Source organism: Salvia splendens, chromosome 12 (assembly GCF_004379255.2).
Source record: "Salvia splendens isolate huo1 chromosome 12, SspV2, whole genome shotgun sequence".
Classification (NCBI taxonomy): domain Eukaryota; kingdom Viridiplantae; phylum Streptophyta; class Magnoliopsida; order Lamiales; family Lamiaceae; genus Salvia; species Salvia splendens.
The window spans coordinates 5,457,765-5,528,559 of NC_056043.1; the positions used below are offsets into that span (position 1 = coordinate 5,457,765).

General features: G+C 40.3%; 6 protein-coding genes and 1 non-coding gene across 14 annotated transcripts; 4 read left to right on the plus strand and 3 right to left on the minus strand.

Annotated features, from left to right (window-relative positions):
• Positions 1–2,901: 2,901 nt before the first annotated feature.
• On the plus strand, positions 2,902–16,684 carry LOC121759134 (nudix hydrolase 2-like). 5 transcript variants are annotated; one of them, XM_042154633.1, is made up of 8 exons: positions 2,903–3,337; positions 3,631–3,804; positions 15,046–15,111; positions 15,312–15,449; positions 15,753–15,830; positions 15,904–15,954; positions 16,048–16,191; positions 16,282–16,684. In XM_042154633.1, the coding sequence occupies exons 2-8, from the start codon at positions 3,646–3,648 to the stop codon at positions 16,498–16,500; spliced, it is 855 nt and encodes a 284-aa protein (XP_042010567.1). In that variant the 5' UTR covers positions 2,903–3,337; positions 3,631–3,645; the 3' UTR covers positions 16,501–16,684. The 5 variants fall into 5 exon arrangements, with proteins under 5 accessions (XP_042010570.1, XP_042010567.1, XP_042010568.1 ...); XM_042154634.1 differs by having other exon boundaries at positions 2,903–3,220; XM_042154635.1 differs by having other exon boundaries at positions 2,903–3,214.
• A 1,704-nt stretch (positions 16,685–18,388) lies between these two features.
• On the minus strand, positions 18,389–25,312 carry LOC121759752 (fasciclin-like arabinogalactan protein 1). The gene is made up of 3 exons (XM_042155438.1): positions 24,452–25,312; positions 20,430–20,433; positions 18,389–19,219 (listed from the first exon to the last, which is right to left on the minus strand). The coding sequence occupies exons 1-3, from the start codon at positions 25,075–25,077 to the stop codon at positions 18,623–18,625; spliced, it is 1,227 nt and encodes a 408-aa protein (XP_042011372.1). The 5' UTR covers positions 25,078–25,312; the 3' UTR covers positions 18,389–18,622.
• An 8,746-nt stretch (positions 25,313–34,058) lies between these two features.
• LOC121757130 (protein TIC 20-v, chloroplastic-like) lies at positions 34,059–34,902 on the minus strand. Its single transcript, XM_042152625.1, has one exon. It carries the CDS (start codon positions 34,836–34,838, stop codon positions 34,182–34,184), a length of 657 nt encoding a protein of 218 aa, XP_042008559.1. The 5' UTR covers positions 34,839–34,902; the 3' UTR covers positions 34,059–34,181.
• Positions 34,903–37,671: 2,769 nt separating this feature from the next.
• On the plus strand, positions 37,672–39,594 carry LOC121757052 (transcription termination factor MTEF1, chloroplastic-like). Of its 3 annotated transcripts, none has more exons than XR_006041155.1 (2): positions 37,672–39,093; positions 39,192–39,594. XR_006041155.1 is itself a non-coding variant. In XM_042152527.1 (2 exons), the coding sequence occupies exon 1, from the start codon at positions 37,780–37,782 to the stop codon at positions 38,659–38,661; it is 882 nt and encodes a 293-aa protein (XP_042008461.1). In that variant the 5' UTR covers positions 37,672–37,779; the 3' UTR covers positions 38,662–38,704; positions 38,874–39,594. The 3 variants fall into 3 exon arrangements, 2 of the variants coding, with proteins under 2 accessions (XP_042008461.1, XP_042008460.1); XM_042152527.1 differs by having other exon boundaries at positions 37,672–38,704; positions 38,874–39,594; XM_042152526.1 differs by having other exon boundaries at positions 37,673–38,662; positions 38,874–39,594.
• Positions 39,595–41,018: 1,424 nt separating this feature from the next.
• Positions 41,019–41,121, plus strand: LOC121759762. The gene has a single exon (XR_006041710.1). It is a non-coding gene; the product is annotated as a U6 spliceosomal RNA (small nuclear RNA).
• Positions 41,122–41,648: 527 nt separating this feature from the next.
• LOC121759572 (nuclear transcription factor Y subunit B-3-like) lies at positions 41,649–43,031 on the plus strand. Its single transcript, XM_042155207.1, has one exon. The coding sequence runs from the start codon at positions 42,294–42,296 to the stop codon at positions 42,894–42,896; it is 603 nt and encodes a 200-aa protein (XP_042011141.1). The 5' UTR covers positions 41,649–42,293; the 3' UTR covers positions 42,897–43,031.
• An 8,980-nt stretch (positions 43,032–52,011) lies between these two features.
• On the minus strand, positions 52,012–59,245 carry LOC121758748 (myb-like protein X). Of its 2 annotated transcripts, XM_042154141.1 has the most exons (12): positions 59,110–59,245; positions 57,555–58,602; positions 57,399–57,432; positions 56,278–56,357; positions 55,659–55,718; positions 55,443–55,553; positions 55,110–55,190; positions 54,937–55,017; positions 53,604–54,069; positions 53,325–53,437; positions 52,886–52,916; positions 52,012–52,402 (listed from the first exon to the last, which is right to left on the minus strand). In XM_042154141.1, exons 2-12 carry the CDS (start codon positions 58,566–58,568, stop codon positions 52,230–52,232), a joined length of 2,244 nt encoding a protein of 747 aa, XP_042010075.1. In that variant the 5' UTR covers positions 58,569–58,602; positions 59,110–59,245; the 3' UTR covers positions 52,012–52,229. The 2 variants fall into 2 exon arrangements, with proteins under 2 accessions (XP_042010075.1, XP_042010076.1); XM_042154142.1 differs by lacking the exon at positions 59,110–59,245 and having other exon boundaries at positions 54,937–55,011.
• Between the last annotated feature and the right edge of the window lie 11,550 nt (positions 59,246–70,795).

Consider the following 70,795-nt stretch of genomic DNA (forward strand, 5'->3'; position numbering starts at 1 on the left):
GGGGCTATTGGGCGTGTCCGCCTTATAGTGGATACCCTTGACTTATGAGATAGGTTAGGTAATGGCTACGAGACCTATTATGATAACAAATGATAAGATGTCACGAAGTAATGACGTTAGATGTATGTATGCAATGTACAAGCCATTTTTTTGTCCTTATGCAACTACTTCACTTTCTAATCTTCACGTAACTGATCTATACTTCACATTTTGATCGTTCTTTTATGCACGTAAATTCATTGCATTGGATCCAACTTATTATATACTTAGTTAATTGGAATATTAGATTTACCCTTTGCTTTATCTAAGTATTATAATGTTTGGATCATTGGACGTATTAATCTAGGGTCATTTTAATTGATAGAGATTAGATTCGCGAACATTTCAAATCTAAGTTGAAATATAACTCAAATATTTTAATGAACATTAATCTAGGGTCATTTTAATGAATTTTTAGTAATTAGGCATAACACATTGTTAGGCCTAATATTTTTCCATGTTCTATTTTATATCTACATGTATAGTCACTTGTTATAGGAGTATTTAATAGGTGGACTTCACATTGCAATAACATATTAAACTAAAATATTGTTTTCCACCTTGGATATATTTTTTCCATTATTTATTTGAGCAACTTAATATTTTCATTTTAATTTGTCTAATACTACTAAACATAAATGGTTGATTTTGTCTCAACGTTTGAGACGTTTAGAATCTCCATTGCATAAAATGTACTGTACACTCTTTTGTTAATCGAGATATTAATGTGGCAACCGGAATTACACCACTATCCTACACATAAGTGTTAGTTTACTCATTTTTTCCCTATAGTTTGAGGCATTGTCATGCCGAAAAACAATGGGAATGGCATGAAGCAAAACAAAAGAGAGAAAAATGGGAATGAATGAGCTACGAAATTTATGGAGGTTTTCAATACAACATACTAGTAATATGTAAGGAACTAGCAATAGTGCCTGTAAATGAAAAGCCTCATAGGATAAAAATCGAGACATTTTAACAGCTAAAGGGCTGTAATTCTTTCGGGTTTATTTCAAACTTACAAAGCGTTGTCTCAAGCGTAGTACTTAGTAAAAGTGTTTATGTCCGAGTATGATTCATTGAAGCATATACTTCCCCGTCTAGTAATAAATGTCTATTTTTTTTATCAATTCAAGTTTTAAGAAATAATTTGATTTTGTAAAAGAAAATGGATAAAAAAATAGTACTATAATGTAAGTCTTAGTTTATATACTCCATTAATTTTATAATAAAAGAATATGAATTAATTAAGTTAATTGAATATGAGGTCTCCTTGCTAAAAGTAATAAATGCTAAAAGTAATAAAAATATAATGACATAATTATTGGCGCGAAAAAGAAAAATAGGACATTAATAATGGAAAATGGATGAAAGGAGTATTAAATGTTTGCAATTTATTGTGAAATACTAATTTTAGGTAAGAAAAATATATACTCTTCTAAAAAGTAACACATTCCAAAAAAAAAAATACTTTGTAAAATTAAAAAATAGTTTAAGATACATTAAAAAACATAAATAATTATTCATAATTAGAACAACTATGGTAGTTAGAGCATCCACAATGGAGGCTAGCGGATAGGCTAGCCGACCGCTAGTAGATCCGCTAGCCTCCATTGCGACAATTTAGGCTAGCCGATTCGCGGGCGCTAGGCGATCCGCTAGCTGCCATTGCGGGCTCGGAATCGGCTAGCAGATTTTTTTTAATTATGTAATTTTTTTTATAATTTACTTTTTTTAATTTAAATAAAATTATTGCATTTTCCCGTATCTATGTCGTAAATTTAATTTCGTATTTGTGTGATTGTAATTTTTAATTATGTAATCCCGTAATTAGTGTGTGGAAGATGATTGTTTTAAAAATTAATGTAATTTTTTTTAATTAATGTACTTTTTTTAATTTTAATATTATTATTGAATTTTCCCGTATTTGTGTCGTAAATTTAATTCCGTATTTTGCGTGATTGTAATTTTTAATTATGTAATTCCGTAATTCGTGTGTGGAAGAGGAGTTTTTTTTTAAATTAATGTAAATTTTTTTAATTAATGTACTTTTTTAATTTTAATATTATTATTGAATTTTCCCATATATGTGTCGTAAATTTAATTCCGTATTTTGTGTGATTGTTAATTATTTATTTTTATAATTTTGTTTATTGTGACTAGACTATGGCTGAGCTATTGCTTGTCCAGTTGCTTGTCCTGATGCTGTGGTCGGAGGAGTTTGTAGGGCTGCTGATGTGACAGGAGCAGTTTGTGGCTAGGCTATGGCTGAGTTATTGCTTATCTAAAACTATTGGGGAGGCTCTTAGAATTTAATTTTTGGCACAATTTGAAAAATCGCAACGTAATACACGAAGATCAGAAGCTGGGATTGATTCAAGTGGTGCTCAAGTGCTGTTGTGGACCCAACAATGTTAAAATTCATAATTCTTGTCCCACATCGACTTGGTAACGATCCTAGCTCACCTATATAAGTGTGGATAACCCTCCCCCTTATGAGGCCTTTTAAGGGGTGAGTGGCCCATTTCTAATATGGTATCAGAGCGGGCCCAAGTCGATGATGGATTATATCTCTTTATCTCTTCTCTTGCCTACCCACGTGATGGAAGTCCGATGTGTCATTCCGGCCCACACGTGAGGGGGCGTGTTAAAATTCATAATTCTTGTCCCACATCGACTTGGTAACGATCCTAGCTCACCTATATAAGTGTGGATAACCCTCCCCCTTATGAGGCCTTTATCGACTTGGTAACGATCCTAGCTCACCTATATAAGTGTGGATAACCCTCCCCCTTATGAGGCCTTTTAAGGGGTGAGTGGCCCATTTCTAATAGGAGTCGCACTTGAATTCGATTAGTGGGCGGTAGGTAGTGGCGATGATAGGTCTAAACTCTACGCGAAGCCGCCGCACTCAACACACTCAATGACTGAAACACTCGAGTGTGGATCGGGCCCACGGCCCGGATAAGCCGAAGTGCAGGCTTGTTGCCGCCACGCCACGCTTTACCCAATCATATCAACATGGTGGAGTCGATCCATTTGCCACTTGGACTCTATGCTCCGCGTCACGCTCCTCTCGCTGCAGTGACGCCTACCTTCTACTATAAACTGCGGCCTCCTTGCCTCTACCTTGCTGCACCCCCATTTCCACTGCTCTAGCTTCTCTCAATGCTGTGTTAATGTCTATCCTATTCGATTTTATCATTCATATTTGCTATTCCGCTTTCAATTTGTTTCGATTTTTCCTGAATTAATTTATGCTGCTGCAACTGTTTCTGAGTGGGAATCTGATGTCTAGATAAGTTCGAACATCTGTAACTTGCGATACAACAGTGTTATTTGGTGAATTTCAGTATTTCAATCGATGTAGGATTAATAGAATCCGTTCGTTAATATGCTTGCTTATGTGCCATTGAAAATTAATTTTGAGTTACTAAAGCTCTGTGATTGATGCAGAGAATTTGAGAAAATTATCTCTGATAGTATTTTAATTTTTCATTTCTGTGATTATCCTACTTGTATATTCAAGCTTTGATTACACCATTTATATGTGCATCTGTGACTAAGATTGATCTTGCTTCTTAAATTCAGGTTGCTTGTGGCATAATGGACCAAGAGAATTCTGAAAAGGGAACGGAAGATGCCCCCGTGCTTCCTTCATGCGAAGACGAACACGGGGGTATCATAGTGGAGTTGAAGGATCCCATGGATCCCACTGAATTTGCTCTGCTTCTCAAAACTTCACTTTCACAGTGGAAACTGCAGGTAATTTTGCACCCATGCTTTGAGATCACTGAGTTAACATGATGCCTAAGCAACTGTTACTTGCTTTTCATATGATTCAAAATCTGCTAAATGGAAACCTTGCTTCTCATCTACTATTTAATATGAAATATCAATTCCTGCCGTTTCCATCTTTTGGAGCAGTGAAGTAATCCTCACAGAACTTCAAAACTAAAGGATCTGAATCATCTATATATTTCTTAGATTGAAACAAGCTTTTGCAGTGTCATGTTTGTTATGCTTTTTTTTACATCCTCATCCATGACAGATGGGTGGCGTTGCTCACTTGTGTTGTTGATTTCACGTATTGTATAATCATGTTATGCAAAACTGTGTTTTGGTGAGAAGTCCAGATTACTGTAAGAGCCAGAATTCACTTCATACTTAAAAAGCTTTGTCTAGTTACCATTGAAGCTTGGAGTTTTTCTTAGTTTCATTGTTGACGTGTATATACCTGAAGTCCAAACATATTATTCTTGGAAGCACTTGGTCCTTCTTGATCTCTTGACTGACCAACTGTCATATTGACCAACTAGCGAGTCCAAGTCAGAGTCAAGGGTCCATTATGTGTGTGTTGATTGAGTATAATGATGATTTAGCGAATTTTTGATGGGAATAAATGCAAGTAATAAATGAAGATCACAACACTGAAAATTACGTGGTTCGATTTACTGAGGTAAATCTACGTCCACGGGAAGAATAGAGGGCAAATTTGTATTGCTTGATCTAGCTTACAGATTACAATACTGATTTGCTATATGAGATTCAGGATCTAGAGAACTTAACCCTGGTCTATCTGATCTAAGTTCTATTTATACATTCGAACTAAGATCGTGGTTTGCAGCCCTGGTAGGGGGGTTGATAACTGCTTAATACCACTAAATAGATCGTGGGTGTAATGGAGGTCGTGGAGATCCTGCATGGGTCCACTATCTCCTTGTTCGGTCGAATACTGAGACCGAACTGCTGAACTTTGCCGATCAGCTTTTGCCGATCTGAGAGTTGAGCTCGATAGATCGGCTTTTACCGAGCTATAGGCTGTGACCGAACTCTTTGGTTGTGCCGAACTGATACTCTTTCTTGGGTTTTGGGCTGATGGGCCGTCACTGCTATTGGGCTCGCAATTATTGTTTAGTTGTTTAGTTCGTATCCCATCACCACCCCCCCCGAAAAGCGAAGTGAATCACTTCGGCATTTTGGATAGGTGTAAGGGGGAGGCTGACGTCAGGGGACGTGCTCTGCACGTGTCTGCATTAAATGTGATAGCAAATCCGGCCAGAGAATCCAGAAAAAGTGGGATTTGAAACGGTGCGACGAATTTGAAAAATATTTCCTTTCTTCATCATTGGAACACTTTTGCGATTATTTCTTCTGCATTCTCTCTCTTTTTCGTAAAATTTTCTTCCGCTTCTTCAAGAATTTCTTCAGAGACTTTCGACCATCAAAGAGTAAGAATCATGTCTTCTTCTTCTGAAACTGTTTCTGAATCAGGTAGTGGTAGGAAGGGGGGTAAGGGATCTTCTGGCCGGAAAAAGTCCGGGGAGAAGACGGTAGAATATTTTCACAGCATTTTGAGTAAGGATACTGTGATATCCTTACACAGAAAATATTTTCTTCCTGGGGGGTTAGTGGTGATTCCCGACGACACTCATAGGGCTAACTCGCCGCCGGAGGGTTATGCCACCGTTTACGAAGCCTGCTTAGAATGCGGGCTTCGTTTCCCTCTTCCCCCCGCCTTTGTAGAGCTTCTTGATTTTTTCCAACTTCCTTTAGGTCAGGTGACTCCAAATTCTTGGAGGCACTTATCGGCCTTTGCTGCCGAGCTGCGTAGACTAGAAAAGGATCTGTCTCTGAGGGCAATCCTTAATTTCTTTCAGTTTAAGAGAAAGGGATCCTGGTTTTACTTGATCCCTTTACAGCCCTTTAGAGCCTTCTGTAAAACCAAATGGCCGATGTGGAAAAATCGCTTCTTTTTTTACAATAGGACAGCGGCTCCGGACTTTTCCTGGAGAGGGCCGAAGTCCGTAATTCCTCATCCTCGGGTAGAACCGTTGGACGAGCTCGAGGGCGGGCTCAATAAGATTCCCATGATTAGGAAACAGTATTTGGAATCTGAGCTCGTCAAGGGTGACTTCGTGTTCGACTCCTCGTCTTCGGACGAAGAGACTGAGGGTAAGGATTTCTTTTTTATGCTTTACTGCTTTAGCGGCGAAAACTAACTTTGTTTTCTTGCTTTTTGGCAGTGAACATGCTAAGCAAGCTTGGTCGCAAATCCTCCGAATCAAAGGAGCCGGAGAAACAGAAAACCACCAGCTCGGCGTCTGATGCCGAGAAGAATCCGAAGAGGCAGAAGACCTCTTCGAGTCAGTCTTCGGATCCAAAAAAGCCGGGATCGACCTCGGCAAGGGGGAAGGCGAAGACTCAGAAACCCCCAAAAGCGCCAGAGAGAGACATTGTCCAGGGGGGTTATGGATCAGGAGTGGTTACGGCCACTTCGGAACATATCTCTGAGCCCTTTTTATGGCCAAAGGACTTTGTAGAGGTGAATTTTCTTCTTGATTTTCTGGCTTTGCTTCTTTCCTATATTTTTTTTTGTGGCCCCTCTGTTGACTTTTTCCTTTTTCCATTTTCAGAGGAACAATATGCTCTGCAAACTCGTCACAGTTGAACTCTCTAAAGCGTCCAGCGATTATGATGAGATGCAGAGGAATTTGAATGCTGCTCGTCACCAGGCCGAACAGGCTCGGGCAGACTTTGAGAGGGCAAGGGCCGCTATGATCTCGGCTCAGGATGAAGCCCAGCGTGCCAAAGACCAGCTCATTATCCAGAGAGAGCGGTCGAAACAGAGGGAGGCGGCTGCCGTGGTTGCTCAGGGGGAGGCTCTCCGTGTTTACACGGAGAAACTCTTTTTGAGCAATCAATTTTCGGCCCTTATCGGTGATCTGCTGAAATTGATGACCGATAATGTTGAGCAGGAACCCGAAGTCGTCTTGCCGCTGTATGGCCGAGAGATTGCAGCGCGTCTCCAGAGTCTGCCGCTCCTTGAGGAGCTTGCGTCTTCATCGGTCCTGCTTTCTGCTGAACGAGTCCGTAATTGCCGTGCTGACCGTGACGAGAACATGGAGGCCATCTTTGCCTCCTTGGGGCCTGTTTCACCCGCTTCAATTTTCAAAGAAGAGGGTGAGCAGGAAAATGAGGCCGGCAAGGAGACCGAGCAGAAGGATCAGCAGACCGGCGACGGGCACGCCGAGCAAGAGGTGCAGCAGATCGGCGATGGGGGCGCCGAGCAGGAGGGAGGGAGGAGGGAGGCCGAGGCTGAGACCGAGGTCGACAAGGAGAAAGAAGCTGAAACCCACAGGGAAGCCGGAGACGAAACTGGCGGAGTATGATTTCGTCTCCCTTCTCTTAGTTTAGTTTCTTTCTTTCTATTTGTAAAATGGCCTTGAAGCCCTCCTTGTGTAAATTTTTTCTTGTGAATGAAAAAAAATTCTTCTTTCTACACTCGTGTCTTCCTTATAGCTTTTCTTAATCTCTTTTACTCCTATTGTGGTTTACTGCCTGCTCGGTAAACTGAAATGCCGAACTGACATAGCTGCTTCGTATTCTTAACTCTAAGGAGCTGGAGGTACTTCACTGGAAGCGGCTATACTCTTTGGCTTTAAATGAAGCTGAGAAAAAAGCTATAGATGACCAGATGAAGTATGATGAACTCTTGGCTCGTTTAGTGGAGCTGGAGTCCAACAATAAGGACTTAGAGTCCATAAAGAAAGATCTGGAGGCCGAGCTGAATACTGTCATCGCTGAGAGGACTGCATATGAAGATTTCATCTGCGGGCGCGGGGGAATGACTATATCTGAAGTTCAGAATCAAGTTGATGAACTGTGGGAGAAGCTTCATGTACTCCGGAAGAACAATGTGCTGGAGAGCTCGGCTTGCCAACAAGTTGTGAAATCATTGCGGCGCTTGGCTTCTCTGTACGACATCATTCTTTCCCGGCGTCCCTCAATCGAGAGATTCCTTAGCCGTTTCCCGCTAACAGATGCTCACACTCCAACTCAAACCTCTAATCCACTTACTCAAAATTCTACTCCAAATCAGCAACGGACTCAGGAGCAACCGGAAACGTCAAGACAAGAACGCCCTGAAGTTCGTAGAGGAGTTGTGAATATGAGTGAGCAAGATCAGCGAATGCTTCGTGAAGAGACTCTTCGCCGCCGAGGTGCTAGAACTTCCCGGACTCAGGGAAGAGGCGGTAGGTCGATCAGAGCATCTCGTCCACCTACTTATTCTTCAACTGCTCGGAACGCCCGAACTCAGCATCATGAGGATTTTTCGGATAGGTGGCTCAACTTTAGCAATCGTAGACAGTAGAATAGTCCTTTGTAATGGTGTAACGCATTCTCGTAGGGCAGCGGAATTGTATGCCCCACAAGACTTAGTAAATGAAATTTTTTCATTTCGCTTCTATCACTGCGTATTTACAGTTCAGCGATTTTTTATTTCATTTATTGTACTCGTCCTAGGTCTTATGAAGTAAACTCTTCTTTTACCGGACTTAGTTAGTGTCCTTATTTGGCGAGTTTTATCGCTTGGATTGGACTTTCCCTAGTTAACCGGAGTGGTTTTCGGCTTATTGCAGTTCGTTTCAGACGAATTGCTTGTTTCTTAAGCTGAATTGTGGAATCTTGTATCTTCCTTAGAAGCTTGGACTCACAATTGTCTTTAATACATGATCTAAAAAAAGGGGATCAGCCTTTAAGGAACAATATACCTCAGTAACATTTATAAGAGACAAAACGCACATAGAGAGACAAATAAAAAGGACGAAAAAGATTTTAATCTTTTTAAAAAACGACAAGTATAAAGAACAATAAAAATATGAAAGCACATAACCCTAGGACCGAACTAGACACAAGACTGACCGGACCTTGTCTCTTACAAATAGAACTTCTTGAGGTTGGAAATATGCCATGTTCGGGGTACTTGTTCTCCTGACATGTGAGTTAATTTATAAGACCCTTTTCCCAGGACTTCTGACACCCGATACGGACCTTCCCATGTGGGTTCAAGTTTGCCCAGCTTTTCTGCTCGGCTTACTTCATTGTTTCTCAATACGAGATCTCCCACTTGAAACTGCAGCTTTTTCACCCTTTGGTTATAATACCGGGTTACTTGCTCCTTGTACTTGGCTTCTTTTATGAAGGCCAATTCTCTTCTTTCTTCGGCAAGATCTAGTTCGGCTCTCAGTCCGTCGTCATTCAGTTCTGTTGAGAAATTAAGGGTTCGGGGGCTGGGTATGCCGATCTCAACCGGAATTACGGCTTCAGTGCCGTACACTAGACTGTACGGAGTTTCACCGTTGGAGGTTTTTGGTGTAGTTCGGTAAGACCATAGGACTTGAGGAAGATTTTCTACCCATTGTCCTTTGGCTTGTTCTAACCGAGTTTTTAATCCTTTCACCAAAGTACGGTTTGTTACTTCCGTTTGTCCGTTTGCTTGTGGGTGAGAGACTGAAGTGAACCGCTGTTGAATATTCAACTCTTGGCACCAATTCTTGAATGTTTTGTCAGTAAACTGAGTCCCATTATCTGAAATGAGGATATGGGGTATGCCAAATCGGCAAACTATGTTCTTCCAGACAAAATCTAATGCCTTTGAGCTTGTTATCGTAGCTAATGGTTCAGCCTCCACCCACTTTGTGAAGTAATCCACGGCAACGATCAAGAATTTCATTTGCCGGGGAGCTTGTGGTAGTGGTCCTACTATGTCTATGCCCCATTGCATAAAAGGCCAAGGGCTTTGCATAGCACATAGATCAGTCTGCGGCGTCCTTGGGATATTTGCATGGATTTGGCATTTCGTACATTTCTTAACTAGCTGTACTGCTTCTTGTACCAAAGTTGGCCAATAATATCCCCATCTCAGAACTTTTTTAGCTAATGCTCTAGCTCCGATGTGGCTACCGCAAGATCCTTCATGAACTTCTCTAAGGATGTAATCCGTCTCTTCTGGTCCTACACATCGCAATAACGGTTGAAGGTAGGACTTTCTATATAGGACTCCTTCATGAAGTTCATACCGACGTGCTCGGCATGTGATTTTCCTTGCTTCTCTCTTATCCTCGGGCAGTTGTCCTTGATCTAGATACTTTAATATTGGCGTCATCCAGTTTGGTGAACTGGTTACTGAGTGTACTTCAGCTTCATCAATGCTTCTGTGCGGTAATTCCTCCACCTTTGAGCTCGGATATGAGGCCAACTTACTTAAAGTATCTGCTCGGCTATTTCCCGCTCTGGGAATGCGGATTATCCGAAAATAAGAGAAATTTCGGCTAATACTTTGCGCTTTGTCCAAGTATTTTTTCATCCTTTCACCACGGGCTTCACTTGTACCCAGCATGTGATTCACTATGACTTGTGAATCACAATGAATTTTGAGAGATTTGACAAGTAGACGTTGCGCTAACTGAAGTCCGGCAAGAAGGGCTTCGTATTCGGCTTCGTTATTAGTGGTTGGGAATAAGAACCGAAGTGAATAAGTTACTTCGTGTCCGTCGGGAGCGATAAGTAGAATACCAGCTCCACTTCCTGTCTTATTCGAAGCTCCATCTACGAATCCAATCCAACAGTCCGGCGGCTCTACTTCGGGTTTCTGGGGCTGTGTTAGTTCATCATTGGTAGGATTTTTCTGTTCGGCAATAATAGGGATTGCCTGATCGAACTTTGCCTCTACAAGAAAATCTGCCAAGGCTTGTCCCTTGATGGCTTTCCGAGGTAGATATTCTATTGAATGTTCTCCCAACTCTATGGCCCACTTGGCAATTCTGCCTGATGCTTCTGGCTTAGTCAAAACTTGCCGAAGTGGAAGATCGGTTAAGACGCATACTTTGTGAGCATAGAAATATGGCCGCAGTCTCCTTGCTGCATTTACTAATGCCAGAGCAATTTTTTCCAGAGGTTGATACCTTGTTTCGGGACCTCTTAATGCTCGGCTTGTAAAGTAGATAGGACGCTGTTTTAGGCCTTCTTCTCGTACAAGCACCGCGCTAATGGTTTGATCTGATGCTGCTAAATATAAGAATATCACTTCGGCATCTGTTGGAGCAGAGAGAGTAGGAAGTTCGGTTAAATAACTTTTGAGTTCGTCAAAAGCCTTTTTCTGTTCGGCTCCCCACTCAAACTTTGGTGCCTTCTTCAAAACATTGAAGAACGGCATTTGCTTTTCGGCTGCTTGGGAAAGGAATCTATTCAGTGCGGCTAGACATCCAGTTAGCCTTTGCACATCATGTATGGACTTCGGCATTGCCATGTTCTGAACAACTTGAACCTTTAGGGGATTTGCCTTGAGTCCTTCCTTTGAAACCCAACAACCCAGAAATTTTCCCGAATCTACCAAAAAGGTACATTTTTGGGGATTGAGTTTGAGGTTGGCTTTTTTGAGCACGTCGAGAGTGGATTTGAGATTGTTTTCGTACTCCGAAGTGCTTCTGCTTTTAACAACTATGTCGTCAACATATACTTCAACCTCTTTTCCGATCAGGTGCCGAAATAGCTTATCTACCATCCTTTGATATGTGGCTCCAGCATTCTTTAAACCAAATGGCATCTTTTTATAAGCAAAAATACCGAAGTCAGTAATGAAAGCCGTTTTTGAAGCATCATTCTCATCCATTAAAACTTGGTGGTATCCTCTATACAAATCAAGAAAACAGAAAATTTCGAAGCCTATCAGAGCTTCTACTTTTTTATCTATGTTGGGAAGGGGGTAGCAATCTTTAGGACAGTGCTTATTTAGATCCGTAAAATCTATGCACATCCGCCATCCTCCTTCTTTTTTCTTGATCATCACAGGATTGGCCACCCAAGAAGGATATTTTACTTCAAATAATACATCCGCTTTCAGTAATTGGCGGACTTCGTCATGGATGACTTGATTTCTTTCTGCCGCAAAGAGTCTTTGCTTCTGTTTTATAGGCCGGACTGAAGGATCAATATTTAACCGATGTGTAATTACCTCGGGAGACACTCCAGTCATGTCCAACGGAGACCACGCAAAGACATCTTTGTACTCTTTGAGGAGCTGGATGGTCTTTTCCCGGAGTAGAGGTGTTCCCGCGAAACCGATCTTGACCGTTCTGGATGGATCATCTTCGTATAACTGAACTTTCATCGAGTTCGGCTCCGGTGTGACTTCGTTCATTTCGCCTGCCTCTGACTCCGGCTGCTGTGATTGCTATGCTTGATGGTGCCGATCTGATTGTTCGGCACTTTTAAGCGCAATCTGCAAACATTCTTTTGCTCTCTTTTGATCACCTCGGATGGCTGCTATCCCTCCTTTAGTGGGGATCTTGATTGTGAGGTGATAAGTAGAGCAAATGGCCCGAACTGTGTTGAGCCAGTCTCTTCCCAGTATAATGTTATACGGGGATCGAGCTTTTACCACAAAAAACTCGATCACCGTACTGGAGCTAGTAGGCGCTCTTCCTACCGTAATCGGAAGGCTGATAATACCTTCAGGGCGGGTGTCCTCCTGGGCGAAACTTTTCAGAGGAAGTGGGGCCGGACTGAGCCGAGCTGGATCCACTTCCAGTTTATCAAAACATTCTTTAAAAAGAATGCTAACCGACGCTCCTGTATCCACAAACACTCTGTGGATCAGTTTGTTTGCCACTCCAGCTTGAATGACAATAGCGTCTTGATGAGGAGAAATGGCCGGGACGGGATCTGCATCTGAAAATGTAATTACTTCCTCCTTCTTCAGCCTTTTATGTGTTGGCTCCTCTCGATTGAAGCCTCTGCGCTCTGATTTTAGAGACGATTTAGTCTTCCCGGCTGGGAGAGCGTCAATAGTCTGGATCACTCCATCATATTGCGGCTCGTCATCGTCTTCGGGATCCTGTTGCCTTTTAGGATCCTGAGGAGCGCAGTTCGCACTTCTCTGTTTCTTATTCTTTTTCGGCGGCTTGCTTTGGTATTTTTTTAACGTCCCTGCTTTCACAAGAACATCAATATCTGCTGCCAAATTTCGGCACTCCTCGGTATCGTGACCGTGGTCTTGATGGAAGGAGCAATATTTATCCTGACTTCGGCGCGTGGCCGATTTCGTCATCGGCTTTGGTTTTTCGAACATATCAGAATGCAGTTCGAAAATTTCCGCTCTCGACTTGTTCAATGGTACGAACTGAGCGGGTGGTTTCTCAGGATTGAGACGTGGTCCCAATCTGTCTTGTACCGGTGCCCTTTGAATTCTTTCAAAAGGAGTTCGGCGAGGATGTCCCTGATCGCTATGATCGGGCTTCCTCTTGTCTCCTCTGGAAGAGCTGTCTAAAGACCGTTTTCGACGGTCTGCCTCATCAGCACGAGAAAACTGGTCCGCAATGTCCCACATCTCTTGAGCTGTTTGCGGACTGCATTCAACGAGCTTTCTATAGAGAGCTCCTGGCAGAATTCCATTTTGGAATGCCGAAATGACAAGTAGATCATTGAGATCATCTACTTGTAGGCATTCCTTGTGGAATCTTGTCATGAAGTCGCTAATCTTTTCATCGCGACCTTGACGTATAGAAAGCAGCTGAGCCGAAGTGATTCGGGTTTCAGCTTTCTGGAAGAACCTCCTATGAAAAGCATCCATTAGATCTCTGTAAGATCTAATGCTGCCTTGAGGGAGGCTATCAAACCACCTTCTTGCGTTCCCGATGAGCAGCTCGGGAAACAGCTTACACATATGAACCTCATTGAGACCTTGGTTCGCCATATTATACTGATAGCGTCCCAGGAAATCATGAGGATCCACTAACCCGTCATAAGTCACTGACGGAGTTCGGTAATTCTGTGGCAACGGAGTTCTGGTGATATCATCCGAAAATGGAGTCTTCAGCGCTCCATACATAGCGAATCCGACATCTCTACGGTATGGTGGAGATGGAGTTCTCCTGTGATTTCGGTAACAAGGAGGAGAAGGAACATATCGGTGGTGAGGATTCTTTCTCCTGGAAGATACGACACTACTGCGGTAGTGACTTTCATGTCTGGAGGGGGAGGGAGAATCCGCCGTTTTCTTCTCCGGCTTCTGGCTCTTTTGCAGGAATGTTAAGAACTCATCCTGCTTCTCAGCCAAGAACAACTTGACAGCCTCATTCAAATCGAGCTGCTGGGGAGGCTCGGTGCGATGACTTTTTGAGTGGTTTGTTCTTTCACCGTGAGAACTGGAGGCAGATTTCTCCAGAGGCTGTTTTCCAGACCTACGGGCTGGACTAGCTTCCTCACGTTCATCACGGACGGAAGTATGGGTATTATGTGATCTGGTACGCATTTTTTGGTGGAAGAGGATCAAAAACTCGCTTTCATCACAGTTTTGGTTTTCTGTTTTCCCACAGACGGCGCCAGTGATGATTTAGCGAATTTTTGATGGGAATAAATGCAAGTAATAAATGAAGATCACAACACTGAAAATTACGTGGTTCGATTTACTGAGGTAAATCTACGTCCACGGGAAGAATAGAGGGCAAATTTGTATTGCTTGATCTAGCTTACAGATTACAATACTGATTTGCTATATGAGATTCAGGATCTAGAGAACTTAACCCTGGTCTATCTGATCTAAGTTCTATTTATACATTCGAACTAAGATCGTGGTTTGCAGCCCTGGTAGGGGGGTTGATAACTGCTTAATACCACTAAATAGATCGTGGGTGTAATGGAGGTCGTGGAAATCCTGCATGGGTCCACTATCTCCTTGTTCGGTCGAATACTGAGACCGAACTGCTGAACTTTGCCGATCAGCTTTTGCCGATCTGAGAGTTGAGCTCGATAGATCGGCTTTTACCGAGCTATAGGCTGTGACCGAACTCTTTGGTTGTGCCGAACTGATACTCTTTCTTGGGTTTTGGGCTGATGGGCCGTCACTGCTATTGGGCTCGCAATTATTGTTTAGTTGTTTAGTTCGTATCCCATCATATAACCTTCCAGAAATACATCTCTACTTTTTCTTAGTTTACATCATATATTGACCTAACAGAGTCTCAAATTTGTTTGAACGAATATAGTTGTTTAACGAGCACGTAGAATGCCATTCATAAATGACTATGCACTTAGTTGATACCCGATATAGTTAGGAATAAAATTCTTAACTGCGTTCTGGACTGTCGACTTCATAAATAGTTCAATATTTTGTATTAATAAAATACCATGTTTACCTTCACGTTCTGTAATAAAATCATGTAGGGGAAGAAGGGAGTCTGGATTAAATTACCAATTAAACTTGTGACTCTCGCTGAAGCTGCAGTCAAGGTAGTTTCCTTCTCACTTAGGACCTTTGAAGTTTTTGAGTCCTCTTTCACTTTTTATATCTAGTTAGGCACCAACAGAAAAAGTTGGTTAGTCTAGAGCAACTCAAGACTTGTATCTTCAATGTTTTGCCATGTGCGTAGATGCACCACCAATCTTGACATATGAGTTTGATCTAATCACACCAATTTATAACATTGTAGGATGGATTTGTGTATCACCATGCTGAGCCTCACTATTTGATGCTTGTAAAATGGATTCATGAAACTCCTAGTACCATTCCAGCAAATGCAACACACCGGCTCCGCATTGGTGCTATTGTCTTGAATGACAAAAGAGAGGTGTTTTCCATATCATTCTATGTATATTTGCTTATCTCGGTCCATTACACGTATATGAAGTGAACTGCCTGTGTTAAATACTCTATTATAGAAATTTGGATTGGCTTGGAAAATTGACTGAGAGGATCATATGAAACTTCTTGCAAATTTATGACATACTCAGTTAATAATGCCGTCATCTTTGTGGATTTAGCACATATTTTATTTGGTGTAGTTGTTCAAAACTTCAAATAGTTAAATGGATTCTGAGGAGCAACCCTAAAGTTCTTCTCTTTCTTACCTGTTGCCACTCATCTTGCACAGTTGCTCGTTGTTCTGGAAAAGCATGGCAGATTTAAAGGCACCGGCATCTGGAAGATACCCACTGGAATGGTCGAGGAGGTTTGTGTTTTAAATAAAGTTTCATTTGAAAAATCAAAACGCTTCAACAAGTACATTGCTTTCACATATCCAGGGAGAGGATATCATTGTAGGAGCAACAAGAGAAGTAAAAGAGGAAACCGGAGTAAGCAATTGTTAACTGGTGAATAAATAAATACATATGTTGTGAGTCTGCTCTTGGCCACCTTGTCTGACGACAGACGTTGCTACATTGCAGGTTGATTCAGAATTCATCGATGTGCTAGCATTCAGGCAAATGCACAAGACCTTTTACCAGAAGTCAGACTTATTTTTTCTATGCACGCTGAAGCCTCTATCGTTTGAGATCCAAATACAAGAGTCTGAGATTGATGGAGCCCAGGTATGAGTTAAACGAATGAATCAAAATCAAGATCACCAAATACACGAAGATCGAAACCGAATACATTAATCTATCTCATGTTATATGCAGTGGATGCCCATTGCTGAATACGCAGCACAGCCCTTTGCGGAGCAGCACTATGTGTTCAAGTATGCTGCGGATATATGCCTAGCTAAACTCGAAAAGGGTTACACTGGCTTCACACCACGTCCTACTACATCATTCCTCAGTCATAATCCCAGCTATCTCTATGTAAACGAGCTTCTTACCCTCCCAGTGTCTAATGAAAAGAAGCTGCGGAAGCTATGAAGATACACATGCTAGAGTTATGTTTGGTGAGAGCTCTCAAATCAGCATTTTTCATTGCACCGAATGTAACAAGTTACAATACATATATTCTTCACTCTAGGACATTGTACTAATCTACTTTAACAAACTCTGAACATTGTACTAGTCTACTTTAACAAACTCTGCAAAATCTCCCTCTTCTTCATTCCATTGAGCAACACGTCTCTCCAAGTACAACGGTGGTCCTCAACCTTAGCTGGTATGTTTGGCTCAATCACAGCCGTAGCTCGTGTGAGCTCTCGGATTGGTTCTTTTGGTGCAACCGCCTTTGTCGTCTCTTTTATCTTTTCTGTCGCCTTGGCTCGTCTGGAGTTGATGACTTGTTTATCACGCGTAATCTCAGCATTGCAAGCAGCAGCTTGATCAACTCGCCATGCAGCGGCTTGATCGACAGCTTGATCAACTTGGCATGCAGCGGCTTGACCAACAGCTTGATCAACTTGGCATGTGGCTTGACCAACTTTGTTGTCTCTTCCAGCTTGATCAACTTGGCATGCGGCGGCTTGACCAACAGCTTGATCAACTTGGTATGCAGCGGCTTGACCAACTTTGTTATCTCTTCCAACATCTAACTAATCATTTCTACTTCATAATCCCAATTTCCTATCCGCTTTATGATTTTATTTGTGTAAAAAAAGCCTCCCATGTACAATTTTCTGCATCCAGTAGTATGGTATTTCATCATTACTGCTTTACAAAAGACTCCTTTGAATCATTTTTTTATTATAAATGAATGAAATTTTATCATGACTGCTTTACAAATGACTCCCTTTGACTAATTTTTATTATAAATGAATGAAATTGTAAAGGCTGCATTACAGTGAACGCGAACCCGAGATCATGTCTTGGGCATTATTTATATGATCAGCCCAACTTTAGAACTAATGATACGTTTAACAAAACATTGTAATGTTAGTATCATGATGAGCATTCAAACTTGGAATATTTAATTAACGAGGATAGGGAGCACTATTCCTCATGTAGTTAAAGCATGTGCCACTCTAAAATGGTTGCATACTCAATAATGGAATGGCATGTGAAATAAAAGGGCAAGTCATCCCTCAAAAACTAGAACATTTCATTTTCTATTTGTAGGAAGAAAAAAACACTAATATTCCCGTGATTTACACACGGCAATTTAGTTGACTATCATTATTAACAAAACTCTTTTTTCACTATTTTCTCTATCTTTCTTTATTGAATATTTGCTTCCTAGTACTTTTATTTTATTTTTGTGGTTCATGCCATCTTTTTTAATTACTCCGTTAGTTCTTAAATGAAGTACTACTAGATTTAATTACTATTGTAACATAAGTATTGCTCCTTCCATCCCACAAAGATTGTCTCATTTTTCCATTTCCGTCCGTCCCACAAAATTTGTCCCATTCCATTTTTTACCATTTTTTGTAGTGGACCACATATTCCACTAACTCATCCTTACTCACATTATATTATAAAACTAATATATAAAAGTAGGATCACGTTCCACTAACTTTTTCAACTCACTTTTCATTACATTTCTTAAAACCCGTGTCCGATCAAAGTGAGACAATATTTGTGGGACGGAGGGAGTACTGTGTAACAAAGTAAAAACAGTCTTTGTTTTGTTGAATCTCTCTCAGGAATTGTTTATAGTATCAATTTCACAATTTGTGATATTATAACACTATAGTGAATCACTTGAAAGAAATGATAAATAGGAGTATATTGATCCGTTTAAAAAAAGGAGTATATTGATAGATTTAAAATAATGGAGTACTATATTTCTAATGTATAAAAATTAAAATGAAATTGATAAATAATCAGTCTTAGTTTTGTTGAATCTGCCTATGTTTATATACTCATATAATAATTATAAAGTTTTATGAATAACTTAATTAAATCTAGTAGTAGTAAATACAATGACCAGACACCGCCGCAACTTTCTCCCATATTCTAAAAACATTAAACAATCTAAACACTAATCCAAAAATACAAAAAAATTAAATGGCCATCAATAATATCCCAAATAAAAATAAACAAAAAAAAGAGTAAAAGAACAAACAAACAACAAAACAGCAAAATTCAGAAAAATAAGACAAATCTACAGCTGAAGAAATGCAAACCCGAGACTCAAAATCACTGCAACGAATCCTCCGCCGTTAAATCTAGCGGCACCGTTAGTGGACTGATCCGCCACATCTCCATCCGGAGCATCCGCCGGAGAATCAGACGGCGCTTCCGGCGGCGCAGGCGGCGACTTATGCTTCTTCTTCGACGACTTCGGCGACTCCGCATCGGCCTCTGGACCCGGAGCCGGCGCCGGAGAAGGCGACAAAACTCCTTTAAACAGCTCCTCCGGCATCAAAACCTTATTCACTTGGTATATCGCCAGCGGCTGCTCATCCACCAGCGTGTTGACGATCTTCGCCGTCACGATCTTCGTGAAAATCGTGACGTCAGATCCGTCGTTTTTAACATCGAAACTGAACTTGCTAGCGCCGTCGGTGGCGAGAGTGTTGGTGATTCCGTTGCTCGATTTCAGCCCGGGGATGGATTGGTAGACCGGGATGCCGTGGTATTCGAGGAGAGATTGCTTCCCCGTGGCGGTTAGGTTTTTGAATTTGGGGGAAAATGTCTTCATCGCGTCGTCGCCGGGGCAGAAGACGGTCAATCCGCTCTCCACATTGTCCTCGAATGTCTTCTCAGTAAAAGGAAACTTGCTTTTTCATGTTTGAAAGCAATGCAGCGGATATTGCAAAATGGTAAGCTTAGTTTTTCATTAATCAATAAAATGATAGCAATTACATAGCATTATATAAGGATTCATAGAAGGATCTAGACTCCTAATCGTCCTAGCCAAATCAGTTACGATACTCAACCAATAATCAGCTAGGATGAGAATCAATTCTGCTTTTCCATCATTCTCACAACAACATCCTTCCAGCTCATCATGTGGTCCTCATTGTGAGCTGGAGCATTCACAAGATGAGATGGATCAACTTCTTTGCCTTCCACGTTCATAGATGCAGCATGACATATATTACTGATTTGCTTCTTCTTTGAGTCATCTTCACTTGCATTGTTTTCAGAACTGAGGGATCCGCTAACACGCCCCCTCAAGCCTAGTGTAGATTGAGCAAGGACTCCAATCTTGTTGCGTAATCTCACATAGGATTGATGAGGTAGTGGCTTGGTAAAGATATCAGCAACTTGATCCAAAGAGGGTACATGCCTGAGATCAACTTCTTTTGCCAATACTTTATCTCGAACAAAATGCACATCTAGTTCAATATGTTTAGTTCGAGCATGCAAGACCGGATTAGAAGCAAGGGCAATTGCACTAAGATTGTCAACCCATATTACCGGTTTGCCTTTTGCTTCAATCTTCAACTCAGTTAGCAATGATTGAAGCCAAGTTACCTCTGCTGTAACATGAGCAAGACTCCTATATTCTGCCTCGGTGCTAGATCTTGCAACCACAGTTTGTTTCTTGGCACACCAAGAAATGAGATTTCTGCCATAATAGGTGCAGTATCCACTTGTAGAGCGCCTATCATCCACATCTGAAGCCCAGTCAGAGTCACAAAATGCGGAGACATGGCCATTTGATTTTTGTATATGAATTCCATGATCAATACTGCCAGATAGATATCTTAGAATCCTTTTTACAGCCTTCCAATGAGTGTCCAATGGTGCAGCCATGTATTGACTCACCTTATTGACAGCAAAATTAATATCCGGCCTAGTGATTGCAGCATACTGTAGAGCACCTACTATACTTCTGTAAAGCTTTGCATCTTCCATAGGTTGACCCAAGACTTTACTGAGATGACAAGAAGAGACCATAGGTGTAGGACAACCTTTGGCATTCTGCATATTCACCTTCTTTAAAAGATCCTTGATATAACTTGACTGGCAGAGATGAAGGCCTCCTTCAGTAGTCTTGATGACCTCCACACCAAGAAATAAGTTCACTTCACCAAGATCCTTTAAGGAGAAATGACTATTGAGCTGATCTATTACTTTCTGAATAGAAGGTGAAGAATTTCCAGTAATGAGCATATCATCTACATAGATGAGTAAATAGATGGACTCACTGCCTTTATGTCTAAAAAACAGAGACGCGTCAGCCTTGGATTGAGAGAAACCAAGGCTGATGAGTACAGAGTGGACTGTAAAAAACCAGGCCCTAGATGCTTGTTTTAAACCATAAATTGCTTTCTTCAATTTGCACACCAAGTGAGGACCACCTTGCTCAAAACCAACCGGTTGTTTCATGTATATCTTCCTCCAGATTTCCATTTAAAAAGGCATTGTTAACATCCAAATGAGTGATATTCCAGCCATGAGAAACTGCTACGCTCAAGATCAGCCTAATAGTAGGAGGTTTAACCACGGGGCTAAAAGTCTCATTAAAATCAAAACCGGGCTGCTGAGCAAAGCCTTGAGCAACCAGCCTTGCCTTGTGCCTAGCAATGCTCCCATCAATATGCAGTTTAAGCTTAAAAACCCAAGTACAACCAATGAGATTCTTTCCCGGTGGAAGAGTGGTTAAAATCCAAGTTTTGTTCCTGAGAAGGGCAAGGAATTCAGCTAACATAGCTGCTTTCCAGACATGGATAAGGAGAGCCTCAAGAGCAGATTTGGGAATGAGATGTGATGACATGGTGATGCTATAGATTTTAGGCTTGAAGATTCCAGCTTTGGCTCTAGTGGTCATTTGGTGAGTGGAGGCTGTAACTAGCTGAGAATTAGCCGAAGCTGATTGAGGAGGGGATGAATCAGTAGCAGAGGGTGTATCATCACTATTAGGGGAAGGGATGAGATCGAGGTCTGGTTGTGGAACGATGGGAGAAGGGGCACGAGTAGATGATATAGAGGTAGATGAGGGAGAAAAGGTGTGTGATTCATCAAACTGAGAGGTATTAGGAGATGGAGTACTGGACTGTATTTGAGGAGTGATGAAATTGCCCAAAGGGAGAGAAGGTGAAGAGAAATTAGGAGTAGAAGAAGAATGATTTGAGTGATCAGTCAGATATGGAAAAACTGATTCATCAAAAACAATGTCTCTAGATATGATGACTTTGCCATTGGGTAAAAGTGCTTTGTATCCTTTATGGGAGGGGCTGTAGCCAATGAAAATGGCACTTGCTGATCTGGGCTGGAGTTTGTTTTGGTTATAGGGTCTGAGGTAAGGATAACAGAGGCAACCAAAAGTCTTGAGAAATAGATAATCTGGTTTGGTATTGTGGAGCTTTTCAAATGGAGATATGTTGTTTATGGTTTTAGAGGGTAAGAGATTGATCAGATGCGTAGCTGTAAGGAAAGCATCGTCCCAGAATTTGCGTGGCAATCTTGCTTGAGTGAGAAGTGACAAACCGGTTTCAACAATATGCCTATGCTTCCTTTCAGCCAAGCCATTTTGTTGTGGTGTATAAGGGCATGAAATTCTATGATGAATCCCGCACTCTTTCAAGTAGGTAGTGAGAGCCTGAAACTCTCCACCCCAATCAGACTGAAGAATCTTGATTTTGAGAGACAACATAGTTTCAACCATCATCTTAAACTGTTTAAAAACTGTAGCAACATCACTCTTATTTTTTAAGAGATAAATCCAGGTAAAACGGCTATATTCATCAATAAAAGAAACATAATAGGTGAAGCCATTTCTAGAGATGATGGGTGATGGTCCCCAAAGATCACTATGAATGACATGTAGAGGGGTAGAACACTGGTTCTGAGACAGGGAGTAAGGCAATCTATGGGACTTAGATACACAACAAGAATGGCAAAGATTGCTTGGTTTCATTGATGAAAATGGAACATTACAGCTGCCAAGTGCAGTTTTGATAACATCAAAAGTGGGGTGTCCAAGTCTTCTATGCCACAAATTAAAGCTTGGAACAGAAACTACATCACTAGAATTAGAAACAACAGCAGGAGATGTCAAAAAGGCTGAAGGAGCAGTCTGTTTGGCTTGATTGAAAACAGAATTGGAGTTGATGCTTGAACTGTCAGGAGAAGATTTCACTGTGAATTGGTAGAGACCATTGTTAAGGATTCCCTGCAGGACGACTTCCTTGGTAGCTTGATCCTTAACAAAACAGTGAGAAGGGTGAAACTCAAAAAAGACCGAATTATCTTTGGCAAATTGTGAAACACTAAGAAGATTTTTGGTAATTTTTGGAACATGAAGAAGATCCTTAAGCAGCAAATTCCTATTTGTGTATGGAGATTTAAAATGAGCTTCACCTATATGTGCAATATTCATGCCATAGCCATCACCAAGTAAGAGCTTCTTACCTCCATTGTATTCGGAGCTGATGTTCAAGTTTGACAGATCATTTGACACATGGTTGGTTGCACCAGAATCTGGGAACCATGATGTTGAGCTGGCATTCTCATAATTATACTCTGATGGATAGATAATAGAAGGAGAAGGTGTGGCAGCTTGGGGTCTTGACTGAACAAGGTGAGCTGATGGTGGAAAATGTTGCTGTTGATGGCCTCCTCGTGGTGCTGTTGTGGCAGAGCTAGGCTCATAACGATACCAGCACTTATCGGCGCCGTGCCCTGGCTTTTGACATAGCTGACATATCAACTTTCCACCACTGTAGCTTCTTCCTCCTCTCCTTCCACCTCTGTTTCTTCCTCTCCCAGAACCAAAAGATCCATCACGATTGAAATTTTGGGTAGACTCCTTTCTTTGCCCAGATTGGTGTGCCAAGTTCAGAGAAGGTTGTGATCCTTCCATACTGCCCACTGTATCATTCTCTACTTCAAGTCTAGTTTCAAAACTTAGAAGAAGGGCACACACATCTTGCACGGTCCATGGTTCAGATCTAGAGGAAATAGAAACAACTGCTGGATTATAATCTCGTGGAAGCCCACCGAGTATAGCTAGGATTTGATCACGATCTGAGACAACATATCCAGTGGCTCCCAACATGTCACAACAAATCTTCATTTTGTTGAGGTACTCCTGCATCGAGAGATTTCCTTTCTTCAAGTTTTGTAGCTGCGATTTATACTGCATAATTTTTGCCATGGATCTGCTTGAGAAGTTGGTGATGAGAGCTTTCCAAATGTCTTTGGTAGACTTCAGACCTACCACAAGGATAAGTGCACTCTCTGATAGAGACGACAAAAGCCAAGCTGCTAGGCGTTGGTCTTGGCGACGCCAAGCTAAAAAATCAGGGTTCGGCACAGATCCTCCCGATGGGTCAGCCACCATTTGATCAGGAGTTGGCTCTTCCCCGGTGAGAAATGATTCAAGGCCATAACCCCACACAGTTGCTTCAACCTGCTGTTGCCACATAAGGAAATTGTTATCTGTTAATTTCACAGATATTGGTGGATTCTGCGGCAGTGCCGGAATATTGCCGAAATTGGCTTGAGAAGTAAAAGAAGAAGAGCTTAAAGCTTCATTGGCATTTGACCCACCGGAGCCTGCCATTTCAAAAGATAAAAGAAGATAAAAACTATAATAATAACAGAGCCAGGATCAAAATCCCGCTCTGATACCATAAAAGGAAACTTGCTTTTTCATGTTTGAAAGCAATGCAGCGGATATTGCAAAATGGTAAGCTTAGTTTTTCATTAATCAATAAAATGATAGCAATTACATAGCATTATATAAGGATTCATAGAAGGATCTAGACTCCTAATCGTCCTAGCCAAATCAGTTACGATACTCAACCAATAATCAGCTAGGATGAGAATCAATTCTGCTTTTCCATCATTCTCACAACAACATCCTTCCAGCTCATCATGTGGTCCTCATTGTGAGCTGGAGCATTCACAAGATGAGATGGATCAACTTCTTTGCCTTCCACGTTCATAGATGCAGCATGACATATATTACTGATTTGCTTCTTCTTTGAGTCATCTTCACTTGCATTGTTTTCAGAACTGAGGGATCCGCTAACACTCAGCTGGATTCGCGAGCAGTGTCTCGGCGAAGATTTTGCAGCCGTGCTTCGACATGAGCGCGGTGATGTTGATTTGGCTGGGGCCGGGGGCGGGGGCCTCGGCCTCGGGGGAGGGGAGAATCGAAGAGATCTGAATTACAGAGATGTTGTAGGGAATTGCGTCGATTGATTTGACGAAAGTGGCGGAGATGTCGCCGCCGTTGTCTTGTGGGGAGAAGCCGACTTTGCCGCCCTTGAGGTCGGTGATGTTGACGAAGCCGGCGGATCCGGTGGCGGATCCGGTGGCCTGGAACATGGTGGCGGCGAGGGCGGTGCCGTCGGTGATCTGGTGGAGCTTCTTGGCGTCGAAGTAGTCGAGGAGGACGTGGAGGGAGAGGACGTTTTTGATGGCGCCGAGGGAGAGGTGCTTGGAGAGGAGGTCGGACATGGCGGCGTTGTCGACGGCGCAGACGGTGATGGTCTCGCGGCGGTTGATCTCGGGGGCGAGCTGAGTGACGGTGAGGTAGTGGTTGAAGGTGGAGAAGTCGGGGTCTTTCTCGAGAATGCGGGTGATGTTGTGGGCGGCGGTGGGGGAGGGGAGGAGGGCGAGGGAGAGGACCGCCGCAACGGCGAGGAGGAGCTGCATTGTCGGCGGAGATTGCGAAGCAGAGAAAGAGGAAAGGTGAGTGAGTGTGAGTGTGAGTGTGTGTGTGGTGTGGGTTTTATCTTTCGAGTACAGTACAGATAATGCTTCCGCTGTTAATTGCTCACATTAGCTGTCCGAATAACTTTTTTTCCGCATTAAGCATTACTATGCTGTCAAAATATATTTCAAATTAATAAGGTCAGAAATTATCGTTAGTGGATGAATTTATAATATGGGTTGACACAAAAATTAATTTGCACAATAAAAATTTGACTAAAAGTTATTAATTTCGTGTGTTTTTTTGTTAGATTTTCGTGTCAAAAAATCCAAGTCCTGCTCAGATTCAATGTTTATATTCTCTCATTTAAAATAGTGATGCAATAGCATTTTATATAGTATTAAATGTTATCACGAAAATACTACCGACAAGTTAATTGAGAAAGGAAGGTGTAATTTAGATGTACATAAAATAATGTTGAATAGGTTTGGGGTTAATATTGTCATACGTATTAGGTTAGTTGAGGCCGACACTTTTTTGGACTATAACCAAATTAAAACTCTATTTCTTTACACTAATCTCAAAAGAGAAAGAACCATATGGCTGTATTTAAATGATTAATGTGTTCATCAATTTGTTTATGAAAATTTGCATAGGACCAATAATTTGTAAATTGCATACTCAACGAGGGAACTAGTAATATGTTTGAGGGGTGTTAATAATAACTTTTTGAAAAACCAAAATATTTTGATTCACACTGTTTTATAGAGTTAGTTAATTTTGAGACTGGGTGTAGAATTTATGACAAAAGAATCGAAGTGGGGAAGTTTTTGGCCACAAATGAAATATATGAGTATTTATTTGTGGACCTTGCTAGCTAAGCTAAAATACAATAGGCCGTGACAAGTTTGATAAATACTATAGTTCATGAAAATAAATACTACCAATATTATTTTTAATGCATCATGCAAAAGGGGCCGTTATAAATTCAATGTCGTAATTTAATAGGTGCAGCTATTATAACACTGCTTTATTCTCTTAATTAGGAAATAATTGGTGGGACATGACATATAAATATACATACATGTGAATCAATATCATGCTCATTCAAGATAATTTTCCACGGGGATTAATGATTTAGAGGATATAATCATTTTATTAACTACTCTATTCTATTATTAGGACTTGATCATGAATGACGTTTACAGAAATAATGATTAATGGGTGTCGAACATGATTTCTCAATTATTTTTTCTTTTACAAATGATAATAAGCAAGAGTAGTAAGTTATTTCAACAATTGCTAGAAAGGGCATTGCAATAAGAGCATCCTCTTAGGCAAGAGTATGGATGTGGGCCCGGACCCATATTTATTCATTTTTTACTCCGTGCTCTTCCGCAAAAGCACAATACTCACATTCAGAGCATCCACAGCGGAGAGCACACCGATGTCCGTCCGTCCGTGCCAGCGGCCCGGGATCGCTGTTCGCCGCTGCGCTCTTGCCGCTGGCACGACGCTGCTCTTAGCTAAGAGCACGTCCGTGCCAGCGAGCAGGGCGACGTGACGCGTTTCTATTTTTTTTTTTTTTTTTTTTTTTTAAAATTTACTTCATATATTTATATCATATATATGAAGGAGGAAATTACAAATCAACTCCTATAACAAGGAGGAAAGACAAATTACGCCACCCAGGGTTCGAACTCGAGACCTCCAGGATGGACGCGGTATCCAGCACCCTTTACCGCTAGGCCAAGGGGCTTGGACGTGACGCGTTTCTATTGGCCGTTGACATTTTCTTTTTTTTTTTTTCTTTTTTAAAAAAATTGAAAATAATACCAAAAATTAAAAAATATATATATTTTTGGATTCCCAAAAATATACAGATTTTATTACCATTTTTATGAAATTTTTTTGAATTTTTTTTTAAAAAATTTAATCCCAAAATCATCTATAAATGCACACATTCATCATCCATTTGGGCAAAATTCGGCCACGAGTAGTGGATTTTTTTAATTTTATGAATTTAATTATGTAATTTTTAATTTTTAAATTTTAGGATTTTAATAATGTAATTTTAACTTTTTTTTGCATTTGTAATATTATTCCGGTTATTTTTAATGCATTTTAATATTGCGAAAATATTTTTATTTAAATTGAATAATAGAATGGTGGGACCCTTGAGCATGTCCTTGCGGAAGAGCACGGATGTGGGTGTTGTGCTCTTGCCTAAGAGCAGGGAGTAAAAGTGGGTTCGGGCCCACATCCGTGCTAGTTGGCAAGAGCACGTTTGTGAATGCTCTCATGCTCTTCCGCAAGAGCATGCTCAAGGGTCCCATCATTCTATTATTCAATTTAAATAAAAACATTTCCACGATATTAAAATGCATTAAAAATACCTGAAATAATATCACAAATTACTAAAAAAAATTACACAATTAAAATCCTAAAAAATAAAAATTACATAATTAAAAATCCTATAAAAAAATTTACATAATTAAAATCCTACAAATTAAAAATTACATAATTAAATCCTAAAAATACATCTGTTGAAATTTAAAGAAGACTAGCCCGATGGCGGTATCCTCAATTGAGCTCAGAGAGCTCGTATCATTGCGTGATGTGAATCAAGTTGCTTGGGAGTCATCCGAGACGTATCAGCCATATTGACTTGACCTAAAAGGACTCACAATGAGTTGGTGGGGGTGGAGGCGGCACAAAGGGAGCGGGAGGTTGCGGTGCGGCTAGGGTCGCGGAGCCCCGACGTTGGGAACTGCTCGGGCCGGCGTCGGGGCTACCCAAGTGAGCTACGACAAGCTGGCTAGCCACCCCATCCTCGCGAGCGTCGGATAGGGATACCTACCTCGACCGTTTGCTGGAGGAGCTGGAGGAGGATGCGACGCCTCCCCTATACTTCGGATGAGTACGCACCTCCTGTCAAGCGTTGAGATACTTGAATGGTTTGTACTTAATTGAATGGTAGGTCGATATGGCGGCCGTGATGATGTCAACCTCGCTCGTGCCGCTCCCTGCCGGCCGTTGTTCCTGTAGGTAATACCCCTGGAACTTTTGGAATTTATCGTTGGCTCTTCTGATGGTATTGTGCACCATACTCTCATTGCGCTCGATGGTTCCATCCGGTCGGTTAGCATTGTACCGGTGAGAGACGCGCCACCAAAGCCTGTCCTCGGTTTGGTTCGTGCCGGTTTCCGCATCTTCGAAGATTTCTATGTAGGCTTTGAATAACTTTTCCATCTCCCCCGGAGTGTACAGGGTGCGGACGTTGATGTCACCTCCGGTACTGCCACGAGTACGAACACGGACACTACGAGGATGAGGAGGAGCGTCGTAACCGCCCTCCAGTGGTGTCGGGGCGCTCCCTCCCGTGCCAGTTTCGAGAGCCCACTCGTACCCCTCGGCATCTGGCTCGTCCACCGAGTAAGGCCGGTAGCCACCCAAAATATGCGAACCTTGGGTTTGAGGAGGGGGCGAGAAATCCGTTTTCCGGATTATGGAATGGCGAGGAGCCGAACCATTCAAGGTTCCATCCGCACGAGTCGGAGGGGTGATCGCCGGAGCCGGACATTTTATGCAAGAGTGAAAGAGTGAGAATTTAGATGAGAATTGTGGTGTAAAAATTTTTGTGTGGAAATGAGGGTATTTGATAAGGCTCGTTTCATGCATTGGTTTTGGGTGATATTACATGATTTTTTGGGGAGATAATGCGCAAATTTGAGATTAAGTGTGCATATATTTGCTGGGTCAAGTATATGCTGCAAATTGACCGAGTAGATGCAAAATAAGCAGAAAAGGAGTAAAAAGTGTCAAAAATCCGCTAGGTCAAAGAGAATTATCAGGAGAGCAGGTGTGTGAAAAATCTGCTGGACCCAGGAACGCACACAAATTACCCGGGGCGGGGAAAATGGAGCAGAAAAAGTGAAGAAATGAGCAAATTTAAAAGATCCTATTTTAAGGGTACAAACGTCAAATCATGAAGAGCATACCCTAGGGATTCGAGCTTGAAGCCTCCCTATATAAAGGGACCAACATGATTGAAGAAAGCAGCGCTTAACGCTACCATTCTCGTAGTTTAGGTAGAAAACTCTCATAGGCGCTTAACGTCACCGCTCTCTTAGCTTAGTTTGCTGATTTCTTAGCTTATAGTTTAGATAGTTCACTGCTTTCTTAGCTTAGTTCAATGGTTTCGATGGTGGAATTGACGATTCCGACGTTGGATCCTTACTCTCTTTACCGCTTTTGAGACGATGTAGTTGGATCTCGAGTTTCATCGGATGAATCGACGACTCCGCCTTTGGATCTCGACTTATTTCCAGTTTTATGAAGCTTTGGTGTTTATTTTCATGTTGATGATGCTATTTACTCATGTTTCTTGGATGCTTTTCGCAATTGGTGGCTTAAATGTTTAGATCCATGATGTTTACATGATTTCCATTAGTTTAGAGGTTGAGATCTAGTTGTTCACGTGCTCGATTTCTGAGATTTGTTAGTTTAGGTGATGCATGCAAGGTTAATCTGTGTTTATTCCGCTTTCTGCTTGACCCAGGACAGTAGATCTGGCAGTTCTAGCTTGAATTTCGTGTTTACGTCTCGTTTTGAAGCATGCTTTGTTTTATTTCGTCAATGGTGTTGAAGCTCTGTTCCATGCTCTGTTTTTACTTGGTTGTTTGGAGAAGATGAAGTAAGAGGTTGTTAGAAATCAGATCTGCTTTTTGCTTTTGCTTTTTTTGCTTTTCACAGTTTCTGCCAGCCCCATCCAGTTTAGGAAGAAAAATGGTCCCCACTTGCTTTTACATCTTTGTCCGCCTATTTTGGGAAAGTTTCAGCATGTTCCTTCAGTTACAGGTGTTCTAGTTAGTTCAACTCCAGTTTACAAGTTGTCTTGAGTTTGATTGTCAAGCAAGTGTCCGTACTTTTCCCATCCGTTAGGTCCAATAGATAGAGTCCAGTTTAACTCCGATAGGTCAAGTAGATTAGAGTCTTAACCCACTTAATGAATGCGTGGCAGCAGCCGACCCCTTTTTCGATTGTGTCGTAGAAACAATCTCGAGTAGGTCCCTAGTCTTTGTGGTTCGACCTCGCTCTTGCCGCTTATACTTAGTAATATTCGTTGCATTAGTGGGAAAATTATAAATCTTGTTGAAAGGGGGAACACGTGCATACGACACACGTGCAAAAATCCTCTCTTCAGTATTTATAGATGAAAATGTGAATTTTGAGATAAAAATAAATTAAAAGTGGAGAAAAAATGGATATATTTTATTGGGACGTGGGAAAATAAATTTATTAAAATTTAAAATCGATTTTTTAATATATTTTCAATTTTTTTAAAAAAAAATTGAAAATGCCAACGGCTTTGCCGTTGGCCAATCAGGACGCGCCACGTCAGCCTGCTTAGCGGTACGGCGGTGCTCGATGCATCGAGCAGGGCCATGCCGCTGGCAAGAGCACAGCGGCGAGCATGTGTTTGCCCCGCCAGCGGCACGACGGCCTTCTTTGGCGGCGAGCACCGATGCAAGTGCTCTAATACTCTAAAAATCCATTTCATTTGAACCTTCATTTTTTCTCTATTATATCAATATTTTTTTATTTCAGCCAAAACATCCTCAATAAAATAAATTTTAGTTTCAACCACAAACTTAAATTACTTTTCGGTGTTTGTGTTAGATCCTTTCACGCCACTCCACTTTTATTTTATTTTACACAAAAATAACTTTTTCAAAACATTTTTTGATTGAAATATTTTTAAAATTATTCATTAATTGTGAGAGTTCATACTTGTATAAATGAATTTATTGTAGTATATGCTTTCTAAAATTAGATAAAAACAAATATTCCAACTCAAAATTTGAATTTTCTCGTTGTGATGATCGTAAACGAGTCGGAGACAGATATATCAATGACTAAGAAACAACTCAACGGAAGGTGGAAAATAAAAGTTTTTATGAATGTTTTTTCGATTTACAATATTTTAATTAATTGCAATCATATTTCATTTTTTTAGAAATTATTTATTTCTCATAGAAAAAATCCGATTGGATCAAATTAATATACCACCACGATCATCTATTAAATCATGGAGCATCATATAGTTTCTCAAAATAAATGCCTAGGCACAAGAAAAAAATAATTAAAGCTACATCTTTGATTATTTTATCATACGATTTTCCAGCATAAAATAATTAAGGTTCGCTTGGTATATTTATATTAAATGGCTTAATTTATACTGCTTTTATTTTCTCTTTCTTTTGATGCATGGTTGAATTGTTTAATGTTTTCAGAAATCACACTCCCAGTTAGAATATAAATATAGAATTTCGTGATTTGAAAAAAGTGTGAAATTGGTAGTGGGTTTACAGAAAGTTCGCCAGCTGTGTGTGCACATTCTAGATTTAGATGCTTCCACCGACACATCATCAATATTTATATGCTTTAATTTATACTCCTCCTACAAACATTTACTGCTACTATTGTTCTATATCTACCGTTACTATTTTACTATTTTGTATACATATAATTATATTATTACAAAATTTGAGCTTGAGATTTTAAGATAATAATAATTTTATATTTTCGTGCGATGATATAGACTTTGTATATCGATTTAAACAAATATAAAAATTCAATAATATTATTCGAATAAAATAAGAGTAGACTATACCAGATAAATATGATTCGAGCACTGTAGGTCAATGGCATTCTACCCCTTTGTAAGACTAATTCTCCAATGTACAGATCACGAACGCTCATTTTTCAATTTTTTCAGTTTAACAAAAGTTCTATTTATTTGGATCTAAGGTAAACAACTCTTTAAATTCCAAGCTATTTTTTCATTTTATTACATGAATGATAAATTCATAATTTTTTTATTACTAATATGAAATAAATATATACAGAGTATTAATAACATTAAAAAACCTAGTAAAAATTATTATGTGCCGTAATACTACTTCTAGTATTAATTTCATCATATCTATAGAAAATCACAACAAATAGTACTCCCTCCGTCCCGCACTACTCGCACTTATTTCCTTTTTGGGCGTCCCAAGTTACTTGCACTCTTTCCATTTTTAGTAAAAAATTTCACTTACAGCCGTAATTTTTGACTTTCCTATACACTCATTCCTTAATCTCCGTGCCGAAAAGGAAAGGAGCGAGTAGCCCGGGACGGAGGGAGTATTAAAGTTTAAACCATGTTTTCTAGCCACCAACAAATTCACACGTTTTATCATGATGTGTCTAGAAGTCGTGATCGGATTTTTCACTAAATTTTATGAAACAAAACGACATCAGCTTAAGAATCAAATTTTATGAACAGATGAAAACGAAGGCCTATTTGATATGTATAAAATTCTAATGCATTTGTTAAATTATGAATCTCTGTCGCATTCAAGATCACAACATTCTTGAATAAATCGAATAGTTTAGTGATTTTTATAGGTATTATGAAATTAATGGCATAGGTACACACACATTTTTGCTAGGATGAGTAAGTAAATAAGTCGAGCTATTATTTAATGACATCAATTATTTATTTTTTATATTTATTATATCTAGAATTATATGATTGCATTCAAACAAGAACAATGATGCGTCAGAATCACGCCCTTCTCTTAATGGGCCAAAATTCTAGGCAAGAGGCGCAAGGCGAAAGAGTCGCCATGGACTTCGGCCCAACGACTATTATTTCAGTTTAGAAAAAACTATGATTTCAATTGAACACTAGTCGTAAGCCTAAGAAAATGAGAACCATTATCTAAAGTTTCTTTAAGAAAAAGGAAAAAAAACTTCAAATTTAACACGCAAATATATTTTTCGTGCATAGTACTAGTATGAAGGGATATCTAGTGGCTTTGGAAGTAGGGTTGATAGCAATGGATGATGTTGGGTTGGATGTGATTCAAGGATTCTACAAATGAGGTTGTAATCGATTTTGACAACCTAGTGAGGCAATCGACTAGGATTGAATGATCAAGATCGTAGCTGCTCTAAACAAACAAAAAAACTGTGGCAACATTACTGAAAGGCAAACAGAGCTACCGACCATAGCTACCAAATGCTTGATCAATTGAATGGATTATATTGAGTTCTATCTCACACATTCTAATGAATAATCAAGATTGTAGCTACATTGATATAGCTACCAAATGCTTGATCAATTGAATGGATTGTATTGAGTTCTATGTCACCATATTCTAATGAATAATCAAGATTGCAGCTACATTGATATAGCTACCTTGTTCAAGCACAATCAACACCTCTGAGCAGAAACATAGTTTGTCTCTAAAGATAAGCACAATTTCAACCAATACACCGCCTACAAATTGCACAGTTTAAGCTACAAACCCTAAATCATACAGAGTTCAAAGCAGGGGAAGAGGTAGCCAAATTCCAAAATTCTCAACATATATTTTGGAGGAGGGAGTAACATTTTTCATGCATCGCGAGAAATGTAGTGGTGATGGAAGTAAGGTCAATATAGATGGATGATATTGGGTTGGTTATGATTCAAGGCTTCTACAAATGAGGTTCCAATCAATTTTGACAACCTACCGAGGCAATCAACTAGGACTGAATGATCAAGATCATAGTTGCTCTAAATAAACAATAAATTGTGACAATATTACTGAAAGGCAAACAGTAACCAACCATAGGTACCAAAATGTTAAAGAAGAAGAGTCGATTGAATAGTGAAGATTGAGTTCTATCTAATGACACTATAATGAATGATCAAGATTGCAGCTCCATTGATAAAACTACCCAGTTCAAGCATAATCAAGGCCTATGATCAGTAACCTAGTTTTTCCACCACTGGTTATCTAAAGATAAACATAATTTCAACCGTTCACACTCTAATGAATAACCAAGATTGCAGCTACATTGATACAACTACCTAGTTCGAGCACAATCAAGGCCTTAAGCTAAAAACCGTAACAGAGTTCAAAGCAGGGGAAGAGAGCAGCCAAAATTCCAAAATCATCATATATTTCACCAGCAAAAATCATCACAATTATTACACATTACAGAAATCGCTATTGTCGAATCATCTGCTAAAATGGTGAAAGCTAAATGCGTAAGAATGAGGTAAAATTCACAATACCTGCCTGTCAGCAGCCTCAGCAACGATCGGCAATCTAGGTAGGTTTCCGAGCAAGCAAGCAGAGGAGCCGTAGATCAACGAAACCAACAGGAACAAAAACACGGTGCTATCCAAACTCATCAACACATCCAATCCAACGCCGTCCCTCGGATTGAACGTCCGCTCCAGCAGGTCAGGGAAAATCAGCAGCACATCGAGGACAATCGCCTGCATAGTGTTGAACCTGACGTACCTGCTGAAGTTCTGGTTCCTAACCACGACGAAATAGAGCGTGAGGAAGACGAGGAATCCGTTGAAGGGGAAGCTCTTGAATACTCTAATCGCGGGGACGAGCGGCTGGATTAGGGCCTGGAAGGGGGTGAACTGCGTGAGGATGTATTTGCCGTACTGGACGCCGTCGAAGAAGGGGTAGAAGTAGACCATGGCGGATATGAGGCGGTCCGGCGCGTCGGCGGAGTCGTTGCCCTTGGATTGGGCGGCGAATTTGGACGGTTTGGGGATTCGCGAGGGCAGAGTGGGGGTGTGGAGGAGTGGCGATGGAGGATTCGCAAGCGTGAGTTTCCGAAATGAAGAGGAAAGAGCTCTGGTATTGGTTGTGGTGGTTGTGGAGGGAGAGACCACAAGGTAACTCATGGTCATGGCCATCATATCTAGAGAGAGAAAGAGGATGGCCGAGATTGCAGGATCACAGATATCTCTCCGAGTTGTGATATTTCAGGGAAGAGATTTATGGGCCCTTTTATTGGGCTATTATGTGATGCACAAATACTGGTCTTATTTATAGTTTGGCCCATATCGTTTTTCCATTAGAGCATCAGCAATGGCGGACGTCCGCCGCGGAATTCCGGCACGCCGAGATTTATGGGCCCTTTTATTGGGCTATTATGTGATGCACAAATACTGGTCTTATTTATAGTTTGGCCCATATCGTTTTTCCATTAGAGCATCAGCAATGGCGGACGTCCGCCATTGTGCATGGTAGGTACGGATACGGAATTCCGCCGAGGACACCGCAGTTCCGCGGAATTCCCGTTTATTGCGTTGACTCTCACGGACGTCCGCGCGGAATTCCCGTTTATTGCATTAAATGTTTTACTAATGTAATTTTTTTAGTAATTATGTATTTTTTTTATAATGAAGTATGTTTTTTTAAAAAAATAAAGTGGTTGCATTTTCTCTGTATTCGTGTCTACTATTTAATTCCGTTAATTTCTTACTTCCGGAAGTTGTTTAATTTGTGAATTTGTGAATTTTTTTAATTGTGGTAAGTCCTTCGGGATGTCTGCCACTGTGCAGTGGAAATTTCTTATGACGTGGTAGTAAAGTCCGTATGACGTGTCATGAGGTGTTTTTAGGAATTCCGCGCTGGTGATGCTCTTAAAAAGAAGCCTTTTAAATTTTGAATAGCCCTAAAGCCTACATATGAAACTTATATTAATATTCATTTACATACGCTACTGTTAGTATGTCAAATAATTTCACATTTTCTCAGTTTCATTTTAATGAGGAATTTGAAGGATAAGAATATCCTGATCTCTCGTTATCTCTTACAATCAAATTGAAAACAATTTTTATGTTCGCATTCATACTTAATTGACTGAAGAGCAAGGTCGGTACTAAAAAAATGCGTATGCCGTAAATGCAACCACCCAAAGGTCTGGGTTGAAAAGAGCCAAAAAATGTGTATTCTCATTTGCATGCTTCTTCATTTTTTAAGATTTTTCAAATGTCAATGTAAAAAAATGAGATTTTTTATTACTCCCTTGATCACTTCGTTCCACTCTAAGTGACACATTTTCTTTTTTGAGATGCTCATTCTAAGTGATACATTTTTTAATATAGAAATATCACTCATCATTTTATCTACTTTTTCTCTCTCCCTTATTTTACTCTCTCCACTTCACTCATAAAACAACATTACATAAAATTTCACGTCGAATTAGAAATGCTATACTTAGAGTGAGACAGACGGAGTATACTTTTTAGGTCGAATAAAATATCAAGAATAATAGTATTACTCCATAACTATATAGAGTAAGAGCTAGTTTGGAGACCATTTGAATACACTCAGGGGCAGATCTACATGGAGGAAGAGAGGGGAATTGAACCACCTCATATTTTCCACCCCATATATATATATATATATATATATTACATATTTTAAAGTTTATTTCTTTTAATCTCTCACTAAATGCCCCTCTTCAAATTCTTAAAATTTCTTCATATATAGATTTGCTCATCTTCTTATAAATTTCAAGCTACGCCCCGAATACACTCATGAGTTGTTTGGAGAGCCAATGTATCATCTTCCACAGTTTAATGATCAATTGAAGCGATGGAAATCTTCATTGCGAAGTCATCAAATATCGTTTCAATATTAGGCTAACAACTAGAATTTAATCCGAAGTGGAGAACTACGAGAAAGCAAAGAGAAAACCTTCCATTTATAATTGTGAGACCCTTTTACAAGAGATTAGACGAGTATAGTATTTAGGTCTTAAACGAAAGTTAAATACTATTAAGGCCACCCGCAGCGCGCCACGCGGGTGGCCCGTATTCCGTCACGAAGGGACGGGACGGCGGCAATACGGGCCACCCGCGTGACGCGTTGCAGCGCCCCGTCTCGTCCCCAGCCCGTTCCGCGTTCCGTCACGCCGTGACGATTGGCTAGACGTCTCGCCATGCACCGAGGCGCGCTCTGGCGCCATGCGTGACGCCTACTCGCCGGCCCGCGAGTGGGCATCGTCACGCTGAAGCAATAATTCATTTTTTTTAAAAAATTCAAATTAAATAAAAAATAATAATAAAAAAAATAAAAAAAATGGTAATATTACCATTATATTACCGTTTTTTCAATTTTTTTTTATTTGTTTAACATTTTTTTACTCTATAAATACTCCTAATTCATCCTCATTTCACACATAAATACACATCTATTATTCCCAAATCATCTCCATTTCCTCTCCAATTTTCATCTAACCTCTCATCACAAAATGTCCGGCGACGGAAACTCTGGCGGTGGCGGTGGCGGCTCTAGCGGGTTCGACATCATCTCCATTTAATGATATGTGTTTTTTTAATTGAATTTGGTTGGGAATAAAAATAAAAAATGAAATTGAATGAATAGTAATTTAAGGAACGGTCAAGGGAAAAAGGGTTGCAGGTTCCGTCCCTTAGTTAAGATATGGAGTAAAAAAGTACAGTGATGCCCATGAATAGTAATTTAAGGGACGATTAAGTGACAGCGGTGCGGATGACCTAAATTGCTTTATCTATCAGAAAGGCATCAATGATTTAAATCATACTACATACCTATTTTTTTGTTATAATACCATAGATGATCATGTAAAAATGGGTCGGCTGACCTTGATATGTTTGTGCAACACACACCCAATCTGCTGAAATCCATTATGAGCCAATAAACACACACCAAATTGCCACGTCACAGTCCGTGTATGATCAGATAAAAACCAAATCCAGTTATGTCAGTTATCCCCGAGCAAGAAGAAGAAATCCATCTTCCCAATCCCACCACTTCACCTTCACACCTTCACTTCCCCCAAACCCCATTTCCACCAACCTCGCCGCCATGTTACCAGCGGCGACATCATGCCGGACCTCCATGTGCATCTCCCCCAATCCCGAACAACAAAACATCCTCCTACGAAGCGCCAAACCCAAAACCCTCCTCCAAAAACACCCCCTCTACGAGACCACCCACTCCAACATCTCCTTCCAATTCAAGGAGAAAATCCTCTGCCTCGAGATCATGGGCGTCGACTCCGGCCGCGCCCTCGCCGTCAACCCCGCCCTCCACACCGCCTCCCTCCACGCCATCCACGATATCGTCACCTTCCTCCAGTCCAAGGGCATCCACCTCAAGGACCTCGGCAGAATCTTCGGCATGTGCCCCACCGTCCTCACCTCCGACATCAAATCTGACCTCGTTCCCGTCTTCAATTTCCTCTCCCACGACCTCCGCGTCTCCGATCTCAATTTCAGGAGAGTCATCAATAAATGCCCTAGGCTCCTAATCTCCAGCGTCAGGGATCAATTGAAGCCGGCTCTGTTTTACCTCCACCGGTTAGGGTTCACGGATCTGCATGCGCTGGCTTATCAGGATCCGATCCTGCTGGTGTCGAGCGTGGAGAACACGCTGATCCCCAAGCTGAATTACTTCGTGAGCTTGGGATTCTCGAAGAGCGACGCGGTGGAGATGGTTCTGAGATGTCCGGCGCTGTTCACCTTCAGCATTGAGAACAATTTCAAGCCGAAATTGGAGTATTTTACCGGGGAGATGAAGGGGGAATTGGGGGAATTGAAGGAGTTTCCGCAGTATTTTGCGTTTAGTTTGGAGAATAGGATTAAACCGCGGCATATGGAGGTTGTACGTTGTGGAGTGAAGGTTGGACTGCCGATGATGCTCAAAGCAACTGATGAAGAATTCAGGGAACTATTGATGAGGAAATGAGGTGATAATATATAAAGTAGTATTGTCTTCTTCTTTCATCTATGTAAGTACTTACTATATATTGTTGCCACTGTAAATCCTTCATCTGTGTAAATCCATTTTTGGCCTATAGTATATCTTTGTGCTTCTATTATTCAACGAGCTTCAATGGCATTTTCGTTTCTTGAAAGGGTAAATTAGTTTGTTTTGTTTTTGAAATTTGTTCTTGCCAGAAGAAAGATTCAAGAATCCTATGAAGGTAACTTGTACTGTGAAGAGAGGTAAGGATATGGATGGGATATTGGGACGTGCATAAAATCCGTATTAGCTAGGCGAAAGAAATGATTCAAAGGGGGGATTTTGGGTTGATGCGTTACATATAGATATAAAAACGGATAAGGGGCTGCATCGAAGAATGGCGGGATGAAGATCAAACACAAGATGAATGGCCAGGTTCTGTGCTATTTTAAGCTTTTGATCATCTTTTTATGGTCTCTTGATTTGATGAGCTGACATGCGTGATGTTTGTGTTGTTTTCTTAATTTGTGCAGGCTTTTAGTTCACATTTGACAGTTTTTATCTGTTCATACTTTGATTCTTACTCAATTTATCATGTAAAGATTGTTGGGAAGATTGTTATGTGCATTCATATGATTGGCCAGGCTAGTAGGAGAGGAAGGAATATTATCAATAATAAGGTGAGCATGCCATTTCCTCTTCATCTTCTTTAGATCCATTTAGATCTTTACTTATCCTTGAAGAGAAAACGGAAATCTTGTTATTATAGTACTATTGCTTTCTTGATTTGTAGCTGTATAATTTGCTGCTTGATATGATTAAGCTTCATACATCTATCTTTTTAATCTTCCTATAAATATACTATACCGTCATGTTGTGTTGTAATTACTGTCATGTTGTGACGTATCATGTCGTTAATCGAGCAGTCTGCATGATCGTTGTTGTGTTGCCCGTCATCTAGTTAATCTTTTTGCAAGTTCAGATTTCTCAACGAAATCGGGCTGTTGTCTCGCTATGCCTCATTTGACTATTTCAATCTATAAAAAGTTGTCTTAGTTGCGGACAATATGAGTTTTTATGCAGACTTTGTAAAGTAAGTAGAGAGAGAGAGAAATGAATCAGAAAATGTAACACAAATGTATTAGTGGGCTGGACCGGGATTGAATTTGGGTCCAGATCCAATATGAATTCAAATTTTTGAAGTTTCTGAGTCCAAGATCACCACACCATCTCTACTCCACTTCTATAAAGTTAATTTTCTGACACCTCATTTTCACACTTCCATTAGAGCATTAGCAATGAGCCACCCTAAGGCGCGCCCTATAGCGTGCCACGTCAGCAGTTTTATCCTCCTACCTCCCCAGCTGCAGTGGGCGCCCTAAGGTGCGCCCTATGGCGCGCCACATCATCATTTTATTGTTTTGTTTAATTAATTTAACTGTTTTCAAATAACAAGTAACGAGTAAATAAAAAACGGTCTAAATAACAAACGGCGAAGTTTTAATAAAAAAAAGTTACATCATTGAACTAATAAAAAAAAAAACTAAGCCGGACCAATTCCCAACTTCCGACGCAGCTTATCGAGTAACTGCTCGTGTAGTCACCAACTTCGGTGACCTTCGTCCTCTTCGGCGCACCAGTGTGCAGAATTCCACCGTGAAATGAAATGTTACAAATGAACGGTATTTATAAAAAAACGAAACCGCGTGCCATCGTCCGCAGTCGATCTTCCGCGACCTCCACAATGGGGCGGACAATGGCGCGGACGATGGCCATCGTCCGCGCTATCCTCCGCGACATAAGTATAAGGCGCGACTATCGTCCGCGCCCTATGGCGCGCACCCGTAATGTGTGCGGACGATGGATGGCGCGGACGATGCGCGCCATCGGGCGTGCCATCGTCCGCCCATTGCGGATGCTCTTACACCAAGTTATTCCTCTTCTTTATTTTTCTACTTCATTTTACAAATTTAAACACCAATTATAACAATAAATATCTCAAATAGTTAATGGCGCAAGGTCACCATTCAAAATTCGCTTCATTCATTATAAACAATAGAGCAGAAGTAGTACTGTGGAGCATATTATTTGAAGGTGTTACTCCAAATTCTGCCTGGTGACTTGAACACATCTTTAATTTTTTGAACACAAGACTAGAAGTACAAGTGCAATACATCCCCTCCCTCAGGAATCCAAGCGAATTTTGAAAGTATATGTTAATGCGAGCTAAGATTCAGTCATTGGAAAACAATAAAAATTAAAAGTTTTTCATGAGAGAGTTGTTAATATGAATCGCTAGGCACGCCAAAAAGGCCTACTGAATCAACTTCCAAAAAAATTGTGGTCTTTATTATTATGTCGTTCCTTTGGGGACATCCGATAAAATTGGAACGATACAGAGAAGATTAACATGGCCTCTGCGCAAGGATGACACGCATAAATATCGAGAAATGGTCAAGACAAGAAAGAAGGTTCGCTGCTTAAAAATGTGTGAGGGTAGCGTAGAAGAGGCCCAAACAAAGTGCGAAAAATACAACTTCGACAATCAATACTCCATGAGTAGTTGGTAGACAAGCTCTCTATGTTGGCTCCAACCATTCCAAGTGACAATGCTAGTAAGCGCGTCGCCTTGGAATGGAAAAGGAGATGTCTAATTCAACAAAAAGCAGAAAAACACAAATGCAAAGGGAACTTAGCAGCGTGAAAGACAAAAAACGATTGTCTGACAACAATTGTATAATTTTTTTTAAAACCCTAGGACTTAGCCATATACATGAACAAGTAACAATTGAAAGTAAATCGTATATTTATCAAAAATCTCGAAGAAAAATTTGGTACGTTCTACGTCACTCTAATTTTTAATTATACAATTTTTGGATTTTTAACTATATAACTTTAATCTTTTTTTAATTATGTAATTTTCAAGACATAATTATGATTGCACTATAAGAAGAAAAGTGCGTGGGTTTTCAACAGAAGTGTATTTGCTTGATAATAAATAAACAACAATAATTAATGAGGGGTGGGGGGGGTCCACATAAGCCACTACACCATTCCTCGTTGGAGTAGAAGAAGCCAATGAGAGATCAGTACGTGCTTGATTCGAAATGGACGGATAAGATCCTCCCACTTACCACCAATCGGATGGCTTCAGTGATCGCATAGTTATCGATAAGGAACGGCCTCCACTCGTCCACGTGTTTCCAACGATCCCGTTATTATCAGCATTGATCCAACGGACCTCCACAGACTCACCCTTCCACCCCTCTCTCTCCACCCTCTTATCCCATTTTCCGGCGCCGGAATATTCCTCCGAGCCTCCATTTCCGCCTCCTTTCTTCTCTAACACTTCAATTCCTTCTTCTTTCGCTTCACGAAGCTTTTCCCCTTTTTCTGCAACTTCGCAGTTGTGATTATCCGACTTCACTTTTTTCTTCCTTTCACCTGTTTTGGCAGAGGATTTTTGCTGGATTTACTGAGTTACAGAAGCTGAGTGTAAAGTTAGAAATCGAAATCAAACATAATTAGGTTTTTTTCATTTACTTTTGCGAGTACAGAATTTCAATTGGAAGTGATTTTCCCCAATTTTGTGAAATTGAGTTCAAATTGGGAGAAGGTTTGTGAGTGAAGCATCAATGGCGGACTCAGATAATGAGTCTGGAGGGCACCGGGAGCACAATTCCTATCACGAATTGTCCCCTCGGGAGCAGGACAGGTTCCTCCCGATCGCGAACGTGAGCAGGATCATGAAGAAGGCGCTGCCGGCGAACGCGAAGATATCGAAGGACGCGAAGGAGACGGTGCAGGAATGCGTGTCAGAGTTCATCAGCTTCATCACCGGCGAGGCCTCCGACAAGTGCCAGCGCGAGAAGCGGAAGACGATCAACGGCGACGATCTGCTGTGGGCGATGACCACGCTAGGGTTCGAGGACTACGTGGAGCCGCTTAAGGTGTACCTGCAGAGGTTCCGGGATCTGGAAGGGGAGAAGACGGCCATGGCCGGGAGGGGAGAGAAGGAGAGCGGCGGAGGGAACGGAAATGGCGGCGGCGGAGTGGTGAGTATGGGGAGCAACGGCGGCGGGGGAGGGTATGAGGGGATGTACGGAAGGAATGTGATGAGTCATCAAGGGGGAGGGGCGGTTTACGGGTACGGGCAGGTGGCGGGCGGTGGGAAGATCGGGTCGGGTTATCATATAGGATCCGGGTCCGGTGGCGGCGGCGGTGGGCGGCCGAGGTAGCTTAATTGAGTTGACTTGATTAATTAGATAGTTATTATATTCAAATGTATTATACACTGATATAAATTATGTTTATATTTTTGTATTGCATTTTGTATGTATAATATGAGAATGGTTTGGTGTTGTGAATGACAATTACATACATCTTCTTGGTCTTCTTCTTTCTTTGTTCATTTATTTTCATAGAATAGTAAAAGAAGATTAGCTTATGATAATTTCACCTCAATAATTGAGATAATGCGAAAATGATGTTTCCTAAATTGAATTATTTTTGTATTTAAGTGAAATTTTGGATGTATTATTGAGATGGATTTATTTATATCAAAGAAAAAAAATGCATTTTTCAGTAATACTCAATAATAGAACAGTAGTTTTTTATTTGCCTTATAGGGAGACGTATTACTAATTAAATTGTGTTTCATTACCAATTCCCCAAATGTTTTGATAAATTTTGCACGGTGATGGTTTCTTCGTTATAAAGTCACCTGATGATAGTAGTATATTTTGGGTTAAAGTTTTCACAAATGAAATTGTTTTACACAGCACGTCTAACTCTTCTTTCTCATGAAAATATCGACTTTATAGATTTTGCAATTTTATATTGTTTGGGCAATTTGATGGTGAAGGGCATTGAATATTCAATTTGACAGCCATATTCAAGGTAGATTTAATTTTCTTGGTTTGCACTTTTCATCTTATTTATTTCATATAAATCCATGCATGAGAAAATTGACTAATGAGGTGTTTTCTTAGTTTGGTATAATTGGCTTAATTAATGGTAAAAATGTATAGCTTATAAAAGAACCAGATAATGCTTATAAAATTGTACTAATAATCCATCGAAATGACTAGGATGATTTCTATATAATGCTCCTAAGGGCATCATTAACCCCGTCCCCATTTCCGGCCTCAAGTCCCCTTCATCATTCCTCTACAGTTGCGGCCCAGGCCCCAACTGTTGTAACCCTGCAGGTTGCGGTCCGGGCCGCAACTAATAAATGACACTATTCACAACTCCAACCTATTTAACTCGTAAAATAAAAAACGCTGGAAATTTATAACACGGAAAATTTAATTTCATCGAATACTGCAAAATTACAACATAGAAATTTTAAAACTGAAAATAAAATACATAAAAACATAATGTCAATTCTGGAAAACATTGGTGCGAGTCCAAATTTCTTCGATTAGATCGGCTTGGAGGCGAGTGTGTTGTTCCTCTTGGCGCATCGCAGCTGAACGGGCCATGACATTGCGGATGTCGTGAGGAAGGCCCTGCACGGGCGGCTCGGTGACAACGTAGTTGCTCCCGGTGCTGGCGAGCGGATCGTCGCTCCACAAAGTGACGTTATCTTGCTCGTCCTCAACGATCATGTTATCCATTATGATGCATGCATACATTGTGTCGGCGATGTTTGACCACTGCCAACCATGGGCCGCTCCCTTCACGATAGCCCACCGCGCTTGGAGGACTCCGAATGCACGCTCGACATCTTTCCGAGCCGCCTCTTGCCTTTGGGCAAACATTGCCCTCCGATCGGTTGTCGGAGCTGTGATAGTCTTCACGAACACTGGCCATCGAGGGTAGATCCCGTCTGCCAGATAGTACCCCATACTATACCGACGGTGGTTGGCGGTGAACTCTACGTTCGGTGCTCGCCCAGCACACAAGTCGTTGAACAATGGAGACTCGTTCAACACATTGAGGTCGTTGTTGGACCCGCGACACCAAAGTAGGCATGCCAGATCCACAATCTGCAATCGGCAACGGCCTCCAACACAATCGTGGGATGTGTGCCCTTGTGCCCGCTAGTGTATTGTCCTCTCCAAGCCGTTAGACAATTCTTCCACTGCCAGTGCATACAGTCGATGCTTCCAAGCATCCCCGGGAAGCCGTGGGCCCGCTCGTGCATGTCGACCAACTTCCTAACGTCGTCGGTCGTTGGCTTTCGCAAGTACGTATCCTTGAATGCTTCGACGACTGCCCGACAGAATCTAGCGAGGGACTCCCGGCCAGTAGGCTCGCTTACATGGAGATACTCATCGAACATATCTGATGTAGTTCCGTAAGCGAGTTGACGAATGGCAGACGTGCATTTCTGCAACGTCGATATACTTTCCCAGCCCACAGCATCAGTAGTTTGGCAGAAATACGGGTCACGAGCTACAACTGCGTTGACAATGCGTAGGAACAACGGCCTCCGCATCCGGAACCGGCGACGGAACATCTGATCACTCCATCGCGGATCTCTAGAGAAATAATCCGTGAAAAGCCGCAAGGCAGCTTGTTCACGGTCTCGGTGAATATACATCCGGGTACGTGGTACCAGGGTTTGTTGTTCGTTCCAAGCTTGAATAACAGCTTGGTAGCGTTCAACTTCGTTGTTGATTTCTTCTTGAATTGCCGGTAGCGCCTCTGCTAACGACCATGACATTTGATCTTCGAATATTCTTTGACGTGGAGGCATTTTTTTGAATTCTAGGAAGAGATTTGAAGTTGAATATGAAGTTGAATGTGTATGAAAATGGAGTAGTATTTATAGAAAAAATTTTCAAATTTTAAAAAAAAAAAATTAGTTGCGGCCCGGCCCGAGGAGCGTGTAACGCTGGGCCGGGACTCTACAGTTGCGGCCCGTCACCGTGCAACGCCTTCCCAGGCCGGGACGCGGGACGCGCGACAGGCCTGGAACGCGGCCCCGAGACAGGCCTGGGCCGTGACTCTCCTCCGTGCAATGCTCGGGACTGGCCGGGACTCGCGAGATGCGGCCCGGCCCCTTGCGTTACAGATGCTCTAAGTCCTATCGCATATGGCGATGCATTTCAATCTAAAAATAAATTAAAGTGGTCCACTCATGAAAATAATATAATTACAAAGACACGTAGATGGTGCAATTTTGTGATTGCATTTTATGTTTGAAATGAATAAAGAAAAGGGGTCGGCGTTGGGTGCTCCACTTCATTTTGCTTTGTAATACTAACAATTAGAGTGTCCACAATGGTGGCCTTCAAAGGCCACCATTTGTGGCCCGGCCACCAATTGTGGCTCCCATGTGGCCTTTGTAATGACAAATGTAAAAAAGTCAATGCAAATTCAAAGGGCCACCAAATGTGGCCCTCTAAAATGTTAATTTTTTTTTTTGCTTTTTTTAATGTTATTTTTTAATTTAATTTAATGTTATTAAATTTTAGTAGATTAATAATTTGGATAATAAAAATAATTTAATAAAGAGAGAAGTAGAGACAAATTTTCGTCGTACTATTAATAGGGAAAAATTCTACAACGAAAATATTTTTAAAACACAACATAATAATAATTTGGGAGGATTGGAATTGTTGGGATGGGTTGTTGATCGCGTCCATATTCGGTCGGTAGTCCCCGAACCCCGATGGTTGGCGAACCAAGTTCCTCTGCTGGGATGGCTAGACCCGGAATTGGGGCGAGTGCGGACTCCACGTCTGATTGGGGAAGTTGTCGTATCCCGAGTTTCCATACCCCGGGGAATTACCATCTCCACCTTGCATTTTTTGTAGTGTTTGAGAGTGTAAAATGAAGGGATTTGAAGTGTAGAATGAAGTGAAAAAATGGAAATGAGAGCGTATATTTATAAAAAAATTTCGAAATAAAAAAAAATTTATATTCCTCGGCCCAGCCGCGATTCGCGGCGCTTGCAATGGGAGGGCCGCGGCTCACACGGCTCAGCCGCGTGAAGGCCGCGGCCGTGGCTCAGCCACGCTTCTCTCCTCTCCGCCCCGGCTCTCGGCCTTTGCAATGGGGGGCCGCGCGCTGAGCCGCGGGCCGCGGCTCCCCCATTGTGGACACCCTTACTACTACTAAAATAAAGAGTCTTCACCTAACTTGTTGCACGCGACAACTTTTGGTGGTTAATGCATCTGCCGGATTTTTAAGAGCATCCACTGCGTTGTCCTCCCACCGTCCATTAATCGTCTCTTAAACTACTACTCCCTCCGTCCCATTAAATATGCAATATTTGCTTTTCGGCACGCGATTTTATGTAGTGCTGTTTTGTGAGTTAATGAAGAGAGAGTAAAGTAAGAGAGAAGAAAAAGTAGAGAGAGTATTGTTTCTATTTTTAGAAACGTTTCATTTTTAATGAGACTGACCAAAAAGGAAAACGTTTCATTTCTAATGGGACAAAGAGAGTATTTGAGAGCCCCATTGTACTTTATTCCTCCATCCCTTAACTAAGGGACGGAACCTGCAACGCTCCGTCCCTTAACCGTCCCTTATTCCGTCTCTTAAATTACTGTTCATTCAATTTCATTTTTTATTTTTTTTCCAACACAATTCAATTAAAACAAAACACACTTCATTAAAATTAAAATAACATTACAACATAAAATAAAAATACAACTTAAAATTAAAAAAACATAATTAAAATCTTAAAAAAATAAAAATGACATAATTTAAAATATAATTTTATATGAACATCCTTGAATGTTTTATGTTTCACTTTCGATGTGGGACAAAATAATTCTTGGATGTCTCTATAAAAGAGAAACAACCAAGAATGATTTTGTCTCACATCGAAAGTGAAATATAAAACATTCAAGGATGTCTCTATAAAAGAAGAACAACCAAGAATGATTTTATCCCACATCGAAACTGAAACATAAAACATTCAAGGTTGTCTCTATAAAAGAGAAGCAACCAAAAATGACTTTGTCCCACATCGAAAGTGAAACATAAAACATTCAAGGTTGTCTCTATAAAAGAGAAGCAACAAAGAATGACTTTGTCCCACTTCAAAAGTGAAACATAAAACATTCAAGGTTTTTTTTTTCAAACATAGGAGTTCGAGATACATTCGGTAAGCGAACTAGCCCGCCACAACCCCTCGTGGCTCGAATACTTTAGCTTCCCTCCGACGGGTTCGGGCGTGAACTAGCCAATGTTGGCTCGTAGACAAAGAAATCTATACTAATCTAAAGTGACAGTTTAATGAAATGACATTTTTACCCTTTTTGGAGGGAAAATGTGAAGCTATTTTGTTTACCCTTTTTGTCCTTTTGAGGAATGACAATTATTGGACAGAAAAGAGGGCAGCTCCTATCGAAGATTATTTGTTTTTTTTTCTTCTATTGCTTTAGAAAGATTATTTTTGCAGTCTAAGAGTATAGACATGGGGATGGCGTACAGGATAATCTTGAAGCAAAATCTCTATATATATCAATACAAAACAAATCACAATATTTCAATTCAATAAGCTCTATTTTGACCGATCTGTGCCAGAAAAAAAAAAAAAGCAAAATGGCTCAATGTTTTCTGCCTTTTTACTTGCCCAAGATAAAATCGGTCGGAGCACATAAGACGGCGGGGAAGGTGAAGCAGGATGGAAGGAACCCGGCGAAGCAAGCGGTGGAGCGACGTGCAGGGCCGTAGGCGCGCGTGGCGGCGCCGCAGGCTGGTGGGTGTGGCGGCGTGGTGGCGAGGCAATGCGAGTTCAGCCGATTGGAGAGAGGGAGAGGAGGCGCCGACTGGAATAGAGGGAGGAGGTGAAGCAGGTTGGAAGGAAACCGGCGAAACACGGTGGTGGAGCGTGGCGGCTTTATGACAAGGAGAGAGAGATGAAGGGAGAGGAAGAGAGGAGGCGCTTTTTCATTAGGGTTTCTAGGGTCTATCAAGTGTTATTTGGAATTTATATTTTATTTTATTAATTTATGAATTCAACAATTAGGGAGGAGAGAGGAAGAAGCGTTTTTTTCATGTAGTGTTTATAGTGTAATCATGTGTTATTTAGGATTTATATTGTACTTTCATTAATTTATTATTAATTATTAATTAATTGTTAGTGTACCAATTTACTATACTAAATTATTTGGATCCAAAAAATTCAGAATCTTATACTGAATTCGTATTGTAAAATTTTATTTAATTAAAAATATAAAAGTATTGATGATAAAAAAATTAAAAGATTTCGAATTGAACATAGCGTGTAATTAGTTTTTCCAACTAATAATAATATGAAGAGAAGAAACTATATAGTACAAAAATCTATAATTAATTTTTTTTATTTGAATAGAGTTCTAAAGTTAGAGCTATATTATTATGAATTAAAAGCAAGGTTTAATATGGACTACTATTTTATTGAACTTTGTATAATATATATTGTCCAAATTTTAATTTTTAATTAAGTAATTAAATTTATATATTAATTAATTTGTCTTTGATTTGATTTATTCTACTACTAGATAAGATAATTTTGTTTATGACTTTGAGTTCTATTTATTTTTTATAATTTTCAAAATATTATCATGTACTATTGAATTTAATTTTGATGAAAATGCATTTATTAATTGTGATTTTATTTTCTTCGTTTTATCATGTCTACTTAATTCTAAAAAATATATTTTTAGTTATAAACAATTATGTTGCAATTTCAAAACTTATGAATTACTGAGTTTGTTATTGTTTTTCTTATTTTTTGTTTGCTTTTATGAATACTTATGTTTTGTTTTGTTAATCGAAACTGGTGAATTATTTATATGTTCAAATAGTTTGTTTTTTATCTTTTGTAAAGAGAAGTATTACATTTTTCTTTATTTGTATGTCTTATTCTATTTCATCCACACATTTCCTCTTTTGTTATTTCTTTTATTTTATACTACTACACTCATATCATATATTAAAATAGTACTCCCATGTTCCATAATAGTGAAGTCATTTTGTCATTTTGATATGTTCCATAGTAATGAAGTCATTTCCTTTTTTAATAAAGTCAACATAGTCTTCTCACTTACTTTACTCTCTCTTGCTGTATTCTCCATTCATCTCTCTACCTTTTTTCATTTCTTACTTTATCCTTCATTTACTTAACTCACTTAACACAATTTTTCTTAGATTGCATGCCGAAAAGAAACGTCTTCATTACTATGGTACGGAGGGAGTATACAATCATCTACTAAAATATGAAATGTTTCATTGAGAGTGGGTTGGCACAAATACAAATATCTTTATGCTGTTGTTTATAATATTTTTAATTATTTATAATATTACAAATACTTGTTTTAATTAGTTTTTATCTCTAAATATATTTTATACTTATATACTCTAGAATCATTATTTTAAGTTAATATATCTTCATTGTTTAAAATTTTTTTGTCATGTGCATAGCACAGGTGTTAAGTGTTTTCAGTTGTGAGGGGTTGGATGGATTGATTATTTTTCCAAGACCATCTCGAAAAAGAAAAACACATGCACACAGCTAGAATTTTTAAGAACGAATTAATGGACGTGATTATATTTACATTTCTAGATATAAGTTTAATTAGGACCGGGCGTTATTATTATAACAAAAATGTTAGTAGTACTTTACATTAGAATTTTGTGTTAATTCTAGAAGGGCAAATGCTCCTCTTCAAATTCTTCCATATATAGTCTATTTTGAGGTCGACTTGATCGAACTTATTCAATGAAATACATTTATTTTAAACGAGGCAAGATTATATTTCGATGATACTTGATCAGTTTATTTTATTTGACTATATTTTTAACGAGGGTGCTTGCTAATTGGTATTGTGATTAGTTGATGATTCCCTTCTATAGTCGTCTTTGGTTGTTCCCAAGCCTCCGTCATTTTAATAGCAACACAAAATTCTTAATGCGAATGTCTCCCTTTTTAAATCCCCCTTGATCAATCAACCAGAGTTTGTAAATGAATTCACATGAAATTTGATTATTATAGCATCCCCTTTTTAAATCAATTTATGAAAAAATCACATATGTACACTCAAAGTTTGATATACAAAAATTAGTCCAATCTAGAATATAACAAAACACAGTGTAATCAAGTCTAATTTCAGAATTTCAGTATGGAAAAAAGGTAGAGAATCTATCTATCATAATCTAAAGTGTCAGTTTAATGAAAAGACTTATTTGCCCTTTTTTGAGGGAAAATGAGAATATGATAGATGTGAATATATGTATTTACCTTTTTTTATATGTTATTATGTTTTTTAATAACATGATAGATGAGTAAATTCTTCATTTATTATAAATATTTTATTTATAATCACATTTATGTTTTTGTAAATCTTTATATTGTTTTTAATTCTTAGTTTCTATATTTCATTAAAATTTATATTCATTATTTAAAAATTATATGTCCCGTGCATAGCACGGGTGTAAATACTAGTTAATCCCAAAGTCGCGTCATCCAGGAGTCGAACTCAAGACCTCCAGGATGGTGGCATATCCTTGCCACCCTTCTCAACCACTTGAGCTAGGGGTGTCTCTATAAAAGATAAGCAACCAAGAATGACTTTGTCCCACATCGAAAGTGAAACGTAAAACATTCAAGGTTGTCTCTATAAAGGAGAAGCAATCATGAATGACTTTGTCCCACATCGAAAGTGGAACATAAAACATTCCAGGTTGTCTCTATAAAAGAGAAGCAACCAAGAATGACTTTGTCCCACATCGAAAGTAGAACATAAAACATTCAAGGTTGTCTCTATAAAAGAGAAGCAACCAAGAATAAGTTTCATAAATTCGCAAGCCCATCAAATATATGTGGGCTATTACGAATTTCTTGTATTTATTTATTTGTAAAAATTATTTTTAAATATAAAAACAATTTTTAAATATAAAAACAATTTTTATAAATAAAAAGTATTTTTTTAAAAATTCCATTTAAAAAAATGATTTATTGCGTCAGCATGTGACGACGCCCACTCGCGGGCCGGCGAGTGGGCGTCACGCACGACGCCGGGTCGCGCCACGTCGCCTAGGTGCGTGGCGAGACGGCCCGTCGCTTGTCTCTTCGACACGGGACGCGGGACGGAACGAGACGGCGAGCTACAACGCGTCGCGCGACGGACCCATCTCTCCAAGACGGGTCGCGGGACGCCGGCGCGACGCGTAGTGGATGCTCGAATAATCATAACTGTCTAAAGATTCTCAGTTTGGACATTTCCAAAATCAGCCAAAACAACATCATTTGCACATCTGACTTTTTCTATTGGAAAAATTATGAACCAAACACATCTAATCGCTTTACATGAAATGACAGCTTTTGTTCTTGCACTTCAATGCAACATCAAAATGTATCATGATAACATTTATTTATAAATATATGGTACCTGAGAAAAGTGCTCATAGAGAAGTTGGATCAATAAAGGGGAAGTAAAGTACAAAATCTACAACTTTGTGTTTGTACTAATATTACATGACAGGCTGCTGCAGCTGTTTATCTCTAGCATCAAATTGGCTTCACCAAGCAAAATAAGATTATGCTAAATAGTAGTTACGGGTACCAAAATGATTACACTTAGGGCTATATAGCATTTAGTATACAGGCTTAGGTAGCAAGGTTCCTAGACCTTCACACCTTGGGTGGAAGCCTTGTTTTTCTTCTCAGCATCAACGGCATCGTCTTCTTCCTCTTCCTCATCAGCCTCGTCAGCATCAGCTAGTTTTGTGAGCTCCTCCTGAATCATGAGCTTCACTGATGATTTTCTTGGTGCGAGGTCTGTATCGAATTGCTGGGCTGCAATGTGATGAGGATTAGTGATATATTCATCCTTAACATGATGGGACATGCAGAATGCAACCACCACATAATACAGATAGACAAGGCTAATAGTATAAAAGGGTTTTTAAGCATTCTCCTCCCCCCCACTGCCAAATGTCAAAACGTGATGAACAAACTGAAACAGTTTACTGAGAATAGTCCTCATTGGGTGAAAGAGAGCACGAACTTTGATGGAGTAAATAAGACCTGCGGAACTAGGACGCTCATAATTAACTTCTCCCGAAATCGCATGAACTAAATTATACCCAAAATACACACACACTAACATCCAGACATCCGTATAAAATCAAAAGGCAAAGCTACAACTCAGTCAAGGCCAAACCCCTGGTTTTAACTTAGCATCTGTATATAGAAAGAGAATAGGAAGGAAAGAGTGGAAGTTCAGGCAGAGTGAAAATAGTTCTTCTCAGCGAGAAAAATAAAATAAGGGAAACTTACCAAGTTGCTTCAGAATGTCAGTGAAGGTAGCCTGCAAGATACAAGTACGATGAATGTGTTAAATGTTAACAAAAACTATAGATACGTGAATAAAACAAAATAACGACAAAAATATCAGTTGGAGAAAAAATTTTGTTCATACTTCAACACATAGTGATGGAAAAACCATGGTTGATCAAGCTATAGTTGGAATTTCTAAACCTGAGTTTATTTTTAATACTAGTATTTTAACTTCTCCAAGACTCTCATTTATCAGATGCATCTTCAAGAAATACATGACCAGGGAATAGAAAACCCTGATCTAAAATCAAGTCACACATGCAAAATAGAAATATCGTTACACCAAGGTCCTAGTCTTTTGTACTACCTGACGATTACAATAGAATTCAACAGTAGAGTGCCTATTATAAAGCTTGGATGGCAGTGTTCAGAGACTAACCGTATTAAAATCGACCTCTTTAAGGAGTTCACAAATTGCCTCCCTGAGTTTATCATCACTCGGCTTTAATTTCTCCTCCTTGAGCTTATCTTTGACTTTGAGAACCTTATTCCCTGCATTTAAAAGATAATAAAAGCACCTTCAGGAACTACGTGCAATAAAAGGACAGAAGGTGCACAGTAAGTGGCCTAATTTATAAAATCAAATACAACAAAACATACAGTCAGATTTTGACACTCAGTATACAATTGATAAAATAGGAGAAACCAAAATTCTCACCAGGGCTCTCTTTAACAGCTGACTTCTTCGGAGCGGACACCTTCTTGTCTGATTCATCTTTCTTCTTATTAGAAGGTTTCTTATCACTAGTGCTACCAATGCTTTTTGAGTTGGCAGATACTTTTTTTGGCAGGGGGGTGGCCTTCTTAGGGGTTGTTTTTTTCTGGGTTTTGGCTTTACTAGCAGATCCTTTCTTTGCAGTTGACTTTGACAATCGCCGCTTCTTCTTTCCATCGTCATCACTAGATTCCTTCTCAGATTCACTTTCTTTCTTCTCAGATTCACTTTCTTTCTCCTCACTCACTGCTTGTTCAGACATTTCATCGTCTGATCTTTCTGGGACACCATTTACACCTTCCTCTTCATGTTCATCATCTTTCTCTTCTCCTGATTCATCTTCTGACTCTGGAGGTGTGCCTTTAGCCTCAGCAGCATTTTTAGAGGCACTGCCAGTTTTCTTATGACTCTGCAAAATACCAGACATGATATCAAATAATGCATGTATCACCGTTCAGAATCTCCAAGAACTTCAAATTTGATCACCCACTTGATTACTTTTTATCAATCCAATTCCATATTCAGTTGCAAATTTTCATATACTGTTGATAACCTTCGAATTTCTTTTGTACACATTCCCCCTACACCTTCTTCAACTTTTGCCTGATGGATTGATAATGTACTTATCATTGAAATATAATCCCCAAGCAAACTCCATATAAATTATTAGTTTAAAGCATCTACTACAAAAGTTGGTGGGTGGGTTTCTTTTGCTTCCATGACATCTCCTATCTATTGAATCTCAACCGATTATGTCTTTCCCTTTTATTTTTGTTTACTGCTCTATTAAAGACCAATGCACAAGTAGCTGACTTGTGAAAGTTCCAAACATTCCCTCGGGACAATATTAAACATATGATGCTCTGTATACATGTAGAGATATACTTGTGCTGCTGATAGGAACATATGCTACAGTACATTTTTTTTGAAGTTTTACAGCAGTATCTGTAGGTGAATGTCTAGCTCTCTCTTACGTGCAGCTCGCTATAATTAGATGTTATTACAGAACTTCATCTTATACAAAATGAAGTACCATTACATCCTATGGAAATTTGTAAATTGTATGGAACGAAGACACTTAATAAACACTCATTTACTCAGATATAAAAATTATTGGCTCCCACAAACTGTAGATAACACTGCAGATATTGTACTAATAATATCTTGTACAAAGACAAGACAGAGCATATCAAATAAAATTTTAGGCCCAATTATAGGAGTCCAACTTCAAAGAAAAATCCAGGGAGCAAATAATTACATAACCTGAAAAATATACCTTAGCTGAGTCTTTTGACAGTGTACTACTCCCAGAGGATTTGCTTACCCTCTTTCTCTTTTTACCCTTATTTGACTGTTCCTTAAAAATGGAACACATATGAATAGGAGTTGGAAGAGATAATTGGTGAAATAATAAATGAAAAAGTTATAAAAAATCAACAAAGTTAAAACCTGCTCTTTATCGGCAAGAGATTCAGAGGTTGTTGCATGAGGTTCCACCAAAAAATCTATCAACTTGGAAATAATATCTTCCTGAGAACAGAAAAGCAGAAACTTAGTAACTCATTCCATCAGTAAACAGTGTGGTAAAGGTGAATAGGTGATCTAGAATACCTAAACACAATTATGCAACGATGTAATAATGATTAACAAGAAAAAGATCAGTAGTAAAACATCTTAAAGATCCAGAATATATGGACTAGAAATGGGAACCAAGCTAGTGAAACTAGATTTACAACTTTGGTCCTTAGCTGCTTGAACATAAGAAATACTGTATAAACTAACCTTCCTTGAATGAGTCTTGGAGATGGGTATGTCAAGGATATCACAGAACTCCAACAGTTTCTCCTTGATACACTTGTCAAGTTTTTCTTTGATTTTAATCATTTGCTTTTCCTGATATCACATTCATATGAAGCACATAAAATATCCAGGTGGAGAACCGAAGAAAGAGATGTTCAAACTTAAGTAGAACATACTGCTAATAAGTTTCAATTTCACCTCATTATCATTCCATACAAATCCAGAGAATCTTAATATGTGGGTTTTGACTTCAGCAGCCTGCATAAACCAGAAAAGTATAAATGCGAAGAAATAATCAAGACTTTGTTTAACAGACCGGACAGTTTAGCTACCCATGCAGACTGGCATTCATATAATTGTCAAAGACATATCATCTTATCAAGTGCAAGAGTTAGATAGGATTACTATTAGCAAGCAAACTAACAGGAATTGGAGTAAGATCGGTAAGCATGTTTGAGCTGAGTTTAAACTAGTTTTAAGGGAACCAGGAAATGAAAACACCAAAAATAAAACTTCAGGAATCTACAGGTGAGTAGTTGTATTGCTACTGGAGAATCTCATAGAGTTCAAAACAAATTGAGAATGAAATGCTACTTGAAATTAGGAATGCAGAAAAAGTTTTAGCGGAATGGATATGCTTTTTAACTCCAAAGTTAATAAGCCCTGAAATACAGTTCACAAGAAGAGTACAGCTTAACCTAAATTTCCCAATATTAGGTTTTTCTCAGAGAGATAATCTAATTGTTATGAGAGACAACCATGGAACTAAGTGCTGTGAAGCTTAAACCCAGAATAACATTGACTCTAACAGCCTTACCTTCCCTCTTCTTGCAAAAAGAATAGTATGCAGCAACTTGAAAGTGTCATCAGTCTTCTTTCTTGATAACTTGTATGCCACTGCAGCTCAGATATGAGATCAATTTCATTATTAGATACAGGATAATTGGGCATCATTTTGATGTACAATAAACAAGATATTTTTAACAGCACAAATAAAAATGTCTACTTGATGTGCCAAGAGCTGGTAATTCCTAATAGACACTCACAGGATTGCAATTATTCCAAAGTATACCAGATGCCAGATATTTCAGCCTATCATTTATTAGTTCAATTTACAGATTCAAATGCCACCATGACAATTTCTATGATGGGCAAACATGCAGCTATAACTGGAATTATAAAGTTGTTGCATAACTTACAGGTTCTTATATCTTGTTAATAACAGCAAGATATAACCACAATAAAGTTCCCATGTCGCAGTGGAAATACAACAGATGAGCATTTGAAGTATGAGTTTTATCTCAAAAAATATGAGAGGGAATCTCATTTTTCATCAAAGACCAGTATTTATATCCATTATCCAATTTATACAGGCTCAAAATAGCTGACAAAGATATTGATTTGGGAGTGTTTAATATGTAAATTCAACCAATTTGAAGAGGCGGGAACATAGTGAAACATAACTAAGATGATTGAGAACAAGGATGCAGCAGAAAAGAACTATTGCTCAACACAGAATGACCAAAAAATACCGAGAGAGTGGACAAAAAGGCCTCAAATATTTTCCATCAACTCACAAGGGTAAGGAAATAAAAAATTCCCGCCATCATTCAAAAGTAAGGACATGATATAGCAATTAAATTGAATCTATGCAGCTCTTTTGTATGAATCGAATAAAATAGACCTTTATGCCATGTAGCTATACTTCTTCAAAGAGTTAGCATGATGCCCCAACTTAATTTAGCTAACCAAATAGCTCAAATAAAAAGAAAGTATACAAGACCGCTCAGGAAAGAAATGCAACAGATCATCAGAGGTTGACGCACAAGTTATGAAACACACACACACACACCCACATAAACACATGTGCACACACAAAAAATTTAATAATAATGATGATGAACAACCACGCACTAAACAACATGTAAAGGAATATACCATTTGGGATATCTTTGAGCGCAGTTCCACGACCCTGAAAGCAAAGCTAATTTGTCAAAGTCCATCCTTAAAACAAAACTTTAGTATGTAACATTCATCCCGTAAAACTTGTACAACAACGGGATAAGACACCAAACTGAAAATTAAAATTGGCACCTTGGCAATATGGAATTCCCTAGCTGAGTCCTTCTCGATTGTGGCAACCAATCTTTCTACAGATTTTCGCTCACGAATAGGGCGATCAGTTGTAAAAGTTGCAGGGGTTTTTGGCTCTTTTTCCTCTTTATCAACTGAGGCTCTTGTCTCCTCCTTTTTATCCAATGAGGTTTTAGGCTCTTTCGACTTTTTCTCACTGGGGGTTCTTGTTGATTTATCATCATTTGCTTTAGAAACCTTTTTATTATTTTTTTTCTTTCCACCACTATTCTTTGTTCTCGAGCGTTTCTTAGATTCTCTCTCTTTGCTAGGCTCCTCATCATTTGCTTTATCCTCTTTCACTCCATCAGCCTCCTCTTCAACCTTATCCTCATCCATATTATTGGTTTCCTCTTCAGCACTCTCCTCCCTTTCCTCATTATCAATATCCACCTTTTCAATTTCTGCTGCAATGTCTTTCTTTTCTCTGTCCAATTCAGATTCTTCCTTTTCTATGCTCGGTGCAGTTTCTTCCTTTTCTATGTCAACTGCTGTTTCCTCCTTTTCTATGGCAGCTTCCGTTTCCTCCTTTTCTATGCCAGCTGCTGTTTCCTCTTTTTCTTTGTCCGCTGCCGTTTCCTCCCTTTCATTGTCAGCAGCCGTTTCCTCCTTTTCTTTGTCTGCTGCCGTTTCCTCCTTTTCTTTGTCTGCTGCCGTTTCCTCCTTTTCATTGTCAGTTGTTGTTTCCTCCTTTTCTATATCTGCTGTCGTTTCATCCTTTTCTGTATCTGCTGTCGTTTCCTTCTTTTCTTTGTCCGCTGCAGGTTCTTTCTCTCCCTCTTTTGCATCATTTTCAACAGTTTCCTCGCATTTGCTGCCATCATCTTTGTCCACATCCATACTTTGAGCCTCGCTCTTCGCATCATGCTGTTTTTCTACTTCCTTTTCCATAACTGCCACAGCTTCACCCTCCACCTCAGCTTTCCCGTTTGCTAAAGGCTCAAGCTTCTCAGATACCACATCTCCTTCTCCCATAACAGCTCAAAGAAACCAACTTGCTCAAAGCACACTGCATATTAATTGAAGTTTATCTTGTACCATCAATACATCATACATTTATGAAAACATAAAATGATGATCAGTCATCAAATTACCATGGTAATTAACTCCCATCACAAAAAAAAGTAACCTATGACCATGAGACTGGACAAACAAGGGCGATTGGAATTGAAAGAGATCTTGAATTCATAAACATTTACCCCTAAACACAGTGCATATCATGAAAAAGGCTGATTTGAAAGAACGAAATCAGCATGCCCTAACAAGATCTACAGGATCACTAACACCGCAACTACCACATCAAAACTGAAAGAAACAAAATAACCACATTCAGCATGAAAAGCGAGTAAAACATAATCTAATCTAAGGATCGAAATCCATAAAGCACAATTCAAAACCCTAAGTGCAATGCTGCTAAATTCAACCTCAAATTCACTAAGAAAGCTGAAAAAAAAACAGACTGCAGTTCCCGTAACTGAAAGGGGGACAAACAGAACCGGAATTAAGTTGAACTTACGATAATAAATGCGAAATTGGGAGGTAGGAGAGCTTCTTCGGAAGTTAATTGTCACAGTGCAACGATTTTACTGGTTTTTTCTTCGCTCTCTCTCTCTAAAATTTAAGTTGGGTTCAGCATTTGGGGATGAGCTTATATATCGCGGACACCAAATTCGGATTTTAAATCCAGTTAAATGCCATGTCGGATCGTGAAGCCCGACACTCGGCGGGATTCCGAAACTAGTCATATATTTGACGGATGAGATGGGTTTAGGAAGTGATGGACGGGTGAGATTTCGTATTCCTTTGAATGTGCTGATCCGGATTCGGTTGACCATTGGTAACAGCCCATTTCCTCATTTATTGGGCTTCATTGGGCCTAAGAAACTATTGTAGATAAAATAAAATAAAATAAAATAAAATAAAATAAAATAAAATAAAATAAAATAAAATAAAATAAATAAATAAATAAAATAAAATAAAATAAAATAAAATAAAATAAAATAAAATAAAATAAAATAAAATAAAATGTGGAATATTTTTTAGTACTCCAAAGTAACCTTTTTAGTAGCCCAGTTTATTTAATATTTGGGACGATATTAATTATAAAACCTAGTGAATTTGCCACATAAACTCGAATAGATTAGTGGCAGATTTTTTTTTTGGTAACTAATGCAGGCAGAGCCTGAAAACAAAATAAAACTACCAAATATAAGAAACGCCTATTCTATCATGCAACAGGCAACTACAGAGCCCCATATGGACTATTTCTAACACATGCATTCCTCTATGAAACCTATAAGCATAATGTGACATAAAGTCAGCAGCAAAATTCCCTTCTCTGTGCACATATTGTACCACCATTGAATCAAAAATCCTTCAATAACTCATGTACCTTGTGCACAATTGCCCGACAACATATGGATACCTCGAGGAGCCCCATAATCATAAAAACTCCGACAAAACTATCACTCTCTACCTCCAACTTTCGAAAGCCCAAATGATATAAACGGGAAGTCCAAGGCCCGGGCTGACCCGACCACGACTCCCCTTAAGCTGCCCGGAAGGCCCGTCACGAGATCAATGAGACAAAGGCTTCGGGAAGGCGTTTCAAACTTCATTAGGAGGGGAATGGAGGAGGCAGATGGAATGCCCGGTCGGGCGAATCCACACCTCCAAAACGCCCGACCGGGCGTTTGTGCGCTGAGCATCGTCCACAGTCCAGAAAGTTCGCCCGACCGGGCGATTTCACCATCCCAGAACGCCCGACCGGGCGTTTGTGCGCTGAGCATCGTCCACAGTCCAGAAAGTTTGCCCGACCGGGCGATTTCACCATCCCAGAACGCCCGACCGGGCGTTTGAAGAAGCAGCGCCGAATCCAGAAAGTTCGCCCGACCGGGCGATTTCACTTTCCCAAAACGCCCGGCCGGGCGATTCAACTTTTACATCCGATTTTCCTTGTGTTTTTAGCCCTTTTCTTAGGTTTCCAACCCTAACTATAAATATCCTTTTTGTAAGACTTTAAGGGCAGACTTTGATGAATGTTATTATGAAGACTCCTTTGAGAGCATCTCCCATGTGAGATTTCTATCCAAATTCCTACATTGTAGGTTGCTTGTTTTATGTTCATTTGGCTAAATCAAGTATAGGTATGCATTTATGGTTGTGTAGTCATGAATGTGGAGCCAATGGAGTGTTTGCTTTGGGTGAAAGTAGCCTAGGGTTGCCCACATCTCTTTGTGGGAGGTCATAGGTCCTCAAAGAGGATTCCTCCTTCTTTACACTTTCTTCTCACCTTCTTTCTCTCCATCCAAAACCATTTTGAGTTTAGTTTTTGTGGCTAGCTCAACTTATCTTTACTTTATCTTTGAAAACACAAAAAAAATTGAAATCAAACACCGCTTGGGGTATTTCTTGGGCACATGGAAGGTTTCCCTCACAAGGAACCTTTATCATTTGGTATCTAGAGCCTAGGTGCCTACCAAGTGTTTGATTTTAAACCTCTATGAAATTTCATTTTCCTTGTTTTTCCTTATTTCTTTTGTTTTAGCCTTTGCTTGTTTATTGGTCAATTGTTGTAGGATTGAGCTGATTTTTGGTGTGCATGAACCTTGATATATGAACTATTGTCCTGAAAAATCTTAGCCAAAAATTCTATCATTTGATAGGTCAAATTAATGTGTGAAGTTGCTGCCCTGTTTTGTGCCCTAGTTTGACAGATTTGGGGAAAACGTAAAATCGAGGGTCTTCTCGAAAACCTGCTATATTGGGGATATTTTTCCCTCTTTCTAAACCCTTTAATCTTGTTATCTACCAAGTTTCATCAATTTTGGGGTTGGGTAGCCATATCAAAAAATTTCCTAAAGATCAGCCAAGAGTTACATAAATTTTCAGCTCAACTAAGTTTGTTTGTTAGCTTCCTTAGGCATTGAACCTTACTTTCACATGCTTGATTGGCCTTACTTGCTTGGTTATATTGCCTATGTGTATACCTTGATTGATTTGTCTTAGCGCTTGCATTTTGGAAGTTGGATATTGAGAGTGAGTGAACCTAGCCCTCACTATATTCTAAGCCTTTTTCCGAGTGACATTGGTGAGTGAATTGGGGGTGGGATTACCAATTGGGAAGTGAGTTCTTACTAAAATCTCCCCTTCTTGTGTGTGTGAGTGTGGATTTTACTAACCCTTAGGACTAGATCCTAGTTTTTTTTTTATTTCTTATTGTAGGTACCATTGTGAATGCCACCTCGTACTAGATCCACCACGATGGGGGATCCGCAACCGGGTGCGAGCACGAGTCTTAGTGTGGCGGGGGATGAGTTGAAAAACTTGATGGAAAAAATTATGACGGATTTGAGGGATCTAAAAGAAGGCCAAACCACAATGCATGTCACTCAAGATGCTATGTTCGGGGATTTGAAGGAACTCAAGGTGAACCAAGCATCCATCCATGAAAACCAAACTTTTCTCCACGACGAGCTCAACGCTTTGAAGGCCGTGCGACTATCAAGGTCAAACACCCCTAGGAGCAATCACACACATCATGATGCCTCCGAGGGGAGTAATGGAGAGGAAGAGCCATATGGTTGGTACGATCATGGGGGGCGCGGGGGACAAGGAGGAGGACGGAATGGGAATAGGAATGGTAGGTTCGGGAACATGATGGGCGGAAGAGGAAATGGAAACATGGGGCACCATGGGTGGAATGGTAGGCATGGAAGATATAGAAACTATGAGGAGGAGATGGAGCCGCGGTATGATGATCCCACCAAGTCTATCAAGCACACATTTCCCGAGTTCCACGGCAAGTTTGATCCCGAGGCCTACTTGGAATGGGAGTCACAAATGAGCAAAATTTTCTCACTCCATAACTTTTTGGAAGGTGATAAGGTGAAGGTGGCAATAGCCGAGTTTCGTGGCAATGCGGATACATGGTGGAATGATACGATGAGGAGGAGAAGGATGGTTAGGGGAGGGGAAGTGGGTTCGTGGGCGGAGTTGTGTGAGCTCATGAGGACTACCTTTGTACCAAAGTCCTATTTCCTCCGACTTCGAGGGGAGTTTCAAGATTTGAAGCAAGGGACGAAGAGCGTAATGGAGTACTACTATGAACTCCTATCATTGATGAGCAAGGTAGGGGTGGAGGAGCGAGAAGAGGCGACTCAAGATCGATTTATCCATGGCCTTAACATCAACTTGAAGCACAAGGTGCAAGTGGAGGCATTGAGGGGAATTTCCTTGGACGAGGTGATTGGGTTTGCCGACACTTTTGAGAGGCAAAGTAAGGAGTTGGTTTCTAGCCGGGCTAAATGGGCGTCTAGCCAAACCGGAGGGACGGGGACTAGCAAGTGGAGTGCTCCCGGCAAGAAGGTGGAAAGCATGGCCAATCCAAACACCCAAGGGAGGCCGATCGCGAAGGCTCTACCGGGTACTCAACCTATTAAAGCTATAGCCCCTATGGAAGACAAGAAGGTTCAATGTTTCAAGTGCAAGGGGTATGGCCATTATGCACGCGAGTGCCCAAACCAACGGGTAATGGTTATCGGGCAAGATGATAGCGTGTATAGTGAGGAAGATGAAGAAGATGGGGAGGGTGTGGGCACTAAAGAAGTGAGCCCGGACACCGACATAGCTTTTTCTAGTGGCGAAGAAGAAGATACACCCTTAAGGGCTATGGTTGTACTCCGAATGCTCAATGTACAACCCAACCTTGAGGAGCATAAGGAGCAAAGGTGCAACATCTTTCATATGAAGTGTAAGGTGAAGTCCAAGACGTGCTTGGTCATCATAGATGGAGGGAGTTGTACAAATGTGGTGTGTGACCGGTTGGTGGCCAAGTTGGGATTGAAGGTACTTAAACACCCAAACCCCTACAAGTTGCAATGGTTAGGGGACTCCGGAGAGTTGAGGGTGAAGGCTCAATGCAAAGTTCCATTGAAGATTGGAGAAGTTGAGGAAGACATCCTATGTGATATCATTCCTATGACGGCATGTCATGTTTTGCTAGGGAGGCCATGGGAGTTTGATAGAAGGGCCTACAAAAATGGCTTCACGAATGAGTATTTCTACATGCTCAACGGGTTGAAGGTTCGTTTGAAGCCATTGCTACCTAGTGCCGTGTTTGAGGCTAGCCAACATCTACAAAAGGAAAGAGAGAGAGATAGGGAAAAAAGGCTAGTAGAAGAATGTGAGCTAAAAAAGCCAAGTGAGAGTGGGGGTGGTGAGAGAAAAATAAAAGCGCCCAAAGGAGAGCACCCACAAACAAGAGGGGGAAAGGAATGTTTGATAGCTAGTAAAACCGACCTTGGGTGGGCACTAAACAATCACCCCTCCGTTCTCCTCGTGGTCCGTAAGGATTTGTGCTTAGCTACTAACCTTGACCCGTATCCTTTGATTGTCCAAAGTGTGTTGCAGGAATTTGAAGATGTATTCCCGGAAGAACTCCCGAGTGAACTCCCTCCCATGAGGGGGATCGAGCATCAAATTGACCTTTTGCCGGGATCATCACTCCCAAACCGGGCCGCATACAAGGCGAACCCCAAGGAGACACAAGAGCTACAAAGGCAAGTCGAGGAACTCCTTGCCAAAGGTCTAATTCGTGAATCTCTATCTCCTTGTGCCGTACCCGTCATTCTTGTACCTAAGAAGGACGGAAGTTGGAGGATGTGTGTAGATTGTAGGGCAATTAACAAAATCACCATCAAATATAGACACCCTATACCTAGGTTAGACGACATGTTAGAGGATCTTTGTGGCTCTATATGTTTTTCTAAAATTGATTTGGCTAGTGGATATCACCAAATTCGCATGAAAGAGGGAGATGAATGGAAAACCGCTTTCAAAACCAAATTTGGCTTATATGAATGGCTTGTGATGCCTTTTGGTTTGACTAATGCCCCTTCTACATTCATGCGTTTGATGAATCATGTACTTCGTCCTTTTATTGGGAAATTTGTGGTGGTATATTTTGATGATATCTTGATTTATAGTCGTAGTGTTGAAGAGCATGCTAGTCATCTTAGGAATGTGCTTGAAGTGTTGAGAATGCATACTTTATATGCCAAGTTGCCTAAATGCACTTTTTGTGTTGAGGAAGTTGTGTTTCTTGGTTTTGTTGTGGGAAAGGAAGGAGTGCGGGTAGATGAGGAAAAGGTGAAAGCCATTAGGGAATGGCCAACACCTAGGAATGTGAGTGAGGTTAGGTCCTTTCATGGCCTTGCTAGCTTCTATAGGAGGTTTGTTAGGGATTTTTCCACAAAAGCTTCACCCTTGAACCACCTTGTCAAAAAAAATGTTGAGTTTAAGTGGGGGGAGGAGCAAGAGAGAGCGTTTAGTACTTTGAAAAATGACCTCACGCATGCTCCCTTACTAGCACTCCCCAATTTTGATAAAACTTTTGAATTTGAGTGTGATGCAAGTGGTGTGGGGATCGGGGGAGTTCTCATGCAAGAGGGTAAGCCCATAGCTTACTTCTCGGAAAAACTAAATCAAGCCCAATTGAACTACCCCACATACGACAAGGAGTTGTATGCTATAGTCCATTGCCTTGAGAATTGGCAACACTACTTGATGCACAAGGAGTTTGTGATACACACGGATCATGAGTCTATTAAGTTCTTAGGAGGTCAACATAAACTTGATAAAAGGCATGCTAAATGGAGTGTTTTCCTAGAGACTTTTCCCTATGTCATTAGGTACAAGAAGGGAAAGGACAATGTGGTTGCCGATGCTCTTTCTAGGAAGCCTTTTGAGACCTTGCATGATGGCACTTTACTTGTGAGTGATACCGTGTGTTTGAGAAAGCGTGTGCTTACTATGTGTGCCTCCAAATATGTTGGATTTGAGTTTATTAAAGACCTTTATGAGCATGATCATGACTTTTCTTCTATTTACGGAGCTTGTGAAAAAGGTGCTTTTGATAAATACTATAAGTTGGATGGCTATCTTTTTAGAGAGAATAGGTTGTGCATACCTTCATGCTCTTTGAGAAACTTGTTGATTAAGGAGGCTCACCTAGGGGGCCTAATGGGTCATTTTGGGTTGCTTAAAACTTTTGACATACTAAGTGAGCATTTCTTTTGGCCTTGCATGAAGAAGCATGTTGAAAAGTTTTGTAGTAGTTGCTTAGAGTGTAGGCAAGCCAAGTCTAAATCTAACAATTATGGTCTTTACACCCCTTTGCCTACTCCTACACATCCTTGGGTAGACTTGTCCATGGACTTTGTTCTAGGTCTCCCAATGTCTCCTCGGAAAAATGATAGCATCTTTGTGGTGGTGGATAGGTTTTCCAAAATGGCTCACTTCATTCCATGTCGGAAGACAAGTGATGCCAAATTCATTGCTAGTTTATTTTTCAAGGAGGTTGTAAGAATCCATGGGGTCCCGAGAACTATTGTAAGTGATAGAGACGTCAAATTTTTTAGTTTCTTTTGGAAAACGCTTTGGGGTAGGATGGGCACCAAACTTCTTTTCTCTACCACCGCACATCCCCAAACGGATGGTCAAACGGAAGTCGTAAACCGCTCATTGGGAACTCTTCTCCGTGCCTTGGTTTTTGAAAATAAAACTTCTTGGGAAGAATGTTTGCCTATAGCCGAATTTGCTTATAATAGGACCATACATTCCACCACCCAACAATCTCCTTTTGAGGTTGTCTATGGTTTCAATCCACTCACCCCGTTGGACTTGTCCACGGCCGATTTGCCTTTGTCTTATATGGTTGATGTAGGTGGGATGAAGAAGGCCAAGTTTGTACAAGACTTGCACACTCGAGTGCAAGAACGAATCCGCAAGATGGGGGAACAAGTAGCTCAAAGGGTGAACAAAGGGCGAAAGAAAATGTTGTTCAACCCCGGAGATTGGGTTTGGGTACACTTTCGGAAAATACGTTTTCCCGACAAAGCAAAATCCAAGCTTGCCCCGCGAGGGGATGGCCCATTTATGGTCCTAGAGCGTGTGAACGACAATGCCTACATCATTGATCTTCCCGGTGAGTATAACGTGAGTTGTACTTTTAATGTGGCTGACTTGAGCCCGTTTGATTTTGTAGGGGACGACCCAGATTTGAGGACAAATCCTTCTCAAGAGGGAGAGGATGATATAAACGGGAAGTCCAAGGCCCGGGCTGACCCGACCACGACTCCCCTTAAGCTGCCCGGAAGGCCCGTCACGAGATCAATGAGACAAAGGCTTCGGGAAGGCGTTTCAAACTTCATTAGGAGGGGAATGGAGGAGGCAGATGGAATGCCCGGTCGGGCGAATCCACACCTCCAAAACGCCCGACCGGGCGTTTGTGCGCTGAGCATCGTCCACAGTCCAGAAAGTTCGCCCGACCGGGCGATTTCACCATCCCAGAACGCCCGACCGGGCGTTTGTGCGCTGAGCATCGTCCACAGTCCAGAAAGTTTGCCCGACCGGGCGATTTCACCATCCCAGAACGCCCGACCGGGCGTTTGAAGAAGCAGCGCCGAATCCAGAAAGTTCGCCCGACCGGGCGATTTCACTTTCCCAAAACGCCCGGCCGGGCGATTCAACTTTTACATCCGATTTTCCTTGTGTTTTTAGCCCTTTTCTTGGGTTTCCAACCCTAACTATAAATATCCTTTTTGTAAGACTTTAAGGGCAGACTTTGATGAATGTTATTATGAAGACTCCTTTGAGAGCATCTCCCATGTGAGATTTCTATCCAAATTCCTACATTGTAGGTTGCTTGTTTTATGTTCATTTGGCTAAATCAAGTATAGGTATGCATTTATGGTTGTGTAGTCATGAATGTGGAGCCAATGGAGTGTTTGCTTTGGGTGAAAGTAGCCTAGGGTTGCCCACATCTCTTTGTGGGAGGTCATAGGTCCTCAAAGAGGATTCCTCCTTCTTTACACTTTCTTCTCACCTTCTTTCTCTCCATCCAAAACCATTTTGAGTTTAGTTTTTGTGGCTAGCTCAACTTATCTTTACTTTATCTTTGAAAACACAAAAAAAATTGAAATCAAACACCGCTTGGGGTATTTCTTGGGCACATGGAAGGTTTCCCTCACAAGGAACCTTTATCACCAAAGTTTTAGCAACGTGTAACCCATAATATATACACCAAATTTCTGCAGTCAAAATGGAACAAACTCCAATATTGGTAACAAACCCACCTTTCCAACTTCCTGTAGTGTCACGGAATAGTCCACCTCCAAAAGCTCGAGCTCCCTTCCAAAGACGCATCTGTATTTAATTTGATAGAATCAAGTGAGGGCACCAACGTACCAATATTGGCTTTCTATTCACTCCAACTCCTATACACTCTACAGATTTAACTTCTTCCACATTCCAGACCATGGTCATAATCCGTGCCATAACACTTATTAGACTCAATTTGTCCCCCTTAAAAATGAAGTCGCATCTGTTCTTCCAAATTTGCCAACATCCAACGCCAAATAATGTGCACCACCTAATACCACTACCCAACAAAAGCTTATAGCTTATATTTCTAATAATCCATTCTGCCAGACTTAGACTACTATAAAAAAAATCATCCATCTCACCATATCTTAGCAAGCCTTCCCATGTCTGTCTTGCAATAAGACAATCACGTAGCATATGTAGTCCACTTTCTGAGTCATGACCACACATGCTACATACCGCCGATGTAGATAATTGTCGTCGAGCTCTCTCCTCATTAACCAAAACACCATTATTAAGCAACAACCCAAAAAATATGTTTATTCGTTGAGGACCATACCAGCTCCAAACTCTCCTCCATGGCAGGAAAATTGTCGGGCTCTGGTCTTCTCTTAGTCCATCATATGCCGATTGAATAGAAAAACCTCCAGACAAAGATGGGCCCCAAACAACAACATCATCTCCTTTTGATTCCTCTGGTGGCATGATAACGTTATGATTTCGACGTCTCTTGGCACTAAATGTTGAAATTTAGACCAATTCCAAGCTGAGTAAAGCAGATGCTCGGGGATGAGCTGAATAGCTGATTCAGACAACGGTCCACTTAACATTGGGACCCATCGATGATTCCAAAATTGGACACTCTTTGTTTGACTGAAATGTTAATGTAGGTTAATTAGGGGAGAGTTAAATTTGAATTATACATAATTCACTTTTGTCATTATGGTTTATTGACCAAAATTAAATTATTTTCATTTTCGATAAATTCCGCAAACGGGAATAGCCTAAACCATAAAAACAGGGTTGTTGTAGAGCAATACAAGTGTCTTGCTGCTAGACGAAGTGCTACAGGGCAAGGATCTAGGATTAATGCCAATCAACTGGAACAACTTCGTAAATATATGGAAAATCGAAAGGATCCGATTCGAGCAAGTTTATAGAACAATCCACCTTAACTCGTTTTTATAGTTTACACACTTTTGTATTGCCACTTCGGTCTGTGACCCCTTAATGCTGAAGGCACCCTTGGGGTGATCTCGTAGTTGGAAAAATTCTATTTTTGGTAATGCATGTTAATGGAATTCCATTTTAATGAAGGGTTTTAGTTGTATTCCGACTCAGGGAGTGAAGCATTACCGTTATGCGTCGTAATAGAGAGACGCATAACCATCATGCGTTGTTATTTAGTGACGCATAAGCATTATGCGTCTTTAAAGACGCAACACAGTTGTGCGTCTTTCTTAAATTACGCATAACACTTATGCGCCTTTTCCTAGCGACGCATAACACTTATGCGTCTTCCGTCGGGTTTTAAAACAGGCAGAAGGCTTCTCAGCACAGAGCAGAAGCACCGAACCAAGCGAACAAACCGGCAGAAATCGTCTAGGGTCGACTTCATCCGACGAATCCCAGCAATTTCCGGCGAATTTCCATCATTTTCAAACATATTCAGGTAATTGTTCTTCAATTTGGGTAAATACATCCTTTATTGCGTAATTTGTGCAGGTTTTCCGTAATTTAGAAAAATTAGGGTTTATGAAGAAATTGATGGGTTTTTGGTCGATTTTTGTTGTTTTGTTGCCTATTTGTGTATTTCATATGCATATAATTCAATGGGTAGAAGTAAGTGATTCAGTTTTTGTAATTGCGCCCCTTTTGTTGCATATTTGAATCTTGATTATGTTTTCAAATTGGAATATAGCTTGTCGTTTTCAATTGAAGTTGCAATTTAGTTAGATTGTTGAGTTTTTATGATAAAAATTGAATCTTGGTTATGTTTTACAATATATTTCAAAAAAAAATTGGGTGAATGTTTTGAAGTAGATGGTATCTGCAAGTTCCGAAGAATAGTTATGTTATGGACCTGAGGATCCATCATTACTCTTTCATCAAAACGAACACATTTCAGCCTCATTGTTGGAAAATGACACAACAAATGTTTTGAGAGTTCGTAGGACGGAGAGTAAGGTTTGGGCAGTGCCAATACATGAAAATGTGAAGTATTAGCTTAATGTATGGGGTTTCAAAGGCGTGTTTGAATGTGAAAGGCCGATGAGGATGGACAACGAGCTTATAACTGCCTTGATCGAGCGTTGGAGGCCTGAGACACACTGTTTCCACCTACCAGTTGGAGAAGTTACCGTAACCTTACAGGATGTGCAAAGCCTATGGGGTTTGAGAGCAGACGGTCGTGTTTTCACTGGTCGTGACTACCCTATCGGATATGAAGATTGGCCCAGCAAGTGTCGAGATGTGTTGGGATGGATACCTGACGCAGAAACAGAAACGAAGCAGGGCGGTTTGTTAATGACATCTCTTATCCATCAAGCGACGATACCTTTGGGTGATGGGTTGCATGATTATGCATACATCCAAAGAGCACGTATACACGCTCTGATATTGTTAGGGGGGCTTATTATACCGGACACCACAGGGTGCAATGTCCCTTTTATGTGGTTAAATGCCTTTGACGATCCGGAAGAAGTGTCTACTATCAGTTGGGGTCGTGCTGCTTTAGCATTACTGATAAGGCTAATTTCATGCATAGGTCTAGGGGATAAATTCATATAATTACGGGGTCTAACACACGTTTTAAGCCAGGTGTGTAGAAGAATTTCGCCAGGTTCAGGAAAGAGAGAGGACAATCACATGGTCTGAGGAAACTGGCGAATGAGTGAGCATTGTGGAGCAAATTGCAAGACGGAGGAAATCTCGGAGCTGAACGGTAGAATGGAGATTTCTACGAAGGCTTCTAGAAGATTATGTCCGCACCTATATAAGGAATGAAGCATGCATTCTGGAGGGATCTTCTCGGTGGA

Bases quoted from the DNA above. Each gene is read 5' to 3' on its own strand.
- LOC121757130 (XM_042152625.1), bottom strand. From the start codon at position 34,838: ATGATGGCCATGACCATGAGTTACCTTGTGGTCTCTCCCTCCACAACC.
- LOC121759752 (XM_042155438.1), bottom strand. From the start codon at position 25,077: ATGCAGCTCCTCCTCGCCGTTGCGGCGGTCCTCTCCCTCGCCCTCCTC.
- LOC121758748 (XM_042154141.1), bottom strand. From the start codon at position 58,568: ATGGGAGAAGGAGATGTGGTATCTGAGAAGCTTGAGCCTTTAGCAAAC. The intron at 55,719-56,277 runs GTAAGGCTGTTA...TGGTTTATGCAG, and splicing joins TTTTTGCAAGAAGAGGGAAG to GCTGCTGAAGTCAAAACCCA. The intron at 55,191-55,442 runs GTTAGTTTATAC...TTCTGTTCTCAG, and splicing joins CCAAGACTCATTCAAGGAAG to GAAGATATTATTTCCAAGTT.
- LOC121759572 (XM_042155207.1), top strand. From the start codon at position 42,294: ATGGCGGACTCAGATAATGAGTCTGGAGGGCACCGGGAGCACAATTCC.
- LOC121759134 (XM_042154632.1), top strand. From the start codon at position 3,646: ATGGACCAAGAGAATTCTGAAAAGGGAACGGAAGATGCCCCCGTGCTT. The intron at 3,805-15,045 runs GTAATTTTGCAC...AAAATCATGTAG, and splicing joins TTTCACAGTGGAAACTGCAG to GGGAAGAAGGGAGTCTGGAT. The intron at 15,831-15,903 runs GTTTGTGTTTTA...TCACATATCCAG, and splicing joins CCACTGGAATGGTCGAGGAG to GGAGAGGATATCATTGTAGG.
- LOC121757052 (XM_042152527.1), top strand. From the start codon at position 37,780: ATGTTACCAGCGGCGACATCATGCCGGACCTCCATGTGCATCTCCCCC.